A 72,089-nucleotide genomic window follows, 5' to 3' on the forward strand; every position below is an offset into this window, starting at 1 on the left:
TTCCTAACCGTTGGGATGAGACGAACGGGTCGACCATCCGGTTGACCAACCGGTCGCCCCAGAGAAAGTTCAGACCGTTCACAAAAAGGTTCAAACGACTCAAAAAAAAAAAAAAAAAAAAAATTGCCTAGTTGGTCGACCACCAAAAGTTGAAAAAGTTCAAAAAAAAAGGTTCAAACCGGTAAAAAAAAAATAAAAAAATAAAATAAAATTTGCCGTTACCGGTCGACCGGCCGGTCAACCAACCGGTTGCCCAACGCAAATTTGATGAAACGGATTTGATGTTGAACCGTTGGAGCGCGAAGTATCAAATTAAGGAAATGACCCATTTTTGACTCAGATTTGGTGAAACATTTGGTACACCGTTGGAGATGCTCTAACTAACAAATATAGTAACAAAAAAACAAACATACAATTAACTTTCAAAAAAATAAAACTTATTCCAAAATACAATATGAATGTTCACAATTTATAATTAATATACAACTAATTTTAAAAAATAAAAAAATAAACTCATTCAAATGTGAACATTCATACTGCAACGTAAAAACATAAAATAAAATTGAAAAAAATGAAAATCGACTATTTCGATTGTTCAATGGTAACAAAAATGATTATTCAACCAACAAGCCTAATAAAAAAAAAAACAAAATACAACTAACTTTAAAAAAAAAATCAAAAAAAAAAAAAAAACACATACAAAAATACAATGTGAATGTCCACAATTTACAATTAATATATAGCCAACCTTAGAAAAATTAAATTCATACAAATGTGAATATCTACATTGCAACGTGAAACAAAATTGAAAGAAAAAAAAAAAAAGAAGAAGAAGACTTTCAATTGTTTAATGGTAACAAAAAAGATTGTTCAAACAACAAGTATAATAACAAATAACTAATGATATGTGAACATTACATCCTACAAAATATATAATTAGGTCCATATCTATATTTCAACACTTATTTCCAGACTTTCAAACAACGTGAAATGTAAACATTTACACTGATTGATAAGAATAATAATAATAATAATAATAATAATAATAATAATAATAATAATAGAATTAGAAATCTAAAAAAAAAAAAAATCAATCAGTCTAAAAACAAAAATAAATATCACCCACATCCTCATCTTTATCATCATATTTATCATTAACAATCTATGCAATTTCACCATTCTACCAATTCAAATCAAATCAAACTCACTTTTTAATAGTATGTTTATAACAAAATTGATTGGACATAAAGAGAACTTTGTCTTACAACAATAGAGAAACATTTTGAACATAGAGCAATAATAGACAAACACAAAATTTCGAACATAAAGTGATAATGAAAGAATATAAAACTTCACTACAACAATGGATGAACATAATAATTTCACCACCATATGTAAACTATAATTTTTAAACCCCGCCAAATAAAGAGTTTCGAAACCATAGCATAATGAAATAATGCCACAAATATAAATGAAACTGATTAAAAAGAAAAACATGAATAATGGTAATTATCAAAATAGAAGTAGCAACAAAAATGAAACGTGTATATTATTTTTCTATATAATATATATGAATAATAGACACAAGGGTATAATAGTCCAACAAACAATATAAATCAGAAAAAAAAAGATCTCCTGAAATGAAAGTATAAATATATGGATATATAAATAGAAACTTCGGTTGCGTTTGGTAGAGTTTTGTAATTATGATTTAAGAGTATGAGTTGTATTTTGAGTTTGTGAGATTTGGAATTATGATTTGAGTGTGAAAAATTTGTTTGGTAAAGAGTTTTGGTTTGAGTGGGGAATTGTTGATGTGACATTTGATATTTGATGCAAAAATTTATAACTCATAACCAATATACAATTCAAAATTTTTTGAAGCACATAAATTTTTTTTAAAAATTTAAAAAATATTTTTTTTGATTATATAAAAATTAACATATCAATTGAAAAAAAATAATAATAAAATTTTACTATTCCGGTCAATCGGTTAGACAACCGGTTAGGCAAAATTTACAAAAAAAAAAAAAAAAATTCGAAAAGCACGCATGTGACAGAGTTATATGCAGAGTTTTGAAAAATTGATTCAAAAACTCTTACCAAACATAATATTCAAATATAAGTCTAGAATTATGTTTTCAAAGCACAGCCAAACAGAATCAGAACCCCAAATTGGATTTATCAATAATTTATCAACAACAATAATTCATCCCACTAAAAATATCACCACTAATTGCACTAATGCATTAAAAAAGTAAAAAAAAAAAAATAATACAACTCCAAGATCAAAACATCACATCATTAATGACGGGACCCACTACCACCTAATTAGTGGGAGCACTAATTAGTGCTCCCAGGCATTTTTCATTTATCAATAGGAACCCAAAATTAGATTTATCAATAATTTTTTTTATAATTAATTTAAATTTAAATAATCTAATAATTCATCATTTGATTTGACGCATGGGATGATGTATGCGCTGATGACGGTTATTCTCTCTCACTCTCTCTCTCTCTCTCTCTAAGAGGGGCTGTGTGTGTGTCCTCTCACCACTTCTTCATGTTTGGCGCCCTTTGTTCCAACGCCACGAATCTAATTCCTCTCTCTCCTTCTTCTTCTTCTTCTTCTTCTTCTTCTTCACACACCTCTCAATCTCCACAACTCAATAGCTCAAATTGATTCTGTGATTCTCTTCTCGAGTAGTAATTCACAACTTACTAGTTTCTGTTTTTACGCACAGAAAGAGAGAGAGATAGAGAGAGATAATTAGGTTTTGGGAATGGTGGGCACAACAAGACAAGGCATTCCTTCATGGATAAGCGCCGCAGCATCGCGAGGAGTTGAACTCGACGCAAACCTAACCACCTCTGTATCCGATAACATGGCGAGATCATCAGACGAAGAAATCGAAGAACGATCTTCGCTCCAATCTCAATCTCATCACCATTCCAAAACCCTATCGGATTTCAATTTAGGTTTTGCAGAGAGGGCTTTCTCCGCCGCGGGTGCCGCCGTCCTCTCGGCCGTCCTCGTTAACCCTCTCGATGTCGCCAAGGTACTTGTTTCTCTTCTCCCTTATAAATTCGTTGTTTTCAGCGATTTGTATTGGTTCTGGAAGATACCTAGTTGTTCATCTCTATTCATGTTTGAGAGATTGTTGGTGGTTATGTGTGATTTGAATGATTTGAGGGATAGGATACGGTTAGTTATTCACTATGCTTAGTTTCTTAGTCATGCATGGATGATGAGATACGCATTTGTTATAAACTTTGAATTGTTGTCTGCCATTGTGATTTTTACGCTGTGTTTAGTTGGGGAATTTAGAGATGAATTTGGAACGGCAAAGGAAAAGGAAAAATGCGTGTGAAATTGGATAAAATGGCAGTATATCTTATTCACATTTTATTTACCTTTTTCTTTTTCCTTTCTAAATTCCTTTTTAAATCCCCCAAATAAACACCGCGTTAATGTTAGATTAGTACCAAAAAGCTTAGGAATGGACCAACAATGTATATCGAGCTCTGTAACACCTTCTATCTCACCCAATTTTGTCTTGCACGTGGGGATTTAAACATCCATTTATGCAAAGAAGAAACAACATTATGGAGGTGTACACATTCATGCATATACGGACTCAGAAGCACGGACACTTCTATAGATGAAGCGTCTATGGACACTCGACAAAGCATGTCTAATACTTTTTCGATGTGTCTTAATTAAAAATGTAAATTTATAGTACCGGACACTTTATAATTCTCAAAAAAAAAAAAAAGTACCAGACACTTTATAAACATTTCGACGACACTTTTTAAACTTTTCGAACACGACCTATGTGATGAATATCTTCATAGTAAAAATGTTTTGTATTCTTTGAAATGCAACTTATTTACTCTAAATATGTTTTGAAACATTTATAAGATTAATATATCATGTTTATTTCTATATTCTACAACTATTTTACATTCTTTAGAATGTAACCAAAAGTTATGGAATATATTTTAATTTAATTAGTGCTATGTGTTTTTGTTTGTTTTTTTTTGGGTTACATTTGAATAAACTATTCATATATAATAAATTTATAAGAATATAAAATTTTAATGTATCCCAAGCGTGTCATGTCCTGTATTTTTTGAAAATCGACGTGTTAGTATTGTGTCACATGTCCACGTGCGTTGCTACAAAGAAGAAAGAGTGCAAGTGAGGACTTGAACCGAAACCCTTCCCCAAACTAAGCTCTAATACCATATTAGATCACCACTAATCACAAATGTTTAAGCAATTATGAAATTGGCCCAACAATCATTTCTTTTCCTTTCTCGCCTTGCAATCCAAATGGAGTGCTAATCCCCCTCCATGGTAAGATTGGTTGAATAGTATCATATCTCTGCTTACTTATAGTTTTAACATCCCTCTTTTAGCTCACCCCGTTCCTCTTCCCCGCCTAATGAGGTCAAATTATTGCTGTGTTCATTTGATTGGTTTATTAACTAATTGATACTCTTACTCGTGTCGTGGAAGTCAATTCCAGTGGCTTTTCGAACAGACCTCATTTTCCTTTGTATGTTTATTTCATACTTCAGTAACTGACAGTGATTGGAGATATCTCTTGTGAGTTGTTGCTGAATTCAAATTTAGTTTGATTTATATGAGTTGCCTCTGATATTCCCCCAATTCTGTGCAGTGAAAATTTCTAGTTCACTGATCATATTAGTTAACTGTTTCAAAATTGAGGATATAGTGAATTTGATTGGTTGTTATTTTTGCTGCCTGTTTTTCAGACAAGGTTGCAAGCACAGGCTGCTGGTGTCCCTTATGATGGTATTTGCGGTATGGCATGTTTTGAAACAAACACGGTATGTTTGCAAAGGATATTTATTGATTTCTTATTTGAATATATTTGTAGTCTGGCGGGACCTTACAAATTTGCATCAGATTGTTGAGCGTCTTGATTTCTTTGAACTTTAAAGAAGTGCAAGACTGAGAGGCACAAAGTATCACTAGGCCCTTGTAACTATCTTATTTTTTGATAATCTGTTTGGCATTCAACAATCATGCTATGCTTCCTAAATACTTCCCTGCATATCTGACTCGAATTCTGTTAGAATTTCCCATCTTTACCTTCACCTACTCCACTACACACTCCACTTCACCTACCTCCACTTCACCACACACTCCACTTCACCTAACCCACTATCACCTCCACTACACCTACTACTACATTTTCTTCTATATATAGATTGTATAGGAATTGTAATTTATCAAGATACACAATTCAATACAATCTATCAATAATACAATTCTCTCTATATTTTTATACATTAAATCTTGCATGGTATCAGAGCAAGGTTAAACAACTTAGTAATTCCGCCGGACAAACCCAAATTTCCTTCATTTCTTCTTCACTAGTAGTTCTGTATTTGGTTCTTCGACAACTCCTAATGTGTTTGGCTCAAGCACTGTTTTTGGTCTCAGTTCTTCAGCTTCCTCTTCGGAGACGAACTCCATTAGCACCAGTGGTGCCACTTCAAGCTTATTTAATTCCACTTGGCAGCCCACCAAGCCTTCATTTAACTCAACATTTAGTTCTGCGTCTCTGTCAACTGGGTTCTCCTTTGGAGCATCCTCGGTTTCTGTTGCTGCTACCAACAGTGCCCCTATGATGTTTGGTTCAACCGCTCCATCGCCAGGGCTCGCCTTTCAATTTGGTAGCCAACAACCAAATCAGAGCGCTCCGCAAAATCCATCTCTATTTCAGTCATCGGGTAGTCTAGAATTTGGTGCTGGAGACAGCTTTTCATTGGGTTCTGGTGCGACCACTGACTAGTCTGGTCGAAAAATTGTCAAAGTAAAACACAAGAACCGGAAGAAGTAAGACATTAATGTTGCAGGTAATTGGTTTCTTGGCCATCACCCACGGTTATATGGGTTAATGTGAAGATTATTGTTATTCTCAGTCTCAGGGTTCTCTTTTTGGCACCAGTGGTGGAACTGGGGTTGCAACTGTTACGCAGAGCATGCCAATTCACTTTGGGTCATCCACCACCCACTTTTGCCCCACCAGTGCATGATTCTCGGACAGGGTGCCAGGCACCAATACATGCCACTCTGCACCATATCATCCACCCACTTTTATTTTATTATATAATCCACATACCCATCATTCTTTTTCCCACTCAAATATATTATACTAGCCTTCATTGATTCCACTGGCTTCCAACACTTCATTTTATTTTTATTTTTATTTTTTTATTATTATTATTTTCAAAAAAAAAAAAAAAAAAGCGCAGAGGAAGATCTGCACACCAAACTCATTTTATTCATGTCGGGACTCATCCCAATCACCATGTTTCAACATACCAAAAAAAAAAAAAAAAAAAAAAAAAAAAAAAAATACAAAGAAACAACCACATTCACAGGTGGGATTTTTCTTCTCTACTCTGCCGCCGGTCTTTTCTTCTTGCCTCCGTCCTGGGCGGCCCTTGCCGGTGCTGCCTCCGTGTTTCCCACTCCACTGGGCACGATCACTACTCCCTGCTCCTCCACTGCAGTATATGGCGGCCCTCCAAATCGGAACATCACGGTGGCCTTCCGCTTCAGCTCCTTGTTTTCTGCCCTTAGCACGCTTATCTCTGCTCGCGCATCCTTATACATGCGTTGGAGCAGAGCCAGCTGGGAGTTTAAATGCTGCACCTCATTTGTCCTACTCTGCAGCCGGTTCGACAAATTTGTGACCGCCGTCATGCTTTCCACACATGCCTTCAGAGTATACTGATTTGCTTCCACATCCGACTGCACTGCCATTCTTTGCTCCACAGACCGCATCGAAAAGTTCAGCGGAGTAAACTCCGGGGCACTCGGTTGAGGTTCCAGTGCTACCGCTCCAGTTCTCTCTCTTGTTGACTCGTTGAGGTCGGGAAAGAGGGTGAGCAGACTCCGGGAAGACGAGGCCATTTTCTGGGCAACAAAGTGTTACAGACTATTTTCTGGGCAACAGAGTATTACAGACTATCTCTCTCCGCAAACGGAACTATCTTTCTCAGCAACACGAAGGATTTTTCAGAGGTTTCTCTCAGTTTTTTCTCTGCCTCAGCCTCTGCCTTCGTCTTGGTTAAATAGCCGAGGCTGCCACGCGCATCGCGCGCCTCTTGACGCCCGACAAACTGGCACGCCTTTTCATGGCACATCTTTTGATAAAGTGGACACGCCTTTTGATGGCACGTCTTTTGATGGCACGCCTTTTGATGGCACGCCTTTTTATGAATTGGGCGCACCTTTTGAGGATGCGATTTTTTAAGGGGTCCGACAAGACTCTGTAAACTGTCCCGACATTGATTCCGGTTAGCTCCTTTATGGGTCCGACAAGACTCTGTAAACTGTCCCGACATTGATTCCGGTTAGCTCCTTTGTGGGTCCGACAAGACTCTGTAAACTGTCCCGACATTGATTCCGGTTAGTTTCTACAAGGGTCCGACAAGACTCTGTAAACTGTCCCGACATAGATTCCGGTTAGTTTCTACAAGGGTCCGACAAGACTCTGTAAACTGTCCCGACATTGATTCCGGTTAGTTTCTACAAGGGTCCAGCAAGACTCCGTAAACTGTCACAACATTGTCTTCTACAACGGTCCGACATGACCCCATAAACTGTCTTCTACAACGGTCTGACACGACCACACAGTGTCTGCTACAACGGTCCGACAAGACCCCGTAAACTGTCTTCTACAACGGTCCGACATGACCCCGTAAACTGTCCTTCTACAACGGTCCGACATGACCCCATAAACTGTCTTCTACATCGGTCTGACACCACCATACAGTGTCCTCTACAACGTTATGACACCCCATACAGTGTCTTCACCAACGGTCTGACACGACCATACAGTGTCTCCTATCCTTTTTTATTTTTATGTATTTTCTTGTTTTGTTACTCTCTCCAAACTCAAGTTGGTTAGTTTCTCTCCTCCTTGAGTTTGCGGGGGGCTGTTAGAATTTCCCATCTTTACCTTCACCTACTCCACTACACACTCCACTTCACCTACCTCCACTTCACCACACACTCCACTTCACCTAACCCACTATCACCTCCACTACACCTACTACCACATTTTCTTCTATATATAGATTGTATAGGAATTGTAATTTATCAAGATACACAATTCAATACAATCTATCAATAATACAATTCTCTCTATATTTTTATACATTAAATCTTGCAAATTCAATGGGTAAATCCTCTTTGTTTTTGTTGCCATATATCTTTTCTATTAAATAGTCAATCCAAGTTGAATTAAAGCTGTAGTATACTAGTATCAATTCAATTCTCTAGTGTTTGCCTAATGCATGTAGTTTGTGGGTAATTTTGTGCATCCTCTGCAACGTAGTGTTGACTCAGAATCGGCTATGAACACCTTGGGATAATTTTTTCTCCACAGGGAGATCTTGCGTTACTGGAGTTGCATTTTGCATGCTGGTCATTGCTCCATAGTCGTAGGTGAAATCATAATCATCCCCTAATTAGTTGCATGACATCTATTGAGAGTATATCATAATAAACAACATACACCAAGGTCCAATTCTTACAATGTTAAGCTATAGCAACATAACATGGTAGTACTACTACCAACAAGAAGGAAAGTAATTTGATATTTTTAAAAAACAAATTTCATTTATATTACTGAGCCTAAAGGGGTTCTTTATTGATCTTTTGTTTTTTTGTTTTTTTTTGGTCACAATTTTGTATCAACTTTGCAATCATCTCATTGAATTTGGAATTTAATTTATCCAGGAAAACTGTTCCTTTTCTACCCAATGCTTATTATTATCAGTATGGGTAATGCTATGCAAAAAAAAAAAAATTGTACAGAATGATGTGATGTTTTGTGATTCTTTCATTTCAAGCAAAAAAACCCATCATTGTGACTTATAATTGCAAAATGCCACTACCACATCATTTCCGATGGATTTTATATATAAAAATTATATTGTAAATCATTTTTCTGTCAGTATTGGAAACTTGGATTCTGTTTGATAATGCCCCATACTGAATTCAGTTGATTAATTTTGGCTTTGAAATTGTTTTTAGATGCTTCCAGATATGAGGTGTCCTCCACCCTGCACTCACGCAGTTCTTGATGCTGAAACAGCATGTCCTCGGGATTGCTCTCGGTATAAAGGCACATTGGATGTCTTCTACAAAGTTATACGTCAGGTTGGTCAATTTATGTAATTAGCACTAATGCCATATCAGATAACTGTATATTCATATTATGCAAATTTATTGTTATGTTTGTATAAGATAAGGTAACAGTTGTTGTCAGGTGTTTAACTGGTATGGAAATGTGCAGGAAGGATTTGCAAGACTTTGGAGAGGCACAAATGCAAGTTTAGCATTGGCTGTGCCAACTGTAAGTCTATTCTGACTAAGGTTTTGAAAAACGGTTGCAGTTGTCGTAACGGTTGCGGGGTGTAAAGGCTGTAACGTAACGGTTGCGGTAATCAAAACCGTGAATTTTTTTTATTTTTCACACAATTTGAAGAAAACTTACTGATACACATTTTTTTTTTAAATCACATTTATTGGGGTTTAAAATAAATTTTGATCAATTTTTGTTAATTTTTAAGTATGATTCAATATATTTCATATTTTCAAATCACTATAAAAGGAGCTTTTTACATTTTATTTCAATAGTTAATGATTTTAAGAATAATTGATTTTAAATGGCTACAAATTATTTTTTACCAATATATGAACTAACTAAATAAAAAATATTCACAATTATTAAATGAAAGGATTATAAGATAAAAATTATGCCATAAATTAAAAAAAAAAATTATAAAGAAATTTTTTTTTATATAAAATTTTTTCTTTGGGCTTGGATCACTTAAATATTTGTTTTTTTTTTTTTTTTTGGTAACATTTTTTTTGTTTTTGAGAAAAGAAGCTATGCAAAATATTGTAAAAATGTGTAACGGTGTCTAACGGACCGCTACGGTTGTTACGTAACCCCGAAACGGCTGTTACGCATGCGAATTTCCATCACACCGCTATAACAACCGTAACGGGTGGCGGTAACCACCACAACCATTACGTAACGGCGTTACATAACGGTTGCAGCCGTTTTTTAAAACCTTGAATATGACAATAATATCTTTTTTCCTTCTTAAGGTTTCTTTCAGGGCCCCCACACAGATGTGATATGAGGTTTAGTTTTAGAACTTACTGATATTTGTTGTTTAAAAAAAAAAAACCTTCCAACCAGGTGGGGATCTACTTGCCTTGTTATGACATTTTCCGCAATTATATGGAAGAATTCACATCACAGAATGCCCCAAGCCTTACGCCCTATGTCCCCTTAGTTGCTGGCTCAGTGGCACGCTCATTAGCTTGTGTCACTTGTTACCCTGTTGAACTTGCAAGAACTCGTATGCAGGTATTACACGTTGTACATAAATGTCTTACTCGTATGCAGGTATTCCATGAACATAAATGTCTTTGTTTATATGCCCATGGAAAAGCATTTCACACGTGTCATTATAATTTATATGTGATGATGTGACATCTCTGGAAATAGTCAAGTTTTTGGGTCATGCGGTAGTATATGTACATATTTTGTAGTTGTACATTCTATCAGTACTAGAATCAGGTTTGATTAAGCTAAATCATAGTGTGTGGACAACTCTGTGAATTTTCTTGACTTAACTCGACCCAACCGAACTCAACTTTGTGACCCTAAGAAAAGGGTATTTGAAACGAAAAATGTTTGAGGGCCACAAAAAGTGTGGCTCAAATAGCTCAAAACTGTCAAAACGACGTCGTTTTGTGTCGTTTTACGCCCAAAACGACGTCGTTTTACGCCCAAAATGACGTCGTTATGGCAATTTTGAGCCATTTGAGCCACACTTTTTGTGGCCCTCTACCATTGCTCATTTGAAACATAGTTGTTGAAAAACTAATAATAAGTGATCAACTAGAGTGACATATAAACTAGCTTCATGTGAAGATAAAATCAAAAAGCTTTTGATTGCTATTGATAACATAATTGCTTTCCTAGGTAATGGGCATTGCTTTGGTGCAGTTGTTGCAGTTTGGGCAGCCAAGTGTTACCTGGTTTTAGGGCTGCAAACGAGCCATGCCGGGTTGAGCTTTGAAGTGCTCGAGCTTGACTTGATAATTAATCCAGTTCGAACTCGCCTTTCTTGCTATTATTTACCTTATTTAAATATAAAAATAATATATTTATATTATTTAATATATAAATAATATATTTATCCTGTTATTATGGGCCCACCACGCTTCCGCTGCGCAACTCTGATTCATCATTACCAGTTAAAATGATGTCATCAACATAAACAATCAAAATTGCAATTTTACTGTTTTTTGAATGTTTATAAAATATTGTGTGATCTGCTTGACTCTGCGAGAAGCCACAACTGATAACTGCCTTCCCAAAGCGTTCAAACCACGCTCTTGGTGATTGTTTGAGTCCGTATAATGACTTGTTCAATCTGCATACTCTGTCACTTCCAAGTCTCTGCTCAAATCCCGGCGGTAGGCTCATGAACACCTCCTCTTCAAGATCACCATTGAGAAATGCATTTTTAATGTCAAGTTGATGTAGAGGCCAATCTGAATTTACTGCAAGAGATAACAGTACTCTGATGGAATTTATTTTAGCAACAGGAGCAAACGTCTCCTGATAGTCGATCCCATAAGTTTGAGTGAAGCCTTTAGCTACCAGTCTCGCCTTGTATCTCTCAACGCTTCCATCTGCGTTACATTTTATCGTAAACACCCATTTACACCCAACTGTTTTCTTGTCTTTGGGTAGATCAACTATCTCCCAAGTACCACTTCTCCTTAAAGCATTCATCTCCTCCATGACTGCTAATTTCCAATTCGGATCATCCAATGCTTCCTGTATATTTCTTGGAACAAACAAGTGTGAAATCCTAGATGTGAAAGCTCTATGGTTTTTAGACAGTCTTTGATAGGAGAGGTAATTTGCAATAGGATGTTTAATGCAATTTCGGACACCTTTCCTAATTGCTATAGGTACATCAAGGTCGGAAATAGAAGGAATAGGATTACCTAAAATTTCGATGCCAGAACTCGGGTGGACATTCGGGTCATTAGGATGGACATTCGGGTCATTATTCCTCAGATGAAATCGCTTCCTAGTATAAACCTGAAGCTCAGGATTTAGATCATTTTGTAGTACTTCTCCCCCTAAACAAGAATCTTCTTGACTAGGCACCATAGAACTTGGTTCTCCTAAGTGATCATTATCAGACAGATGTGATTTTTGTGTAGGATAAATGACATTGGGGAGCGGGATAGAAATATCCCAAAAACGGTCTTCTACTCCACTTGTCTCCCCCTGAAGAGAAGTGTTGGGGAAATAGGATTTTGTTTCCACAAATGACACATCCATACTCACATGAAATTTCTTGTTTTGAGGATCGAAGCACTTATACCCCTTTTTGTTTGAGGAATAACCCAAAAAAACACATTTTATAGCACGGGGGTCAAGTTTTGAACGAAATTGACTGGGAACATGAACATAGGCAGTACATCCAAAAACTTTGGCGGGTAAATCAGAAAACAACCTCGTGTCAGGAAAAAAAGTTTTGAGACAATCAAAAGGTGTTTTGTATGTTAACACCTTTGTAGGCATCCTGTTTATCAAATAAGAGGCTGTTAAAATTGCTTCACCCCATAAATATTTAGGAACATGCATGTAAAACATTATAGCACGTGCTACTTCAAGTAGATGTTTATTTTTTCGTTCTGCAATGCCATTTTGTTGAGGGGTATCCCGACATGTAGATTGATGAAAAATCCCATTTTTTTTCAAAAACTCACCCAACTGCTCATTGAAATATTCTGTTCCATTATCAGAATGTAAAATACCAATTTTGGTTTGAAATTGGTTTTCAATCATATTGTAAAAATTTGTGAATAAATTTTTCACGTCAGATTTTTTATTCATCAAATAAATCCAACATAAGCGGGTATGGTCATCAATAAATGTAACAAACCATCTTTTACCAGAAAGAGTAGTGATTTTAGAAGGGCCCCAAACATCACTATGAATCAAATAAAAAGGTTTTGAAGCCTGGTAAGGTTTTGGCAAATAAGTAGAGCGATGAAATTTTGCAAAAATGCAACTTTCACAATGAAAAGAAGAACAATCAATCCCTTTAAATAATTCTGGAAATAAATGTTTCAGATAAAGAAAATTAGGATGTCCTAGCCTATAGTGCCATAGCATTATTTTTTCTCGAACAGAGATTGAACTGGTACTATTAAAGCTCTGAGCTTTTTTATTACTAACAGGTACTTCATCAAAGTAGTAAAGACCTTCAAGCATCCTAGCACGCCCAATCATCATCCCCGAGTTCTGGTCCTGAAATTCACAATGGGATTCAAAAAATGTAACACGACAATTAGAATCCTTAGATAGTTTACTGACAGACAAAAGGTTACAGGCTAAGTTGGGGACGTGAAGAACAGCATTGAGATTAATTTTCTCAGTTAGTTTAATAAATCTTTTTCCTGCAATAGGTGAAAAACTACCATCGGCTATTCTGATTTTGTCATGACCAGAACAAGGGAAATAGGTACTAAATAAATGGGAAAAACTAGTCATGTGATCGGAGGCACCGGAATCTATGATCCACGGAGAGAAGTTTAGGCAAGAGAAGGCTTTAGGATTTCTACCTGTTTGTGCCAACAAAACACTAGGAGTACCGGTTGAGGAGTTGGATTTTATCAGCTTTAAGAGTTGATCAATCTGCTCTTTGTTGAAGGGACCTGAATCGGCTTCATTAGCGGTAGGAAAGCCACGATTCTTCTCTCCTTGTTTGCTGCTTTTCCAGTTGACAGGTTTGCCATGAATCTTCCAACACGTTTCGCGTGTATGGCGAGGCTTGTTGCAAAAATCACACCAGACCCGTGGCTTATCATCAAACCTGCGCTGGTAATTTGCAGCCTTGTTGGCCGCAGCATCGCTAATTAAAGCAGAAATTTCAATTGATTCACCATTACCTTTTTTCTTAAGCATGACGCTCCTTCGGCTCTCTTCCCTTCTGACTTCAGCAAATACTTCGCCAATGGATGGGAGAGGAGGTCTGCCAATAATTCTTCCTCGCACTTCATCGAACTCAATGTTGAGGCCGGCAAGAAACTTGTAAATACGGCTGTCTTCCACAGTTTTCTTGTGGTGGTTGCAGTCGTCAACCGATTTCCATTCGTATGTGTTGAAGATGTCAAGATCCTGCCACAACCTTTTCAACGAATTGAAATATTTGGTGACGGAATCATCTCCTTGACGAATCTCTCCCAACTTCAAAGTTAATTCGAAAAATTGAGATTGATTTCCTAGGTCAGAATACATCTGACTAACATTATCCCACAATTCTTGTGCAGTAGTATAGCACATGTAATTAGAGCTTATATCCTCCTCCATGGAATTGACCAACCATGTCATAACCATGGAGTTTTCAGCGTCCCAATTGTCGAACAACGGATCATTAACAGCAGGAGCCTTCTTGTCACCAGTGATGTAACCGATCTTTCCTTGCCCACGGATATACATCCGGACAGATTGTGACCAGCGGAGAAAATTATCACCATTTAGGCGGATGGTGGTGATTTGGACAGAGTGAGAGTTGGACGTTTTCACCGGAATGGCAGCGACAGGGGTTGAAGTGGTTCCGGACGTGACTTCCGACATGGTTATGACGGTTTTAGGGCTGCTGTGTTTTTTGTTGCTCTGATACCAACTTAGAAAATATGAAGAAGAAGAACTCCGAAAATATGAGGAAGAAGGAATATATTTCAGTTATATTCAAAACTTCTTATCTTACAAGACCAAATGACACTCCTTATATAGGAGATATTACAAACATCATCATAACCCATTATATGCCACTTACATATTATATATTACCACTATCTACCACTATCATATTATATACATGCCACTATCTACCACCAACACCACTATCATATTCTATACATGCCACTATCTACAACCAACACCACTATCATATTCTATACATACCACTATCTACCACCAACACCACTATCATATTCTATACATGCCACTATCTACCACCAACACCACTATCATATTATATGCATGAACACAATTTCCAGCATTTAAATAAATAATAAACGAGCAAGTTTGAGCTCGGCTCGTTTATTAAATGAACCTAAAAGTTTGGCTTGAGCTCGTTTATTTACGTAACACATTGATCCCTTACTGAGTCGGGCCAAGCTCGCGAACAGCTTAGTTCATTTGCAGTCCTACGTGATTTCAAGTCCAAGAGTAGTTACTTTGCACAAATAATGCTAAGGGTTAGGTTTGTATCTAACTCACCCTTCTAGCACATTGAATTAATGGAACCAGCCCTGTTTTTAGTTAGGCCTCGTTTGGGAAGCGATTGGTTTAGCCAAAAAGCCAAAAAGTTACTAAATTAGCCAAAAAGCCAACAACCCATACCAAAAAGTCAAAGATTCTCTTTTCTCTCTACTTTTTGCACATCTTTTCGTAAAAAGCCAAAAAGTCATCCCAAACATACTAGTTTTTTTTAGCTCATATTTTAGCCAAATAGCAAAAAAGTTACTAAATTAGTCTGTTCCCAAACGTTAATCTATGGTTTTGTGTATACTCAGTTTTTTTTATTCAGTTTTTTTATCTTTTCCTTTTCTTTTTTTCAGTTCTGAAATTTGTAAAGGCAATATATACTTAGAAACTTCTAATTTTTGGATGAACCCCTGCCAAATTTTGATATTGGATGCTATGATAAAAAAAGGATTTGACTTCTTCCTTTACTACCTTTGCTGGAGATAACTTTTTTGATTGCCATATTAGTTTTTTGCTAAATTTTGTAATTCTAGTTTGAAATTCTTTTGGCTTTAGGCATTCAAAGAAGCTCAAGGTGGTGTGAAGCCTTCAGGAGTTTTTAAGACATTGTCTGGGATCGTCTCCCCAGTTGGGAGCGGAAACAGCCGTCAAAACAGTAAGCTGACCACTGGATTCAAATTTTAAAGGTTTTCTGCAAGAAACAACATAATTGATCGTAATCTATTAATAAGCATATTCAAATTTTGGCTGACTAATGAAGCGGCCATACTCATTACCCATGTTCCGAATTACTATCTGATCACTAGTTCAGGCCAATTCTTCTCAGTGGTCAACGTTTTATTTTTGGTGGATTCAATAATTTCGTAGTTATCATAAAATATGTTTCGAAGATCAGCTATAGATTTTAGCATAAAAACTTGTTAGGATAGTTGATAGAGTATAGAACCTTTCATTTTGCATAATAGTTCTGGATCCTCTTAAACAAATTAAGAGTTCAAATATATATTTTGCTCATTGAGATGCACAGGTAGCAAGTAGTAGAACCAATAATTCCTTTAATGTTGGGTGAAAGTAACACTCTGAGGTTAAGAGTTCAAATATATATTTTGGTGCATGGCTGACGTTTCAATATTATATATCTTTTCTTGACATCCACAATTGCTCATCTTAAGATATTTTACATGGAAAAATATTCAGAGTAGATTGTATTTCTCTAATGACTTTCCAAGCTCCACTCTTTAAAAATGTAATTTTTTTTTAGTTGCTCATTGAACAAGTCCCAACTATTAATTTGTAGCTTTTATGTCAGAACTTGCAAGTATGAGACACTGTTTCAACAGATCTCTGTTTTGATTTAATATTCTCATCCACTACCTAAGAAACAAAGAAAGAAAAAGGAATCTCGATCTCATTATTTGCATTTGGTTGCTTAGCTTCTGTTTCTGATAACATACTTTCATTGGGCAGTGCAAAGCTACCGCCTCTTGTGGACAGGCCTTGGAGCACAACTTGCACGTGACGTTCCTTTCTCTGCCATCTGCTGGTCAACCCTTGAGCCTGTGAGATTTCATTCTTTTATGAAGCACTGGGATAATTGTGGTTCTTACTCAATGATTTAATTGGGCAATAAGGATTCAACTTTATGTGATTTCTTTTGCTCCTGTGCAGATCAGGAGAAGAACATTTGGTCTAATGGGTGATGAAATCTGTGCAGCCAATATCCTGGGGGCAAACTTCTGTGCTGGATTTTTTGCTGGAAGCCTTGCAGCTGCTGCTACATGTCCCTTAGATGTTGCAAAAACTCGGCGGCAGATTGAGGTTGTTTCTCTAAACCGAGCTTTTTAGCACACATTTATGTTATCCAAGTTCTGCATTAACTATCATTTCAGTGTTGAAATTGAGAAGAATGATATAATCATAATTCATGAGTGAAAGAGACCTGTGTAATTGTCATGATTTATATTTCTCTCCACACGTGGAATATTGTAGTGGGTTCTGAGAGCTTATAGTAGGCTGGCAAAATTGTCATTTCCCCCCCTAACTAGACTAGGCACTAGGGCATGATCCATTAGTTGGCCTTCATGGCTTGGTCCTCTCATGGTTTTGAAAATCGGACCGGTCACCGATTGAACCGTCGACCAGTCGGAGTTCCAGTCCGGATATACCCTCTAAACCGTTCGAAGCTAAAAATCGGCCTATTTAGAGAGAACGGGGAAAACCGGCGGTTGAACCGGCGAATCGGTCAACCTAAAAGCCGGTTCACCGAGTAGATGAAACTGAAAATTTTGTTTTTTTTTAAATTTCTTCTAACTTTTTTTTTATTTATTCTTTTTTTCTTAACTAAAACAGAGTACATGAAGTGTAAATTTAGTAATAGTAATAATGAAAGCAGAGGAGAAGTGAAGATTGAGAAGTGTTAAGTGTTAGGGATAGTTTGGTCTTTATGTATTATTCTTATTAGTATAAGTAGTTGTGTGTAAGGGGGAAACCCTAAGTTTTGAATCAATAATCTATAGCAGCTTTCTCTTGTTCTATTCCTTCTTCTTCTTTTTCTTCTTCTTCTCATCTATACATTTAACATGGTATCAGAGCACTATCTTCCTCCTTGAAGATTGTTCCTTAGAGCCCCATATTGTTCCTGGTACGTCTGTTATAGCCCAAAAAAAAAAAAAAAAAAAAAAAAAAAAAAAATTTACAGTATGCTCGAAATTTAATGGGTAATCACCCTATAATCTCATTTTGATTGTTTGGTCATTATTGGTTGAATTTTCTAATTTTTTTGATTTTTCGTCAAAATTGGGTGATTTTTCAAAAATCACTGTTTGACCCTCTTTTTTCTGGTTTTGTCCCTTCTTCTCCTATCCTTGGGAGTCGACTGGAACCCTAGAGGGGTTTGTTGTCCCTGGTTTGATGTATTTTGGCCCTATCTTGGATTTTTATCGCTATTCAGATGCTCTGCTTCGGTTTTCTGACTAGTAATTGATCTGGTTGCTCTATTCTGGGCTTCTTTTGGACTGTTTTAGCCTTAGAAGGTGTTTGGTGTGCTGGTTGGGTGATTTGTGAACTTGTTTGATATCCGGCTTGTGTTTTTTGCACCCTCTTTTCTTATCTCATGGCAAACAGCTTGGGTCAGGACTCTAAGGGCAAGGAAGAGAGTGGACTGAGTCGTGGTCTGACTCTTGGTGATAGTCCTTCTCTCCAGATTAGTCCGGTCAAACTTAATGGTTTTAATTACTTGATTTGGTCCCGCTCCTATAGTCTTGCGATTGTCGCCCGGCGTTTGACTGGCTATATTACTGGTAGTAGTACCCAGCCACCTACTGAGGATAGTACTTTATCTGCTCAATGGATTTCTGAGAATGCTTTAGTTATGACCTGGCTCATTAATTCTATGGAGCCCACCATTAGTCGGACTTTTCTCTTGATAGATACTGCTCACAAGATCTAGATAGCTGCCTCTCAAATGTATTCTCAACAAGGGAATGATGCACAGGCCTATGAATTGCGTAAGACGATTAGGGGTTTGGATCAGAAAGATCGCTCTCTGGCAGTCTACTATGCTGAGTTGAGTGGTTTGTGGCAAGAGCTAGATTTCTACCAGAGTTTCCAGCCAGTTTGCTCCAAGGATGCCACTATGTTTCAGCAGGCTGTGGAGAAGGAGCGGGTGTATGACTTTCTTGCTGGTCTGAATTTGGAGTATGATCAGATACGGGTTCAGGTGTTGGGTCGCTCTCCGTTTCCTACATTGCGTGAGGCTTATGCCCTGGTTCAGCAGGAGGAGAGTCGTCGTAGTGCTATGGTGCATGCTCCTGTTCTGGATCGGTCAGCGATGGTTGTCGGCCCCAAGTCACGTGATGCTCCACCTTTTCTGCCTCCAGGTGGTGGTAAGGGTCCATTGGTTGATCGGGACCGGTTGAAGTGTGAGTATTGTGGGAAAGATAGACATGATAAAGAACACTGTTGGAAGCTGCATGGCCGCCCTACTTGAGGCCGTGGTCGTGTGGTGGTGTTCGTCCTCAAGCACATATTTCTGAGACTACTGCTAGTGCCTCGAATGATGCTAGTTCTATTTCCCCGGATGAGCTTCACACTCTCAGACGTTTGATGGCTCGACTTGATTCTTCATCTGCCTTAGCTCTTTCCTCTTCTGCCTCTTCCAACTTTGCTCACACAGGTATTTCTGCTAGTGCCCTCAGTGCTTCTTCGTCGTCTCCTTGGATCATTGATTCCGGTGCTACCGATCACATGACGGGTACTTCTAGTTTTTTCCATTCTTATTCACCTAGTTCTGGGTGAGATAAGGTTAGAGTGGCTGATGGCACTTTATCTTCTATCTCCGACAAGGGTTCTGTTCGTTGCACCTCTTTACTTTCGCTTTCATCTGTTCTTCATGTTCCTAATTTTTCAACTAACTTACTTTCTGTTAGTAGCCTTACTACTGCTCTCAATTGCTCTGTAACCTTTTTTCCGACTCATTGTGTCTTTCAGGAACTGGCTACGGGGAAAATGATTGGCAGTGGTAGAGCACAAAGTGGTCTGTACTTTCTGGATGCCATGCCTGCCTCACCTTTGTCCTCTCAGGCTCTTCAATGCACTTCTGGCTCCTCCCTTCGTCTCCTTCATCAGTGGTATCGCCGTTTGGGGCATCCTTCCTTTAGCATTTTAGAGAAACTTTTTCCTTTATTAGTTCGTGATTGTCCTAGGAATAACTTTGTTTGTGATGTTTGTGAGCTTGCTAAGCATAAACGTACTTGTTATCCTTCAATTAATAAAAGAAGTACTTTTCCTTTTATGCTTATTCATACCGATGTGTGGGGTCCTTCCCCTGTTGTTTCTACCTCTGGTTATCGATGGTTTGTCACATTCATTGATTGTTATTCCCGTGTGACTTAGCTTTATTTACTTCGTACAAAAAATGAAGTTTTCTCATGCTTCAAAAGTTTTCATAAAATGGTATCCAATCTCTTCAATGCTACTATCAAAATTCTTAGGAGTGATAATGGGACTGAGTATGTTGATGGCGCTTTCCGGGCATACCTCGACGACCATGGCATTCTTTATCAGACTAGTTGCTGAACGTAAGAATGGCCATCTACTTGAGGTTGCTTGCTCTCTCTTGTTTACCATGAACGTTCCTAAGTCCTTTTGGGGGGATGCGGTTCTTACCGCGGCTTATCTTATTAACCGTATGCCCTCTAGTGTCCTCCACTTCCACATTCCTCTTGAGCTTCTTCCTGTGACGTATCCCACTTCTTCTCTTCCGCCTCGAGTTTTTGGTAGTGTCTGTTTTGTTCATCTTCAACCTCGGACTCGTGGGAAGCTTGATCCTAAGGCTGTCCGGTGTGTCTTTCTTGGTTATTCTGCTACTCAGAAAGGCTACAAATGCTATGACCCTCACTCTCATAGGTTGTATGTTAGTATGGATGTCACCTTCCGTGAATCTGAGTCTTTTTTTCCTGGTCCTTTGCCATCTCCTCAGGGGGAGCATGGTATCGATGAGATTGTGGATGAGACGGCATCATATCAGCATGAGTTGTCTTTTTTCCTTCCTCCTCAACGGGCTGTTATTTGTGGTGAGGGGGAGCCTAGGAGTTCTGTTGATGAGGAGTCGGATATCGGTGGTCGTTTGGACAGAGCTGATCTTAAGACTTATTCACGGCGTCAGAAAGAGCCGGCTTCTCTTGTGCCACCAAGTCAATCATCATCTCCTATGCCAGTTCCACACCCAGTTTCCACTAACTCTTCAGGTAATGATCCTCATCTCATTTCTTCACCTGTTGTTGATGGTCCTATTACGGATGATTTGAGTCTTCCTATTGCTCTCAGAAAGGGGGTTAGAGCTTGTGCTCAACACTCTATTTCTAAATTCGTGTCATATGATTCGTTGTCTTCTACGTATCGTGCTTTTGTTTCGTTCTTTTCTTCTGTGTATATTCCGCAGGGTTGGAAAGAAGCCATCAATGATCCTAAGTGGAAGGTAGCTATGGTAGAAGAGATGCAAGCTTTGAGTAAAAATAACACATGGGAGTTGGTGTCTCTTCCAAATGGGAAACGCCCAGTCGGATGTAAGTGGGTGTTCACCATTAAGCACAATGCAGATGGGACGATTGAACGGTACAAAGCAAGACTAGTGGCCAAGGGATTTACCCAAACATATGGAATAGATTATCAATAAACTTTTGCCCCGGTAGCAAAGATGAATTCCATTCGAGCTATTCTGTCATGTGCGGCTAATTTGGGATGGTCTCTACAACAACTAGATGTGAAGAATGCTTTTCTTCATGGGGATTTGGAGGAGGAGGTATATATGGATGTACCTCCAGGATTCTCATCTCAGTCTACAGTTGGAAAGGTTTGTAGATTAAAGAAGGCTTTGTACGGTTTGAAACAATCTCCTAAAGCCTGTTTTGGTAGATTCCTCAAGGCAATGCTGGGATTTGGGTATCAGCAAAGCAATGTGGATCACACCTTGTTTGTCAAACGCAATGTACATAAGGTAACAGTGCTTATTGTATACGTGGATGACATAGTTATGACAGGTAATGATGAGGAGGGGGTGACCCATCTCAAGATGCAGTTAGCCAAGGAGTTTGAGATAAAAGAACTTGGTCCATTGAGATACTTCCTTGGGATTGAAGTTGCTAGATCTGACAAAGGCATCTTTATTTCTCAAAGGAAGTACATTTTAGATCTTCTTGAGGAAACGGGCATGTTGGGCTGCAGACCAGCTGATTCACCAATTGAGACTAATCATCATCTTTGTAGTGGAATTGGTGAGCCTGTGGAGAAGGAAAGGTACCAAAGACTTGTGGGAAGACTGATATATCTCTCTCATACTCGTCCAGATATTGCCTATGCAGTTGGAATAGTGAGTCAGTTTATGCATGATCCTCGTGTACCTCATTTGGATGCAGTCTATCGCATTTTGAGGTACCTTAAATCTGCCCCTGGAAAAGGAATTTTGTTCTCTAATCATGGTCACTTGAGGTTGGAAGCATTCACAGATGCAGATTGGGCAGGCTCTATAGATGACCGACGCTCTACATCTGGTTATTGTGCTTTTGTAGGGGGAAATCTAGTCACATGGCGTAGTAAGAAGCAGGGGGTCGTTTCTAGATCTAGTGCTGAAGCTGTACAGGGCTATGGCACATGGAACATGTGAACTAATGTGGCTTCAATCTTTGTTGAGTGATATAGGGCTTGATTGGAGTGGTCCCATGACTTTGTATTGCGACAACAAGGCTGCTATTAGTATTGCACATAATCCTGTTCTACATGACCGGACTAAGCATATTGAGATTGACAGACATTTCATTAAGGAGAAATTGAATAAGGGTGTGATATGTATGTCTTTTGTTAAGTCTAAAGATCAACTGGCGGATGTTTTTACTAAGGGTCTTAGTAGTAAAGTCTTTCACTTTATTTGTTGCAAGTTGGGCATGAGAAACATCTTTGCACCAACTTGAGGGGGAGTGTTAAGTGTTAGGGGTAGTTTGGTCTTTATGTATTATTCTTATTAGTATAAGTAGTTGTGTGTAAGGGGGAAACCCTAAGTTTTGAATCAATAATCTACAACAGTTTTCTCTTGTTCTATTCCTTCTTCTTCTTCTTCTTCTTCTCATCTATACATTTAACAAGAACCAAGAACTGTCTAAGAGTGAACATTTTCGTTATTTATGGTCAATTATCACAACGGCGGGGGAGATTGATGCGGATGTGGCCTATAGGATAAAGGCGGGATGGAGTAAGTGGAGAAGTGCGTTTGGGGTACTGTGCAATAAATGAATACCCACTAGACTAAAAGGTAAATTCTATAGAACGGCTATTAGACCAGCGATGTTGTATGGAACGAAGTGTTGGGCAACTAAGAAACAACATGTAGATAAGATGAATATGACTGAGATGAGGATGCTAAGGTGAATGTGTGGCAAGACTAGAGAGGACATAATTAGGAATAAGTGTATTCGGGAATGGGTAGGAGTAGCCCCGATAGAAGATAAGTTGAGAGAGAATCGATTGAGATGGTTTGATCATATTCAACGGAGACTAACAAAGGCAGTAGTGAAGAGATGCGATACAGTGACGGTAGATGGAAGTGTTAGGGGACCGGGTAGGCCTAGATTAACGTTGACTAGCGTTGTAAATAGAGATATGGATCTACTTAATTTGGCTAATGATATGACCTTTGATAGAGCCGCGTGGAGAAAAATGATTCATGTAGCCGATCCTATTTAATGGGACTTAAGGTTTGGTTTGGTTTGGTTTGATTTGGTTTTATATAAGAATATAAGAAAATTTTAATTGAAAACTCTCTTTCAAGGGTCTTCTCTTGTAAGGAATCTCATTAAAAGCTTGAAATTATTGTGAAAGTCTCTATCTATTTATAAGAAAAAAAATTCTTTCAAAAAATCTCAAGAAATCCATGTGGGATTCAATCAAATGTATTGGAGGGAATATTGAAATTTTGATATCCCTTCAAAATTTTTGCTCTTCTTTCAATCAAATTATTTGAATTAAAATCATATGGAGGGAATATTGAATATTTGATTTCATTTTCCAAAATTAAAATTAATAATATTTTAAAATATATTATTATATTTTTCAGTAAAAAAAATATTAAGAGAAATATTTAATATAATTTAATATTTTTAATTTATAATTTTATTACTTATATTTTTATTTAAATATAATTTTAATATATTTATTACGTCACGGTTCGATTTTGGTTCAACCCGACGGTTGAACCGGTGACCCGTCCACTCGATCCCCTTTTCCGGTTCGTTCACCGGTCCGGTTTTAAAACATTGGGTCCTCTGATAAATAGGAGGCCTTTGTCTCTTTCACCTTGAAGTGATTACCTCTTTCAACTTAGAGGCTCTGTTGTTCTATGTATGTTAGAACCTCCCTTTTCTCTCTCTCTCTCAAGATGCCTCAACTCTCACCCATATGGGTTCTCTACAGGTCCCGCACGACTTGTCATTGTTTAGTGCAGTTTCTCATACCAAGTCTCTCGTACAAAAATGCATTCCAGTTGTCCTCAAACTTGAATTGGTGATCTCATTCTTGAAGTCATTTAAGGTTCATTAATAAATATGTCATACTTTTACCTTTTTTCTGGCCAATGAAGCCCTCAAAGAATGGTTGTTTGGGTTTTGACCTTTTTACCACCCAATGACCTCTAGTCAGTAGAGTCAGTTAATGTTTACTAATGGAGACATCAAGGCTTAGTTTGGTTTGGAGGGTGACCAAAAAGTGAGACATATCTATACTATCTATACTATTGTATAAAGTGTATCCATTTGGTGTGAACACCCTTATGAAGCTTTGTCACACTTCTCATTCCTAAATTGCCGCTATGTAACTACCGATTTCAAAATTTATAATTTCTTGAGTTTTTAACAACACACCCATTGGGTGTGCACACGTTCTTGTATCCAATCAATTTTGGATAAAATAATCTCATGGGATGAGTGGGATTAATAATCCCAGGATAAGATAGATGGTGGTATAAGCTGGCACAAGATCCGACAACAATAAATGCATGGGGCATGCTTTATCTCATCCATTATCCTGTGCGAACCAAGTACTGGATGGTACTAAATAGAATTAGAAAATAGTTCCGTTATTGATGTGCAAGGACAAAAATTATCCGAGGACCTCGTAATTCTATCTGTGAAACAAATGCAGCAAAAGAGTACATATTTGGTAGCTGAAGTGACAAGTGGGAATCCCATTATCAAGTGTCCTGAACGCATGACTTGATTGAAATGCTTTTACATTATTTTTTCTTGACCTTCATGAAGAAACTTGTGGAGTATATGCCTGCCATCTTGTGAAACTCTTGGTGTTAGTCTTTAACATGATGTATATATATGCAAGAATAATATATTGCATATATGGCATGATTGTGTATATATGGCATATTAGGAATTAGGCAAGATTATGGTGTAAATAGGAATCTTTGTATTTCCTTTTTCAATTATAGATTTAGGGTTATATAAACTGATGAACTCTTTGTAAACAAACACAATTGAATATACAATTTATTCAGAAATCTTACATGGTATCAGAGCCGTGTTTGAAAACCCTAATCAGCCTGCAAAGTTGTGCTCACTATCAGCGTCTGATCTCGTTAGAAACGTGACCCACCTATTGGAATCACGACCCATCTCTTCTGGTGAAGTTCTTGTTCCTAACTTTGTTTCCATTCGCAAACTCGAACCCATCTACCTCATGACCCACCTAGTTTCTGGTTCGTGAACATCAGAATCGTAACTCTCTCTCTTTACCTCTGTTCGCAATTTTGTTCGGTGGTTCTCAGTATTGCTCTCAGACTGCTTCGTCTTTGTGGTTTGTCTCTCTCAACTTCAATCTCCTTCCGTCTCTCTCTGGTTCTCGAAGTCTTTCTCTATGGTTCTCGTTTTATTCGGTGGTTCTCAGTATTGCTCTTAGATTGCTTGGGTATTACACTTAAACATCCTATTTTAGGTTTATTACACTACAACCCCCAAAGTTTCTGTTTTATTATAATGTCGGAAACTAAAAATCAAGCCATCAAGTGCAAACTCACTGGTGACAATTATGCCTATTCGGGTAGTGTTATAAAGAACTTTCTTCTTAGTCAGAAAAAATGAGGTTATGTTTCTGGTTCTATTCCTCGTTCATTGGATCCAAAGGCGGAAGGATATTTGACTTCCTGTGATACTTAGGATTGTGATAATGCCCAAGTTCTGACTTTGTTTCATAATTCTGTGGATAACCGTATTGAAATGATGTTTTCTAAATACAGTACTGCCAAGGAGGTGTGGGATTATTTACTGGGTGTTTATCAACAGTTCAACTTTGCCAAGTGATATGAGTTGGAAACAGCTATTTAGAGTGCTCGTTAGCGGGATCAGACTATTCAGGATTTTTATATTGAGATGACCTATGTTACACGGACTCGGGTACGAGTATCGGGTGCGGGTGCGTATCTAGGGGTCGGACACTTTAAAATTAAAAATTAAGGATACATGGATATGTATCCAAATTTGGATACGGGTACGGGGATACGTTAAATAATTTTAAAAATATATATATATATTTATTATATGAAGATGAGTTATATTATATAAATAACAAATAAAAATCTATGAAGATGAGTTATACTATATATATATTTTTTGTAATATTTTTATTTTAATATACATAAATTATTTAATTTATTTATTATATTTTTTAAACAATGTGTTCTAATTAAATTTTTTTATTTTATTTTACATGCATGCATTTATTTATTTTTTATTAATATATATAAGTATATATTATCTTATAAATATATTATATGTTATATAATAATTATTATATAATATATAATATATAATAATAATAGTTATTATTATAATTATTAACAGTTATTATTATTATTATTATATATTATTATAGTTATTATAATAATAGATAGATATACGAATAGATAGACAAATATGGTAGATCGAGAGCAGTACGGGAGAGAAGAGGAGATCGAGAGACGAAAGAACATGAGATGAGATCAAGAGTGAAGGATCGATTGGGGTGAGATCGAAGCCTGCGACTAGAGAGAAGTCGGCGACCAGGTTCTTGCTCTTTCCTCTTTCCTCTCTTCTGTATTTAGGGCTATTTCGTTGCTTCTGTATGTAGGGCAAAACATAGCCGTATCCATTTGTGATGAGCCGTATCCCGGCCGTATCCCGCACCTGTACCCGTGTCGTGTCGTGTCGACACGGGTACCTCCGAAATTTCAAAGAGTTCGTGTAACATAGGAGATGACAGGTCTCTGGGATTAATTGGCTCTCATGAAGCCACCTAGCCTCAAGGTACTAGACACTCATGTTGAGTTTCGGGAGCAGGGTCGTTTAGTGCAGTTCTTAACGGCTCTTTTCCCTCAGTATGAGGCTATTCATGGTGGCATTCTTCATCGGTCAACTCTTCCCTCTATGGATGCTATTGTTCGTGAGCTCCTCTCTGAGGAAACCCGTCTTAAGACAGCCAGTCAGACTCTGTCTCCATCTGTCTTCTTGGCTCCTACTCAACCCTCTCTGTTGTTGAATCCCCCTTATCAGCTTCAGGCCACTGCAAAGCCCAAGAAGGGGCCACTAGCCTCTGATGAATGTACTTTTTGCCATCAGAAGGGCCATTAGAAGTACAACTATCCCAAGAAAGGCCGTCAGTCTGCTCTGTTTTCTCAGCCGTCTCAGCCACAATTCCAAGGTCTTGCTCCGAGTACTTTTTGCCCTCCTACTGCTTATACTGCAACTGCTCTGGTTTCTGATCCTGACTTGGCTTCCTTGAGTGCCTAGATTGCCCAACTATAGCATCTCTGGTCCACCTCTCAGTCATCTTTATCCGCCTCGGCTCTCACATCTCTTTATTCAAGTTTGCTTGGGTTCTCTTCAGGTATTCCTTCCTCTGTTTGGCTTTTTTATTATGGTGCCTCTCATCATATGACTCCTTACCTTTCCTTACTCCAAAGCTGTCTCCTCCCTCCCTTTCCTATTACTATTAATACTGCTAATGGGTCTGGTATGTCTGTCCTATCTATTGAGTCTGTCTTATCCTCTGCCATGTTTGCTGTTACTATTCCCTCTGTTTTTTATGTTCCTCAACTGTCTGTTAGCTTGTTTTCTTTCAGTCAGCTTGATGTTTCTGGTTTTGATGTTATCTTTTCTTCTTCTGTCTGTTGTATGCAAGATCGGGTGTCCAAGAAGCAGATTGGGCTCGGCCGTAAAGTTAGAGATCTCTATGTGGTGGAAAGCCTGCATCTTCCTCTATTTATCTCCTCCGTTACACTTGTATCTTTTCAGTTAGATTCTCAGTCGAGTCAGTTTTATTTATGGCATTCTCGCTTAGGTCATTTATTTATGGCATTCTCGCTTAGCTCAGTTAGGATTGTTAGGTAAAGTTTCTCCCAGTCAAATTAATGAGTGTCGAGGATGTAAATTTGCTAAAATGATAGCTTTGCCTTTTAATGACAGTACTTATATTTCTGCTTCTCCTTTTTCTCTTGTACATGCTGATGTCTGGGGACCTTCTCCTATTCTCACTAAAAGGGGTTCTGTGTACTATGTGTCATTTGTTGATGATTGTACCCGCTATAACTGGGTTTATCGTATGACTCATAAATCTAACTTCTACCAGATATATCGTACCTTTCAGTCTATGATGACTACACAGTTTGGGGCCATAATTAAAATATTCCGGTCTGACTTGGGTGGGGAATACTTTAAAATTGAATTCTATGAGTATTTGGCTACATTGGGCACCATTCACCAAACTTCTTATACTGATACTTCTGCCCAAAATGGTCGTACTGAGCGTAAACACTGTCATCTCTTTGAGACAACTCGATCTCTCATTCTCTCTGTCTTTGTTCCGGCACCATTTTGGGGTAAGGCAGTTCTTACCGCTGCTTGCCTCCTTAATTGCATGTCGACTCCCTTACTCTCTGGTCAATTCCTTTATAAGGCTCTGTATTCCCAATCTCGTAATTATTCCTTTCTGCGTGTCTTTGGGTCTACTTGTTTTGTCTTCCTTCCCTGTAAAGATAGAACCAAACTCAGTGCTCAGTCTATCTTGTGTGTCTTTTTGGGTTACAGTCTTATTTAGAAAGGCTACCGTTGTTACGACCCTATCTCTCGTCGCTTTTATGTCTCCCGTCATGTTGCCTTTCTCGAACGTCTGTATTACTTTCAGCTTCCCCCTCTCACTGCTCTCGTCTCCAAAGAGAATTTGGTTCACATTGACTCATTTCCTTCTGAGGTCCCGTCTAATGAGTACATCTCCACTGTTCCTCCTGAGGCTATTCCTACTTTTCCGTCTGCGTCACCCATGGTTCCTTCTCCTCCTTCAGTTTTTTCTTCCCCTCCGTTGTTGGTCTATTCTCGTCGCAAGGCTCCCCTACCACCAGTTGTCTCTACTCCTGTTACTGCTCCTTCTGCTTATAATGACTCTGATCTTACTACACACCGATATCCTACTCGTGAGCGTCATCCTCCAAGCAGGTTGGGTTGGTCTAATATATATTTTTTTGCTTCCTATCGTACTTTTTTGTCTGTCATGCATTCTTTTTCAGAATCTCAGTCTTACACGGAGGCCTGTCAGGATCCTAATTGGGTTCAAGCTATGGAGGATAAGTTGTTTGTCTTGCAGAAGACTAACACTTGGGAGTTGGTTCCTTTACCTGCTGGCAAGAATCTGGTTGGTTGCAAATGGGCCTATAAAGTCAAGACTCATTCTGACGGTTCTCTCGAGCGCTACAAAACTCGCTTGGTTGCCAAGATGACTACTGCCCGTACTTTGTTTCTATTGCTGCTATTCGACATTGGCCTCTCTATTAGATAGACGTTAAGAATGCTTTTCGAACGGTCATCTCATTAAGGGGGTCTACATGCGTCCTCCCCCTGGTCTTTTCCACTCCTCTGGGCAGGTTTGTCATATTCGATGTGCTCTGTATGGTTTGAAGCAGTCTCCCCGTGCTTGGTAAGATCGCTTTCAGACTGCTGTTACCGAGCTTGGATTTCATCCTTCTGCTTCTGACTCTGCCTTGTTTCTAAGACATACGTCGGTTGGTTTTGTTGCTCTCCTACTCTATGTAGATGATATGATCATCACTGGCTCTGACTCTGACTCTGACTCTTTTGCAATCTCTGAGGTCAAGCAACATCTCTTCCGCACCTTTGAAATGAAGGATCTGGGTCTATTGCGGTATTTTCTTGATATTGAGGTTGCCTCTTCACCAAAGAGCTATTTTCTGTCTCAGGCCAAGTATGTTAATGAGGTTATTCACCGTGCCGGTCTTACTGATTCTAAGGTTTTTGATACACCTATTGAGCTTGATGTGAAGCTCAACTCTATTGATTGTGTCCCTCTAGATGATCTTACGATCTATCGCGAGCTTGTGGGTTGTTTAGTTTATTTGACTGTCACTCACCGTGATCTTGCTTATGCTGTTCATGTGGTCAGTCAGTTCGTTTCTATTCCTCGCTCTACCCATTGGGCTGCTTTGGTTCGTATTCTTTGTTATCTTCGGGGTACCATCTTCTAGGACTTACTGTTGTCCTCTATTTCCTCTTTAGACTTGGTGACCTATGTTGATTTTGATTAGGTTGGTGATGTTAATAATCGCAAGTCCATCTCTGGTTTCTGTATGTTTCTTGGCGATTCCTTGGAAAAGCAAGAAACAAACTGTTGTTGCTCGTTCTACTACCGAAGCTGAGTACCGTACTATGGCTCATGCTACTGTTGAACTTGTTTGGCTTCGTTGTCTTCTCTCTGATTTGGGTGTACCTTAGTCTTCTCTGACCTCTCTCTGTTGTGACAACCGTAGTGCTATTCAGATTGCTTACAATACTGTCTTCCATGAATGGACAAAACACACTGAGATTGATTGTCACTTTGTCCGACAGCATCTGCTGTCTGGCTCTATCTCACTTCCTTTCGTCTCCTCAACTTTGCAACTTGCGAACTTCTTCACCAAGACTCACACTACCGCTCGGTTTCAATTTCTTCTTAGCAAACTCTCAGTGTTTTATGCTAAAACACCTTAGTTTGAGCGGGGGTGTGAGAATAATATATTGTATATATGGCATGATTGTGTATATATGGCATATTAGGAATTAGGCAAGATTATGGTGTAAATACGAATCTTTGTATTTTCTCTTTCAGTCATGGATTTAAGGCTGCATAAACTGATGAACTCTTTGTAAACAAACACAATTGAATATACAAATTATTCAGAAATCTTACAATATATTGTTAAATAATGATAGAATTCCTGCAAAAAAATAGAGTACTGACTGAGTATTAGTTCTGACGAGTCAGAATGACTCGAGTGACTTATTTGATTTATTATTTTTACTTCTATTGAATCTGTTTGTTAAAATGGTCTTCCTTTTGTAATTTTAGAACGATCCAACCCGAGCATTGAAGATGACCACAAAACAAACATTGCTCGAAATCTGGAGGTATGTAACAATCTGTTCACATTATTGGGTTTTTTATATCACAATAAACACATGGAGTGCCATATGATGGATGAGCAGACCAGTTAAAAAAAGGTCGCTGCTCAAAAGCAAACTTGTTTGTCTGCTCTCCCAAGGGGTGGTCCTGTTTGCAGTACCTAATCCTCCTTATCAGGCAATTATGCCTAAGATCACCAGGTTTACTAGTGGGTGTTGTACTAGCAATTATTGTTGGGTATTTTAAATGCCATGTAAATGAAAAACAGTAGCATGCGATGACTTCTGCATTATGTTCAAATCATACCTTGCATGTGCCCTTGGTCCTCCAAACTTGTGGATTCTTACACTTACACTTGGCTTTGGCATGAAGACCAATAGTCATCTATACTATGATATAAAGTGGACAGACCAGAACATAAAGTTTTGCCACAATATTTCTCTTTCTGAAATTGCCCTGGTGTGTAACTGTGAAAAATAGCCTCTCAAGATCTAACTGTTTCATATTTAAAAACTGCCATGATCTCAAGATCTTGTATTAGTAAAAAGCTATAGATATAGTCAATAGTTAATGGTTCTAATTTGTCATGAATTTTGTCTTTCCTTGTGAATAATTTCTTTATGTTAAAGTAGAGTTGTTGGCTGATATATTTTGCTTTCTATAACTCAATGGGGCCATGAATCAGGGATGGAGGGATGAAGGGGCTGTTTACAGGAGTTGGTCCTCGTGTTGCTCGTGCTGGCCCGTCGGTTGGAATTGTGGTTACCTTTTATGAAGTTGTCAAGTATGCTTTACATCAAAGACACTTAAACCAGTGAACACAACTAGAACAAGATTCTTTTTATTGAGAACATCTTTCTTTGCTTGCCATTGACGTAAAAGAACTTTGGCAAAAAGCATGGTTTCGATACTAATTTTAGCAATTGAAAAGGAAGGTGATTCCACATTGAGTGGAGATGAAGCAGAGAATCTAGTTTCTGCTGGTATCCTTTCTTCATTGCCATGCAGTTTGTATATTTTCAGCTGCTGGGGAAAAAAAAATAAGAAAATAAAAATTTTGTTATTTATTTATTTATGGTTAAAAAGTAAGCCGGTTGCATGTGCGCTCCGTGATTTTGAGAACGAAGTCATTTCCAGAATTTAGCATTGTGATGCATAAATGTGATGAAATTACTTGTACATTAATCATTCATAAAAACTGTGGAATAACAGGGCAACAATTTTAATGCTTGGCATGCATTGGAAGACTTGTGTTGGGTAAGAAGTCTTTATTTGCAATGTTTAGTAGTGTGACTCTAAAAAAATTTCAGCTTTTGATCCAAACAGTCAAAATAATAATAATAATAATAAAGTTTAAAAAAAAAAAGTTAATATTCATTTTGATTTGAAATTCTTAAAAATATTTTTTGAATTTTTAACCTTTTTATAATTTTTAGTGAATTTTTAGATATTTTAATTAAAGTTTCTTTAACTTTTTAGATTTTTTTTTTTTAAATTTAAATACACTTGAAAAGTAAAAAAAAAAATTGAAGAAAATTTGAAATTATTTTGTAAAAAAAATATAAAAATAAAAATCAGTAACTTTTCAAGCATATATATTCACTCTGTTTGATTTGACATTCTTAAAAATGTTTTATTTATTTATTTATTTATAATTTTCAATTTTTTAATATTTTAATTAATTAATTTTATTTATATTTTAGATTTTTTAAAAAAAATTAAAAACACTTGAAAAGTAAATAGTGTTGCTAAAGAAAAAAAAAATTTCATTTTATTTTTCAAATTTTTTAACCAAACACTGTATAAGTAAATATATAAAGTTCAAAATAATTAATTAAAATATTAAAAAAATTTACTCAAACCTTGACAAATAATATAATATGTAATATATTTTTATATAAATTTTAAAATAAAATAAAAAAATTTAAAAATAAAGAGTCAAAAGTGAAAAAATGAGTTAACAACATAAAGAAAGCAAAATATGATTTACCCAAAATCAAAATAAAAAACTAATTCCAAACGACACGCACCTAATTATATCAACAAAAGCAAATGATATGATATCCAAAAAGCTGGCCTCCACACAAAATTCTGGTACCAGACAGTCTTAGGTTGTGCACTTTGTAGTTTGTACCTTTTTTTTATTTGTCCGACAAAGTTGTGGGCTCCACACATGTGAAGAGTGTAAGTTAGAAGCCTTAAAAATTTTATTAAGGTCAAGTTTAGAAAGACTAAATAAGTGTACTTTTTGATTTTTTATAAAATATGAGTTGAATTTGAGTTAGTTTGAAGCGATGTGTTAAAAAAATGATGTAACTTAAATAAAATGATGTGACTTAAATAAGATAATGACTTTTTAAATTTTTTAGAAGATGCCAAACTTGACCTAAATATTTGAACAAATATCTGATACAGTGGTCTTTTTTAAATTTTTTTTAATGACTTTTTGATAAAAAGTTGGGTTATTTTAAGAAAAAAAAGTTAAATTGAAAAATCAAAAAGTTAACATTTTACTGGTGTTTCCAAAAGAAATGTGAATCCCTTGCTCGGTTTTTGGTCAAATATTTATTAAAATTTTTAATATTCCTAACATAACCTAATTCGCCATACAAAATATTATTTTTCCCTTTCACATGTACTGATATGATAATAATATATACCTGTCACACAATGCAGTGGGGTGGCATGAAATTGAATACGTAGTCAAAATAACAATACAAAGATGGACAACAAATGAAACCTGATCTGAAATTAAATGATAAGGAATTACAAGACAAGAGAAGACTGCAAAATCAGAAATGATGCAGGCAAAAACATTATATCTACAAGAAACATTAAAAAAAATTGGAAAAGGCGAACAATGGCACTGAATTGATTTCCCCAACCAAATGACACGATACACCACCATGACTGAGCATTTTACCCACTTTGAATTCCTTTCCCCATCCCATTCTCTAAAAATTCAATTTAATCCTCAAAAAAATACTCAGAAGAAGCTGTAGGGGGAAGAAGCATCCAGGGGGTGAATGAGATATGTGAGAACTAGTGCCACCAGCATCAATAAATAAGCAATACCCTGGTCAATAGAAGTCCCTGCCAAAAAATATAAAAAATAAAAACAAAAAAATTACATTTAGGTAGGGATTGACACATTTTTTTTACTAGTTTTTCAAAAAATAGCTGTTAAAAAAGCTGATGCATTTGGCATTATTAAGAAAGTTCTTTTTTTTTTTTTCTGGTTAGTGAGAAAGTTGTTTGTTTCCCTTTTGTCAGCTAAAGAACCAATTATCAGAGGGACAATTTTTTTTTAGCTGAAATAGCCAAAAAGTGGATGTTTAAGTCATTGCCAAACAGTGCCTAAGAAACAACAAAGAGGCTCCAGGAGAAAAAGGGGAGGGGAAAAAAAAAAAAAAAAAAAAAAAAACAGCATGAAAAAGTCCAATCTAAACCATTTCAAGAACTACAGCTCAAAAACAGTAATAACAGTACTTGCATAAAAAACAATACCGTCAATCTTTCACTCTGAAATTTATGTTGAAAGTGAGATGTATAGTGTAAATCTAAAATTAGTGAAATATGGCCACACTTACAATGCATGTGACCCATAAATATAATTTTTCAAGTAATTTTTCTTCATATATAGTATTGTTGTTATACTACTTGTATGAATCAAGTTAAACAAATACACAACCATGAGATAATGAATAATTAGAATTAATATATAATGTTAATTAACAAGGCAAATAGTCTTTACAACACACATTACCCAACAGGGATGAGATTATACAAGCAAAATTGTAAACACATTAAAATCAAACAGACAATTGAACACAATTTTGAGATAAATGTAAGCAAAATTCCGGGCTTTTTCTTTTTCTTTTTTTATAAAAAATATAAATATATAAGTATATCCTTTTGTTAGCATTTGAGGAACACTTATCTTACCCGTTTGACAGCAAAATTAAAGATTCAAGAAACACAACTACTATGTCATTATTTCCTACCCAATAGACAAAGATTCAAGAAGCAAAAACCAAGGGTAAATCACATCATTGGTCTTATTTCAGTTTCATCAATTTATGTGATCCCTCCCGTTATTAACCTTTTGAATGGAAGAAGAACGAGTGTGAAATCAGAGAAGTAAAATTCAAGAGAAATTATAACAATTATCAATGTAATTTTTCTTTGTTTTTTTAATGCGGAAATTGTTAAAATTTTCAAGTGAATTACACATGGTAATTTTCCGTCAACAAATTTAGTGGTAACTGACAAACAGACCCCCATTAAAATAAAATTAAAATTAAAAATTACCGGAAAAAAAAACAAAAAAAAATTTTAATTTTATCCATTTAAACTTTAATTTTTTAATTTATTTTCAATCTAAACCAACAATTTTAATCATTAAACTGAGTGTAACCCAATGTAAATGTATATAAAATGTCTAACATACTATATTTAATCAAGTTTAATAACTAAAATATCATTTTTTCCGTCAATTTTATTTTAAAAAAATAGGTTAATGGTTTAAATTAAAAACAAATAAAAAAAACTAAGATTTATTTTATTAAAAGGGAGATTTTTTCATAATAATTTCTCCAATTAAAAATGTGAGGCCTAAATTGATGAAACTGAAACTGACCGAAGGTATAATTTTCCCAAGGCTCACAATCGTTTAAAACTGACGTAAAATCACGAACCAAGTCAAAACAAAAATACAGATCGTTCACAGGACAATGCCTTTAAATTCCACAAGAAATCATCACAAAAATTTGAAAACAGAATCAAGAAATCAACGAGACTAGCCTTCAGATCTGAAAGTCGTGCACTCAACCATACAAAAATTTACGTATACGTGCATGCATATATATCTATATATAAACTTCGAATTTATACATGTATATGTGTATATAATGCAGAAAGATAAGAAGAGCATTTCACCATCGCTCGTAGGAGCAGGAGCAGGAGAAGGAGAAGGAGAAGGAGTCATGGAATACGCGGCGGAAGAGGGAGAAACTACGGCCAAAATAACTGCGAAGACGGCCAACACTCCGACGAAAACCCTAGGCACCGCCATTCTCTCTCTCTCTCTCTCTCTAAAGCCAACAAAAGTGGATTGCCTAAGCGAATTTAGAGAGAGAGAGTCTCGAAGAGGAGAGAGAAAAATGAAAAAGTTTTTGAACGAACGAACGCTAGGAAATGTAGAGAGAAAGTATATATGGAGGAGATAGGGGAGGGGGGGGGGGGGGGGTAATGGGATCCACTCACTCAGGCCTCGTTGTTTGTTAATTTTTAATTTTAATAAAAAAAATTATTATGAATTGTTATATTATTTTTTTTATTTTTTTATACTTTTTTTTAAAAAAAATTAAAATATTCTGTTCCAGACGAAGTTTCAGTACTTTTCCAATAATCAAGCCATGTGCCACTCTTCATTCATTCAGACTCCTCCAGCCATGTGCGGACTTGAATTTACCAAATTAACCCCCTAACAGCCGGCTAAGGCTTTGTATTATATTATATTATATATATATATATATATATTTGAAAATTTTTATTAGCTTTTTATCTAAATTTTCAAATTTCAAAATTTTTATCCTTCATTTCTTTGATTGGATTGTTGCAATTTGAAAGTTATTTCCCGCTATAACCAAACTCTTGAAAGAATTAAGACTCCGTTTGGCAAGAGCTAAACGGGACTTTTTTAGCTATTTTAGTACAAAAAATAAAATAGGCTATTTTAGCCACAAAAAACAAAATATCACATCCAATCTATAATTATTATATTCTTCTCTCACAAAAAAAGTAAAAAAAGCCAAAAAGTCAAAAAGTCCTTCCCAAACCAAACTTTTTAGCCCAGGCTAAAATAACTAAAAAAAGCAAAAAAGTCAAAAAGCTAACCCATTTTCCAAACGGAGGCTAAAATATTTAACTAATTTTTAGGCTTGTATTCGCAACCTATTTTGAAAAGTTTTTGATTTTTTAAGTGATATTATTTTTCTATTTTTTACACTTTTTTTAAAATAAAAATTAAAAAAAAAAACAAATTTTAACTTCCTTTTCAAGATATGTCAAAATAGTTAAAAATCATGAAAAAAATTAAATTTTATCTTTATTTTTTTACATATCTTTTAATTGATTTGAAATTCATCGGATACAAAGACAAGAATGTACCTACTAAGGCCTAGTTTGGGAAGACTAAATAAGTGCACTTTTTTACTTTTTATAAAATATGGGTTGGGTTTAGGTTGGGTTTGAAGTGATGTGTTAAAGAGGTGATGTGACTTAAATAAGATGATGTGACTTAAATAGGATAGTGACTTTTTGACTTTTTGTCTTTTTTCAATCATGCCAAACTTGGCCTAATGTGAGTTCATTATTTTTGTGTCTAAGGTAAAAAATTTAGTGAAAAATAGTAATTTGTGTATAACATTATTCTGTAAATATTTGAGGATGAATCTAATAAAAAGCAGCACAATTATAATTATTGGAATGTTGTAACTGGTTGGTAGGTTTAAAAATTGTAACCACTGGAAGATATGTAAGGGAAAGTGCAATGCTTTTCTTTGTTTGGGTGTTTCATTTCGAGTCACGTTTGATTTGTTAAAAATTTATTTATTAAGTCAATAAATCTATCTTAAACATAACAATTTAAACAAATTAAGTTTGAATAATTTCTTAATCAATTGGACTTGGCTCGTCAGATGGGGAAGATAGTGATTTATGAGGAATGAGGTGTGCTAATAAGTTCTAAAGGAAGGAGAGATGGTGCAATGGGTAACTGTTCCCCAAATTATAATTTCATATGTTTGTACTTATTTTTAATCTTCAAACTTGTATTGTAATTTAATAAAAGCTTTCCATTAAAATGTATTAAAAAAGCACAATACAAATTAAGGAGTTGTTTGGAATAACCTAAATAAGTATACTTTTTATTTTTTTACGAAAAGATGTGCAAAAAAAATATAAAGGTGATGTGATAAAAAAAAGATAAAAAGATAGATTATTTTTTAGTTGTCAAACTTGGCCTAAGTAAATCATTATTTATCTCTTAATTATCTAACAAAGATGAGTCAACATATTCTACTTACACACTGTCAGATTAATTCCAAACATCATATATACAAGGTAATCTTAGAAATACCAAATTTTTTATCAAATAAATGACCAAATGTTAAAATATTTGTCATTTATTTAGTAAAAATTTAAGACTTGTAATGCTGCAAAACACTTCAGGACTATCCAATAATTATTATTATTTTGTGTTACCAAATTGAAAGGCTGGAATTAATTTTGGTGGGACTCACCGCAGATCATGATTACAATGACATTGGATTTTTGGGGTGGGGTGGGGGTGTGAATAGCTGGCAAAAACTTTTTCATGGACAAACTAGGAGGACTAGGACAGCTTGTATTGTTCACTGTCTTTAATCATCATCTTCCTATTGTTGTTTTGGCTCTTACCTTGCAAACAAAATCCAATTTGAAGAAGAATAGGTTGGGATGATCAATTTGAATTTGAAATCCAAAAAAACAAAAAAACCATATTCATGATTCATCATCGCATTGCCATTTTTGCTAGTGCATTGCAAACTGCAAACACAGAAACACTAATATCATTGAGGAACCAAACACAGATACTCGAAAAACTTCATAGCTATTTTCCAGCACACAAGTTTTCACAGCATTTGCAGCATAAACGTTGCACTAAAATTCACTTCAAATAAAACAGATGAAGCACTTTCTAAATTTTGATTGGCTTATATGACCACAATTATCGTCTCTTTCATCAGAACCTGCCTCGAACAATCAAAAGTCATGGGGAGCCTCTAAATATACCCCTATCCCCATTCTCACCGCTGCCCCTCCCTAAAGCCCCCAAACCCCTCCTCTTCCTCTCAATTGTCCTCTCCCCTTTCCTCCCTCTCAAACCCTAAGCCTAAATCGTTGCCCATCGTCCTCTCCACTTCCCTTTCTCTCAAACCCTAACTCTAAACCCACCCCAGCTACCACTTACCATTGCCAGCTCCTACTAGAAGTAGAGAGAGGGACACAAGTGAAGGAGAGAGAACTAAGAGATAATGGTACTAAATTTTTTGTGCAGGGTGTTCAATAATATTTTTGGAATGCATTTAGAGGTTCCCATAGTTAATTAAACTTAGCAAATGAGTCAAACTAAGGCTATGTTTGGCCGCACAGATAGAAACTATAAGCAAAGGTAAAAAGAGAAAATCTTCACAGCAACAAGAACTTGTTAAGTGAGAAAATACGAAAACCCAGAGGATCACAAATAAAACAAGTGCCAAAAAATCAAATTCATGCTAAGATACATACAATAATGGACCTAATAGCCAAAAAAACATTCAAGATTTTCTTGCATTGACACAAAATCACAAATGTTTTAAGATAAATGGGAACATCCCACATGAATGAATTGACTTGATGAGCCACACCACATGCAATCCCTTGACTCAGACACACACATGCATGCACCATAACATATACACTCATCATCATGGGGCACCCAAGTCGTACAGACACGAACAAGTGAGACTACATGGATATGACAACACTGACACGTCGATTTAAAAATAAAAAAAAAATTGATGTGAAATCATATACACACGATAAGAATCTGAACTCATTTTCTTAGGTGTAGACAACATATTAAGAGTCAATAAAATAAAACACACAGAAAAAATGTCAAATTACATAACATTCCATGTTCAAAAGGGCTGAAAAAACCGGAACACAAACATATCTATCCCATTTTACTGTCATCCCTCCGGGCAGTTCCAGCAGCAAATGCTAAAACCTGTAACAGTAAATTTCAGGGGGAGTCCCCTTTCTGATAATAAGTAAAAAGAAAAATACTTCCAATAGTAAACACAACTACTTTTAGAGGGAACCATTTTGAACCATATGGTCAAAAGTGGAATCAAAAGTCACCTGTCTTGTTGTGGGTGGAACAGGGGAGGGTTTGGTAAAGTCTTTGAACCAGGCCCCATTCAGGTAATCACTAGGGAAAAAAAAGTCATTTATGGACACACTAGTTTTGGAAACGAAAAGAAAACCACAAGGAAATGAAACTTTGAGTGCATATATATGCAAAAGGGTCCAAATGAGCACAAAATTTATCAACTTGGCAGTAGTATCTTATGTAATCCCAAAAAAGTAAGCCTAACCGTTTATATGTCAGAGTCGCATAGACATATACATCAGTCAACATCAACATCCCTAGTGTTAATTTCACTTTAAAAAAAAAAAAACATTAATTCATTATAAAAACTCTTACTAAAGACAAATACAGCCCAAGCGATTTCTTGGGATAAGTGTTGTAACATACTTGTTTAGTTCACAGTGATAATTTTGGATCCACTGTGCCTGTAACATTGCCTTCTCCAGTCAGAATGTGGTCTGGATCCTGTATAAATACATAAAACTCAATAATATTAGCTACGAAGAACTATAGATGGTGACAGAAACCAGGGCAAAGGGAATCTACCTCCATTCCCCATTTGATGTAATCTGGAGATTCGCATGCTTTATATTCATCAACCAAACTCTCAATTATATCCCTTGATTCATCAAATTCCGAAAGATCATTGTCCTGCATTTCAATATCACAGATGAATCAGACCAATGTAATAATTATACAACCAATCTATAAAGTAGATCAGCACAAAAAGAGGTATCTATCATGCATCTTGCTCTGACAAAAAAAAAGGTACTGAATACATTAGAAAACATAAACCTGCTGCCAAAAAAATTGGGTAGCTTTTCGGCAATCAGGTATGTACCCTCTCACTTAGTTTTCATCAAACCTTCAATTGGGATTTTTGAGATTGAGCACAATAATTTTCCTTATCATTATCACACAATATCTCACAAGATTATATACAAAAGGACTCATTATTCTCATCACAGTAATCACTAGTGAACAGGTCCAATAAAGACAGCCTTGGCCCCAAGGAAGATAAAGTATCAGAATTCATCAATGCCAGGCAATAAAGCATTCAAATACATTCTTTCCTCCAATTCAAACAAGATATTCCGCACATGAAAAAACTGACTAAAGGTGCACATATCTACCTCCATACAAGTTGCTTCCTTGAAGATTTCTCACTAATGTCTTAGGTTTGCAATTTGCATCTTGGTAGGACTAAGTTGTTAGAATTTGTCCAATAATAGACTGTATAATGGGCTATGAAGCACGGGTACGAGTATTGGTATTGGTACGATACGGGTACGTCAATACAATAAAATCTAAAAAAAATAGGGTACGGGGTACAGCTTGATACGCTTGCAAAAAAATATTTATTTTTAATTTAGAGTAATGCAAAAATTAATTAAATGGTTCAACTTGTTAAGATCCAATCTATAATTAACATTTAATGGCAAAAGTAAAGGTATAAATCAAAATTAAATGTCAATATATTAAATAACTTACAAACCATAGTTTAATTTTAAAATTATGCTAAGTATGAAACTAAAAATAAAAAATAAGTCTAATAAAATGAGTTTTATCTCTATAATAGAAGAAAATATTATTTCAACTGAGGCACGATATGGCTTGGGTATATACTAGGTATGTCTGGATACGCCAAAAATTAAAAAGAAAAAATTTGGTTACATGTTTCGTGTACCCAGTATGTATGCAGAAGTACCATACAAGGTATCATATGCCGGAAAGTACCTAGTACGGGTACGGCATGTTTTTCGAAGTACCCATGCTTCATAGATAACGGGTCAGGTTCAGCAGGCCAAAGAACGCCATTGATGTGTGTGTAGATGGCATAATGCCACTCCCATGGATGTAAAGAGTAGGTGTTTCTACGTCTTAAGTTTTTCTGATCCCAATAAAATAGGGCAAAGGCAGTCCTAAAGGATCACAGAAGTGGCTAATTGTTTTTTCATCTCAAGTTGCACAACACTTTTTGGCAGGAGCACTTCAGTCATTTTAAAGAAATATATGATTGATATATTTAAAAAAAAAACAATGGAAGAAGAAGAAGAGGTAATAGTCTGTTTCCTTTGATTCACATGTAGAACTGTAGCAAAAGAGCTGAGCCACCTTGGTGATTCCAGAAAATGAACAACACCTCATAAGCACAGGATCAAAGTCAAGGTTGACATATTAGAACTAGTAAACCAGGTGCAGCACAAAGATTTAAACACTCATGAATGATTATTTATTTATGATAATCATCCATCTGACTGGATACTGCTAGCTCGGAAATTAAAAACCCAAGCAAGGTACTACTTATCAATCACAATAGCAATTCTTAATTTCTTAGTACATTGACAAACTATAACGAAATATAGTTACGATAGTAATGAGGTGGACAACTTACAGCAAACATTGGGAACTTCCTATAGTTGTCAAGAAACGCTTGCTTCTTTCTCAACTTCTCATACTGGCTTAAACACTTACTGAAGAGGTGCCGGATACTAGTATGACTTGCGAGCATGAGTCCACTGACCTAATAAATGTAAAATGCAACATATGTCCTTTGTTATTATTATTTCTATAACTAATCATCCAATATAAAATTATTTCCAACAAGCCAAATAATTTTTTTTTTATAAATAAAAATGTAAAATTTCCTGTAAAACATTCAAGAATAGAAAAACCAACAAACAGTTACACAAGGAACCTGTGGAAGTCAAAATCTCACCCTATGAGCAGTTTGAACATATGGAGATTTTCTAGACAAAGCAACCTGCAATAATGGAAAAGCAAAAGATATCACTACTTTCAAATAAAAAACAGAAAAAAGAATGAGCTGAACAGAACACCAAAATGCTTTTGAGAGGCATACCTGAATGCTTGCAGGACCCCATTCAATAAAATTAACAAGTTTTCTTTCACGTATTCTCTGCAAACTTTCATGAACCTGATTTGAGGAGCACAAGTATCAGAATACATTTCATTCATATAACTAATCAAACTATTACCATCCTAACAAAATATTGCAAACTTTAAGTTAGATGGAGGTCTATGAAATATGGCCCATTTCTCAATGAGTTTGCAATACAATTAACCAATTAAATTAAATAAATTGCATGCCTTCATCACTCCTTGCACAATCAAGTCACTGTGAAAAGACTTAAAGCACATGGAAAGTTTACAGTGTAAAATATTCAGGGATGACAATGACTGGGAAAATAAAACTTCCATCGAAGAGAAGCAAATGAAAGGCTTTCATAAATATTCTCGTAGAATCGAGAATGAAAATAACATATCATCATTACCTGAGTAGGGTCCACTTCCCCTTGAATAATATTCAATATTGATATGTATTTCGCCTGACTAGCTTCTTTTGTGCGAGCATAAGAGGAAACCATGATATTCTTTGTCTGCAAAACAAACCTCTATCAGAATCACGGGTTCCAATGCTTTGTTGAAAAAACACGTAAGCGAAATTTCTCTTTCCTGCAGAAGTCTCCTCATAACATCTAGCACAGTAGTTTTACGAATCACATTAGCCTGCCAAGAAGAGATATATCTAAATCAGCTGCTTTACTAATAATCAATCACATATATTGCTGAATAAATATTATGAACAGGGACAGTATGAGTATCTATATCTTACCTGGCGCTCCACTGTAAGTGGTGTGTATCCAGTCATTAGAAAATGGCATCTTGGTGTTGGAATTAAGGAGGCAAGAAGGCCAACTAAGTCATTGTTCATATATCCAGGATAACGCAATGTGGTTGTGCTTGCTGACATGACAGTAGACACCAATGAATTTGTTTGAGCAAAAGTAGGATTTGCAAGATGAAGTCGCTCCACAGCAATTCTATTGAGTGCAGTATTATCAAGAACAACAACACAATCAGCATTTAGGGTAAGTCTCTTGAGGGTCAAAAGTGAATTGTAAGGCTGGACCACCACATCACTTGTCTCCATCTGGTTAGGGAATACACTATATGTCTGAACAAGTTTTTTGCTGTAGCGATCATTCAGAGTCTCCAACAAATATGAACCCATACCTGCATGAAATCATCCAATTATTTATTGAATAGAAAACCCTAAAAGTTAAAATCACTCAAACGGATTAGTTAAGCAGTCATATTATACATTATCATATAAATACCAAGAGTTACGGTGGTTAGGAAATCCTCAACCATTACTATTATTGTAATGACCCTCAAGGTTGAAAAGCATAATTTCATGTCTTATATAGGAACAGTAAGCTGAGTTTAGTTTGAATGCCAGTTTACCACTCAAGTGGGGAGAGAAAAACAAAGGGTATCATTTTAGTTCATTCTAAAATTGCAATTGATGGATAGATTTCAATCTTGATGAAAACCTACACCATATTGAAATGATACAGTTTAAAGAATGAAATTTCACAACAAATACCAAAATTTAAAAAATCTTGATAGAAAAGAAATGTTAAAGAGGAGTTGGACCTGATCCTGTTCCTCCAGCTATTGAGTGGCATAAAACAAAACCCTCAAGACTATCACTTCCATCCGCTTCTCTATCAATCATATCCATTATGTCCTCCTCAACACCCTTCCCCTGATCCAAAATATTAGCAACATTAATATATGCAACGTGTTCAAATTTATGGACAACCACTTTGTGACAGTAGCACTAAGCATTAGCTTTGTACCCATTCAATTCCTCACCACATGTATTGGTGATAACAGAACTAAGTTATTACCTAGGATGCACGGACAAACCTACTAGGGTGCAGCCAGGACCACGTCAAACACCAACACTTTCCCAAATAAGTCAAATACATGTCCTAATGTATCCTACTATCTTTGAACATTTTAAACACTGGACATGTTTCGAACACAGGTGTCCATCATCTAAACACACAATTAGACAAATCCAGTGTCTAGTACAAGTTTGATTAAAATAAAATGAGGGTTAAATAAAAGAAAAAAGTAAGGAATCATATTCTCCCCCCCCCCCCCCCCCCCCTCGCGAAATCCTAGACCTTTATCTATCTATCTATTTATTTGACAAGTAGAAACCGTAGACCATTATGACTTCCAATACAACATGTTGATACTGCAACTTCACCCCAAACAACCTAGTCCATGTAACACAGGACACACAAAACATTCTTCAGAAATGTTTCTAGAAGTGTCGAAGAACCATTTGTCTCTAACACAACCACAACTCATTAGAATTGTCCATGCTTTACATTGTAGATTATGGATAAATGATTACAGAATCACTGGACTGGAGATTTGGCTATGCAAGAAAAAGCTGTCACAAATGACAGTAAAAGTGTTGTTTTATGAAATAATTATATTATCCTTCTAATAAGTAACTATCTGTCTCTTTGGTGCTTAAGCAAACAAATCCACAAATTTTTTTGTTTCTTTCCTTGGCACAAAACTAGGACATAACATAAATCTCATTAAAAGTTCATCCTAAAATCATTTACAGTATATATTGAGGTCAAGCATTCATATGTATTTAAAGTTCTACATAGCTTAAAATGAAGTTTAACATCAATCACAGGTCTACAAATCAAGCAAGATAATCTAATACTCACACAATACAAGCATATGTTGCACTGTACAACTTTCAGAATAAAAAGAATCCCCAGTAGCACTAAAAAGTAGTTGAGACTTGACAGCATCTAGGTAAGCTAACCAGAGAAAAGGAAAGTAATGAACCTGATGATATCCACTGGCCCAGTTATTTCCAGCACCACCTCCATGATCTGCAATAAATACATTCTCATGATTGTAGAGATTTCTATATTCACTGTTCTGAATACCATTAATAACCCTAGGCTCCAAATCAATCAGTAAAGCTCGTGGTATGTAGTGTTGATCATCAGCTTGGTAGAAAAACACGTCTTTTCTGTCACCTCCCTGCAGCATTTCAAATTCAACATTTAATTATAGACCACAATGCTCATTCAAAGTATAACGAGTAAAATAAAGACAAATTTTCGGGGACCAACTATGATGGGATCGGTAAGTTCCAAGTGACTCTTGTTATTTCTATTAAGCCAAAAATGAGCCAACAAAGATTAGGCAAACTGGTTCATATGTATTAAGTATTAACCATGCTACCAAGTCTAAAACATTACACTTGAGGGTTCTATTAAGTCACAAATTTCCCAAAAGCCTGAGTTGTTAGGAATGGGTCCAACAATGCATGTCAAGCTATCTAACACCCTCCCGCACGTGCAACCCCGTCTTGCATGTGAAGAGACAAACAAAAAACCAAACAGAAGGAAAAACAAACAACCAAACAAATCAGAAGAAACCAAACGGAAAAAGAATACAAAATGTCAATGAAGAGACTTGAACTCAAGACCTCTCTTAACCTGAGATCTGATACCGTGTTAAGTTACCAATTTTCCAAAAAACCTAAATTGTTAGGAAATTGGCCCAACAATGCATATCAAGCTAACTAATAGGTTCGTTCCAACTTCCAAACAATACTTTGCCAAGAAATGCACCAGTTTTTCCATTGCAAATGCACTAGCAATTTATATAGCAAATTTTTAAAATCTAAAGATTGGAACCCTAACCCATAGAAACCCCTATGACAGTTATGCACGCCAGTATGTGTACAGCTCCAAATTTAGTTATTTCAACAATTGTGTACGATCATGTCCAATTTCCAAATATAGTCCAATCATAAGGTATATGAATTTATAATAGAAAAGCCATGTTTAAAAGTAAAATCATAAAATGAGCCCAAAAAAATAAAAACCAATCCACATTTGTCCCGAAGTAGACATTAAAATCTGACTTGAAACTTCATCCTAGATACCGACATTTGAGTCAAAACTCATAAATGGCAAATTACAGTGCCTCACGTTACCAACAAATTTAAGCATAGTTTAATTTAGCAGGTATAACAACAGCCAATCAGAAGCTGATAAACAAACAATTAACACAAGCATCAAAGTCTTAGCAAGGAAACAAGTTCTAATTCTTCATATCACTCCAAACCTAACACTATCATCATTTTTTTATTCTCTCTAAATTGACAAATTAATAAACCTAAAAATATTAATGCCAACAGACAAACAATCTCCACCAACCGGCAGCTGAGAAAGTACACAAAACGAAAACACAAAAATAAATTAAATTAAATTACTCTCAATTGAACCTAATTCATAAATTTAGCTTAACTCAATCGAGTTCTATTTTCTATTTCTTGTTCTCTTTTCTTTTTTCTTTTTCTTTTTCTTTTTCTTTTTCTTTTTCTTTTTCTTTTTCTTTTTTTTACATGAAACACAAAAATTGAAATTACCGTTCATTTTCTTTCCTCTATGCTTAATTTTCTCGGCAACCAAACGGATCGTAGGTGTAAAAATCCAAATTAAATAAATAAAAAGGAGTAGGGGAAGAAAATGGAGTGAACCTGAGTAGCGAAATCTTCGAGGATGCCATCTTTGCTGATGCCGTGCTCGAGGCAGAGTTGCTTCCAGAACTCCATCCCGATCTGGTTCCCACATTGTCCCACTTGCAGAGTGATGATTTCTCGCGGCATATTCTTTTTCTATTTCCTTTCCTCTTCGTTTTCCCGAGAAAATTAGGGGTTCGATCTGAGAAAATTGAGGGCTCTGGCGGGGGATCACTCTTTCGAAAAAGAGGGAGGAAAAGAGATGCTTAGAGGGAGTGTGCACTGTGTGTGTGCACTGCGCTGTGGGTAGTAGAAAACAGGAAAGGATAAATTACACTTTGCCCCTTTATCTTTGATTATTTTTTATTTTGGGCCTTAAATTTTTTTTTAACTTTGACTCTTTACATTTTATATATATATATTTTTTATTTATTTCAAAAACTAATTTATGTCTAAAATCATATAGAAAACAATAGATAACAGTCAGTCACCTAATCTAAAAATATTTTTAAAAAAATTTACAAATAAGTGGTGTGAGAAAAAATATTTACAAAAAAGTAATAAACATTATAAATATTATAATTTTTAAAATATTTTATTATATATAATTCATTTTTAACACAAATCTAAACCTTAATATAATAATATAATTTATATTTTTTGTTTAATTTTAAACAGAAATAAATTTTAAAAAAAAAAACTTAAAACAATGAAAGGCTAAAATAAAAATAAATAAAAAATAACGAACAGTCAAAAGTGAAAAAATAGTCAAACTGACAAAATGTAATTTACCTAAAATAGAAATGCATTGCCGGCCAATGCTATTGTAAGCCGGATGGTGCTATCTTAGGCAGTATGTGCTGGGAAGTGGTTTGGGCCAATTATTACAATATGCAAAACAAACCCGACATGAAATTCTATGTTAAGCCTAAGCAAAGCTTATGTAAACATATGAAAAGCTCAGCCCAGCCCAACATGGAGTGAATGGCACGTATTAACATATTTTTCTTTTTCTTTTTCTTTTTTCTTATTTACCTCAAGGTTGGATGGTAACGAATTAGTAGTTAAATTTCTATACAAATAATATATTTCTATAGAATTGAACTAAAAAAATCTCACGTTACCCTCTACTGTTCTCGCAAGACTATTTGAGTTATAGCTTAGGACTTAACTTATTTGTTTATTTATTATAAATTGTCACATTATTTTTCTATTTTTTAACACATCTATACGTAAAAAGCCAACACATCACTAAATAAGCTAAACCCAAACGTTATTCTCTGTTAAATTCTTATGTATCCAAAAGTTTTATATGTAATTTTTCACCTTTATCAACCAAGTTCTTTTATTTTGCCAAATAAATAAATCAACAAATCATAAGAATGATTCTCCTACTTTTTAAAAATCTCTTAAATTTATCTTGATGTATTTATCATACGAGTAAATTTCAAACATATTTGTCTATTTCAATAATTCTCTAGTTTTTTCACAAATCTTTCAATCATTGTAAATAATTTTGGCTTTTTACCCTAAATTTTCCATTAAGCTTTTTCCCCCCCCTATATATATACATATTGCTTTTTTCCAATCAAAAGATTTTCTTGAACATCAATAATTTTCTCAAGTAACTCCCAAATCATGAATGAAACTTGTGATTGTAAAATGTAACTATGATTATAATACTCTAGGTGCTTGCTTTACACTTGATTGCATTTTCTTCTTGTGCAATTTTAATTTCTTCTGAAACCAAATTTGTTAATCAAATAGATAATAGCTGTGTATTTCTAACAACTCCAATCATTCATCCAATTTGAATTTGAAGAAGAAAAAAATACTAAAATGAGCTCTAATCACTTCATCGAAAGTCATATCAAATCAATGAAGAACTAAATTCTTTATTTAATTTTCAATAGTTATATTTTTATTCAAATCTTGTAAAATTTAAAAAATAATAAGGATTGAAGATGGTTTAGGGAATAAGTTGAAACTTTTTCGCTCAAATAATAATAAGAATTAGATTACTCCTTATCACATCAAGGACCAAAATTTCACTCAAATCTGATCCCAAAAATAAAATAATAATAATAACAAAAGAGTAAAGATTGGAGAGGAACCTGATAATAATAAAACTTTTAGATAGAACCTTTTCTTTGAATTAATCGCAAGTTTAACTAAAACCCAAGCTTATTTTAATTACTAAATCCGAGATGAACCAAACTAGAAACCTAGTTGGTCAACTTAGACTAATTTATACTTTTCCGTTCCAATCTTGACTTAATAGGAAAGCTCACCGCTAGTTTCATTGATGGTGTAAATTCAAATCACAAAAACAGTTTGTCCACAAATGAAAAATAGGAAGAGAGAAGAAGAAGACGATGATATTAATAACTATGTAATTAGGTTACAAAAGTTTACCTTAATCATACATCCAACCAAAACCTAGATCATAAACCCATTTGTTACACACTTCCAACTTACAAAACACATAACAATACTTGGTCGCTACAACCTTTACATTAGTTTAACAAGTGGCCATTTTTGGGGTATGGTTTTGCTACTACTCCTTAAAATTCAATCCTTGCCATATGCAACATCACATCATTCAGAAATTGAATCTCACGAAGGAATGGCAATACCATAGCTCAAAAAAGCACTACTACTACTCTCTCTCTCTCTCCCATTAAACTTAGTTGTGATTCCACAAGAAAGCTCCCATGGCAAACTTCCTTTTTTGGTGGACATCTCCGATGATCGGTAGCCCATACTCAGAGAGTAAACAATCGAGTTTCCACTCTGGCATGGTCTCGTACTCGGCTCTGGTGTACCTAGGGTAATGTAAAGGCATTTGAAAGTATCCGCACCGCTCCTTGTCCTTGGCATGTTGCCCATTAGCACCACCTCCACCACCTAGTTTTTGAGGTGGCCTAGCATAGGACTCCACACCTCCTCCACTCATATTTTTGCCTATACTTGCTTTTGTTCTAATACTTACTATAGCCACTTACATCAACACAATGGCCTATTTATGGCGAAGTTTGAGAGAGAGAGAGAATGTACTAGAGCAAGCAAGCATTGTCGAGGTAGGTACGTATTTAATTTCTGAGAAAACAATGCTTTTAAGATATGATTTCTTTTCTTACTTTTTTGAATTTTGGGGAAAAATTTAAAAAAAAAGACATCAATTGGATCAGAACAAAAAATCCAATCTTTGAACTAAAGTTGTTACAACCACTCGTTGACAAAATAAAAGGCCCCACAAAAAGTTTTCTTAAGGTATAAAAGACAATTACCTCAACTAATACAATTGGGGGTGTTTGGGAAGGAATTTTTGTTGCCTTTTGGGCTAAAATCCACAAAAAGACAAAATAGATCAAAATAGCCAATAAGACAAAATGTCACATCAAATCCATAATCATTTCACTTTTTCTCTTACAAACATCACATCCAACTATCTTTCCAAACCCAAAAATTTTAGCCTACTAATGTTAAGAACAAATGTTAAAAAAGCAAATGTTAAAAAACCTGAAAAAAAAATCACTAAAAACAAATAAAAATAAAATTTTAAGACATTTCCTTTTTATTTTATTTTTTTGTCTTCAATCAACTTTTTCAGATTTTTGTCAATCATGTTTTTTTTTAAGATGCACCTAGAGATTATACAAAGTAAAAATATAAAAAAAGACTAAAATATGGGGAAAATATAAAGACAAAAAACACGAAAAAGAAGACGGCAGAAACCAATTTTTGAAATCTAAACAAAATTTGTTTATACCACTGCAACTCTAAATTCTGCATAACCCCTGTGATTAAGCATTAATTTACAATTAATTGGAGAGTCAATGAGGACATGATCTGGATTTCCCTCAGTATCCTTTGTACCCTATGAATCATACAAGTTTGTTTCTCAAGTCTATTTGAAACTAATCCATTGCAACCAACACAAGTGCATACATACATATATGATATACATACATTCTTCTTCGGCAAATCACTTGTACAATAGTCTTCTCCAAGCTAAACTACTTAATAAAAGATAAGATGGTACCAAAACAGGTAATCCTCAAGGGCTAAAGTTTACTATCTCTTCATATATTGCATAATATTAGAACATGGTATTTTTATTTTTTTTTGGAGAGTTTTAATCCAGTGTGATGGCACATATATTTACATCATAAATCATAAACCTCAAAAAAGAGAGTAAAACTGACGGCTAGGATTAAACAAAAGCAAAAAACAGAATCATGCATAAAGCGCGCTTTTTTTTGTGCCTTCTGCCTTGCGCCTTAAGGGCTTAAGGTGCGCGCCTCACTGTGCCTTTTTGAATGCGCCTCGCTTGGGCTTGTACAAGTCGCACAGGCTGTGCCTTGCACCTAGGCGCGCCTTTTACAACACTTTCTTGGTTGGGAAAGAAGTTTGTTGTTGTAAGAGAAAAACAATAAAAACAAATAAATAAAAGCAAATTTTAAAAGTAAGGACGAAAAAAGTGACTCAATCATACTTGATTATCTTTTTCTTTTTTGATACTTGATCTCTATCTCTCCCCTACTTTCTTAGATCCTTTAATAAATTTAATATTTTTCTTTGACAAAAAGAGGCAAGTTTTGTTTAAGTGGAAATATTGAAATTTTGATATGTCACAAATGTTTGTTACAGTTTCCTAAGAATGGAATTGTATCGACAATTTCAATACATGAAGTTTTGTTCCTTGAGCATGGAGTGGCTGCTATGTATCTTCTAAAACAACCCGTGACTTGTCAAGTTCTAAATGTAGAGAAAGACATTTCATGTGCAACAATCACTAAATGATGTATGTATGGAACCAAATCAATAGTCTTTGGGAAAAACTACTTTACCTTTCAATCATACTTGATCTCTATCTTTCTTTCTTTTTTTGGATACTTGATCTCTATCTCTCCCCTACTTTCTTATTAGATCCTTTAATAGATTTAATATTTTTCTTTGACAAAAAGAGGCAAGTTCTGTTTAAGTGGAAATATTGAAATTTTGATATTCCACGAATGATTTGTTTCAGTTTCCTAAGAATGGAAATGGATTGACAATTTCAATAAAACGAAGTTTTGTTCCTTGAGCATGGACTGGCTGCTATGTATCTTCTAAAACAATCCGTGACTTGTCAAGTTCTAAATGTAGAGAAAGACATTTCATGTGCAACATTCACAAAATGATGTATGTATCTAAAATCAATAGTGTATGGGAAAAACTACTTTACAATAGTATACCGAATAAGCCAACCTAGGGTTATAGGTAACAAAACTAAATCAACTCCGCAGTAACTCCTAAAATGGTGTTGGTGAAAGTTTCAAGTTTTTTTTTTTTTTTTTTTTTTTTTTTTTTGAACGGTCATAAAAGTTTAAGGTTGATAACAATAATTCTGTACAACTTGCTATTTATATTAGCAAGTTGTGGGCTCCCTAGTAGGCCCATGGAAGCCCAACAACACAAGAGAAGCAACTGCCTTATACTCTATGCAACAATAATTACAAAGCTCCTCCAATTGTTTTTGTCCACATATTTACTTCAAGGACAAGAATACACATTTTCCAACTCTTCAATCAGTGCATTCAATACTGTACATTTACATTGTGCGTCAGTTAACATGATGCATCAATAATAAGAGATGTACAGAATACCAAGAGATTATAGACCACAGAAAGGGCTAGATTTTGCACAAGACCACTGCATGTGGGTACCAGCAAACAAGTCCAACAAAATTCAGTGATAGGATTATGTTTTTAATATTAGAAAAGACTTGACAGTACTCCCATCATTATTGGGTTAGTTGGTGAGACAATAAGTAGAGATGAATATAATCTGACCTATGGTCATATTTGATTACATTATCAGTTTCTTATTTCTACTTAAAAAAATTAAAAATTAAAAAATTATTTATTTTATTGTAAGAAACAAGAATAAAAGACTTGTTTGGCGTGCACAAAAACATTGAAACCCCCCCCCCCCCAAAAAAAAACAAAAAAAAACCTTTACTGAGTTGCCAGAAGTGGTGGCTAGAGATGGCCGCTAGAGTTGGTGGTCGAAATGTTGCCAAGTCATAAGTTGACCAAAGGTCACTGGAGATCGCAAAAAGTTCTTGGAGGATCACTGACAACTGGCCGACTGACGATGGCTGGAGGTGGTGAGAAAGGAAAAGAGTGCAACCTTGTTTGGAAAACAAGTGAAAACACATTTTTTTTTCATTTCTAAAAACTTCAAAAATTTTAAAATTAATTCCACTTTTTTTAAAACAAAAACAACATACCAAATAAGTTAACGTTTCTAATTTTAAAAAACAAATGAAAATGGAAACAAAAACATTACCAAACGAGACATTAATGAAATAATTACATAAGAAATAGGGATGGACCCAAGGGGAAGTGGTTGAGGGCTACCACCCACAGCTTTTGAAAATTTCCTTGAATATAGTAGTGATAGTTAAGAAAATTTTTAAATTATATACCTTTGCCCCCTAAAATTTTTTGTGAAAAATTTAGCACCATCCCCTTGAGATTTTATGTACTTATTTAATTTTTTATAAATACCCTTGAGATTTTATTTTGAAAATATTAAATGTATTGTAGACAAGTGTATTCACCCCCGATAGATTAGAATCGTGCGTCCATCCTATATAAGAAGTGTACATGTATGTCCCATATGCTTCTAGGCTTCGCATTTCATGTTATTGTTACCCTTGCAAATTCTAGTTGTTTTTATTTTTTTTAACTGACAAAATGAAAATTCTACATCCATAGATGATATCAGTTGTAGGATAGATATTAGTACATTACGGATCTGTCATTGTTCTAGAACAATTATTGTTGTTTCCTTTCAATCATAGAATTACTTTCATTTGTTGAAAAGGTATAACCATGTAAACTTCTATAAAGTTAATTGGGTTATATGTTACAAAATATTCCCTTCAGTTGTATCATTTCTTTATCTTGCTAAATTTTAAATATATATATATATATATATTTCATTAAGCAACAGCAAATGTTTTCTTTAAATAACTTTGTTATTGCAAACTTAAATTATTGCCTTTCCTTTCAATGTTCCAATTTTTTTTATTTTTTTATTTTTCCTTTCATTTATTTATTTACTAAGATTTCAATATGTTGAGGTGAAATAACCATGTAAACTTCTACCAAAGTCAATGGGGTTATGTATTATAATATATTTACGCATTCACTCTAATCTAGTATCTTATTTTAAATCATAAAAATGCCCTAGTACACCATCATAAATTTTCAAGGTTCATCTTCATTACTAATTTACCTTCCTTTCCTCCAACTTGAGGCAACTACATAGAAGTAAAACCCTAAAGGCTTGTTTATATTTCTTCTATTGGATTGGTTAGATGACTCACATATCAGAATAGGGCTGAGCTCTAATAACTTTCATAAGTATCTGAAAGCAAGGTCCATTTAGAATTCATAATGATGAATCTAATCCATAATGTTCAAACAAAATTTTCCATGATTTGTCTTTTTAGCATCCCTTTCCGTTGTCCTATTGTATGCTACATGTCAAAAATTCATAACAACATTAAATTTCTTTTCTATACAGCACCATTAGTTTTCTTTGAAAATGTAAACATACCAAAGAATTGTTCGCTTTGATGAAGATGATACATCAGGATTCTGATTTTCAATCAACAGAGGCTTCAATATCAGTTTGAGAAGCTGCTTTTGCTGTTGAAGTCAAATCCAGAAGCATGTTTACAGGGGCAAAATACATGTGCAGCGACATCATGCAGATAATAATCCCCAAAAAGAGCTGCACATATACAAGGAAAAGGAATAGGTTATGTAAGATCAGTAATGTGAATAGCTACCTAGCAAAAACAACAAAAAGACGAACAAGAAAAAATTAAATAAAGGACAAATTATACTCGTAGTCCCTATAGTTTGTCTATTGTGTCAATTTGTTTCTTTTAGTTCTAATTGCTTCAATTTTACCCTTGAAATTTTCACATTGTGTCAATTTAATTCAATTAACAACAACTCTTAAGAAATTGGACTGAAATTAAATAGAAAAATACTCTATTAACTCTCCTCAAAAACGACTGGGGGATTTGCGTCTAATTTGTACTCTCCTCAATGTGATTAGGGGTTAGCATCTAATTTGAATGATTTATTACTTTTTTGAATGAACAATTTAACCCTTCATTTCAGTTCCGGAATATTATTAATTGGACTAAATTGACACGACGTAAAAAATTAAAGGGCAAAATTGATACAATTGGAACGGACTACCAGGATCAAATTAACACAAGAGACAACTTAGAGGGATCACGGGTATAATTTATTCATAAGTAAATAAATTCATGATTGCCAAACAAAACAGGGAGCATAATCTGCTCATGGAGCTATAGATGCATAAAATGAGTGTCGTAAAGCTTTAGCCATTTACCTATATTATTTTGGACACATAATTCAGATTATTTGATTTAATCATGAGAAGAGTGCACACCTAGTGGAAAAGGAAATTGTTTCCTCATCTGTTTAGGGACATCTAAAGACAAATGCTTATTGTACACAATAATGGAGAAACAATAACGACAAGAGTGAATGGAAGGAAAAAAAAAAACAATATGGTGAGTCCATATGAAGTTTAAAAACTTTCATTTACCCCATGCCACCAAAGCAAAATCAGGCACAAACAAATAGTTGGAAATGTTGTATTAGAGACATTTTGTCTCCATGTAGTGGAAGATGTTCAAATGCTTCCTTAAGAAAGTGTTTTAAAAAGACAGTGGCTTGATCATTGGGGGAAAAATGAAAACTGAAAAATAAACCATTGGGGTCTTACCTGCAACGTGGGCCTGAAAGTAAAGAGCAACGTAGATAAAACCATGGTCAGTAGCATCGCCATTGATGTGGAATATACCTGAAAGTTGCAGCAAAATATTAATAAATGTATAAAATAAAAATGCTGATAGGAACATTACAGTAGACAATAAAATTAATTATTGACATTATCACCTGCTAGTTTTACTAGTAAACAATTTGGCTCTTTCAAGCTTGATGAATATTGAGCTTCAATTTTTAGTTATTTAAATAGCATGGCAATAATTAGGACACCCTAGGACCAAGGAATAGGATATTACTATCATGGATATCAGATAAGGACTGCAAATGATTGCTGGAGACAGCAGTATTATACAGAACTGCAGGTGCAATAGTGGTCTTTCAAGGTACCAACTACAATGCAATATTTTATAGGAATCGAGTAAAATCAAATATACAAATATATATGTCTACATACATACATATGTGTGCATATGTAGATGTTTACCTATACTCTTCTCATTGGGACAAGAATTTATGTAGCCAACCCATGACTTTGTTGAGTTGAGAACATAATGCAGGCTATAATATAACATGAGCATGAAAATGTAAATTAAAGAGGAGGCAAAATATGGAAATTGAAATTATTTCAATATGGGAACAATGAGAACCATGTTTAGTCAAACTCAGTACTATGATATTTAGATTAGTATAAATCTGGTAAGTTTCATTGACATTTTCTAGTGTTTCACAAGTTAGGAGGTTTTTGGCAATTTTTAAAATTTCTTGACAGGTACTAAAATAATGGTAAATGGGTACTTAAAAAAACAAAAACAAAACTTAAAGAGATATACCTTTACAATGTTGTCAGCATATTTCATCAACCAGGAAACAAGAAGGCCAGTGGAACACAGATTTAACACCACCATCCACGTTGTAATGCTGTATCCATTGAAAAGCCGTTGCCACCATGGTCCTCTATGAAATCCACCTCTGAAATCATCCAAGAGAAGGCGTGCCATATTGAAAATTGCACCAAACCTGAAAAGAAGACGATAAGAATGCAAAATTTGAATCATGTTAACTTTGAACATAAATTGCAACAAGCTGTATTTGCACAAAGAAAGTAACCTACGTATATAATTGAACATTCTGCCAGTACAAGCTGTCATTATTCTTCTTCATCAAGAATTCTGTATAAACACCAGCTAGTGCGGAAAGACAAGCAGACAATATCCCTAACATGTAACCTTGAATTGGTGATGAGAAGAGGGAGTCACATGAAGCTTCTCCACAGCCTTTAGCCTAAACGGACAACAGAAAGGGAGAGGAATGGAATTAGTATTGCAATTCAGCATGTAGGGGATATTTTCACTCTTAAGAAGCCTGAGCTCAAGACAACTATGTTCAAAAAAGTTTAGCATTTGTAAAAGATGTATCATATGGTAAATCAAGTTTGATTAGCTTACACCAATGTTACTTAGAATGTGGATTGTTCTGGAACGAAGTATCAGAAAGGAAACACGGTATGCCACATAATCTAAAATATAGTGATAGGGACAGATAGGCTTGTATAGATCACACTATAAGATTTATTAAGTCACTTCTAAATGTGAGACCAAATTTATGTTAACAATTACACATGCAACAAAACATGGACTATTTTTCAAATTAATCATGTAAAAAATAAAAACAGACTTATAGGTGCATTATGACAATTTTTTCCATTTTGTCTGGCTAAAATCCACTCGCTCTGGATTTTAATTCATCATATTTGATATTTTTTCCAAAAGAAAACATTGAAGAGAAGAAGAAAATTCAGATCACTTTAGATCGCTAATTTCACTGTTTTAGAACTAAACAACACCATATTTCTGAACTAACATTTCAAAACAGAAATCACCAGTATATTAGTGTTTTCTAGTAACACTAGCTCAAACCATAACATAGTCAATCAACAAGCATCTACAGACCATTCGGTTGGTTTGATACCTATTGATGTTGAAAATCACATGCTCACATGAACTCTAGGTACCACGTTATCACTTTTTTAAATCACAACACATGCATGAATGCCATGTACCCAGTTATCATTTTTTAAGTGTGCAGCAATCCGATTCAACAGGTCACACAATGGAACAGTATTCTTGAACTAACACTGGTGTCCTGTTGTCTCTCAACACACATTAGGATATGAGTATCATTTGGCTAAAATCACTTCCATCTATCTAACGATTGTGATTAGTTCTCTCGTCTACAGAGCTATAGTATGGTGGGTCCACAATCCACAAAATAATCATGTGTTGGTAGACCATCTGCTTATTCAGTCAATCATGGAGCTGTAATTGCCCTCCTGTTACCACGTGAACTATACTTGTAACACTGCTACTAGTTGTTGAAACCTCAAGCACTTCTTTTAACCTTTAAGCACAAGTTCATAGAGAGGATTTATTAAATGCGTGTAACATGCTATGATTATAGAAAATAAGATAAATAATGGAGGTACTAAAACCCAGTAGCACCTGGCTTGTGGTCGTTCCCACAGCCAAAAGAACAATTGCCATCCACTGCAAGTTAGAAAGCTTCCTCTTCAAGAACATCCTAAAACATAAAATAGAAATAACTGCTAATTAGTGAAAAAAACAAAGCATTAGAACTTGTAAGGCCTAAAATAGATAATTACTTGAAAATAAATTTGGTTCTCAATTCATGGAAAAGAATCTGAGCGCTTAAATATTAGGTCTAGTCTATTTATCAAAAATAAATAAATAAATAAATATTAGGTCTGGTCTAGCTAGGTAAAATGACTGAGTGGCACCTGAACAAAATTCCAGTTGTGACAATCTTCAGATTTCCCATTATCTGATATGTGGAGGGATCCACGAATGTCAAGGTAGCAAATTGAACATTATTGTGGATGACGTATATGATAGATGGAATAGGATACAAACGAACACTCTTCCAGTCTGTAGTCATTCTGGGAGGAGTTGGTCTCTGGAACTCTCTCCAAAGAAAAAAACTGGATACAATAAGCTGCAATTTAACAATACCAACATTTTTTTTTTTTTAAAAGGTTCAGTACGGTGTTGGAAATGTCATATAATACAATATAAAGTTCGCCCTTTGACAGAAATGCAAATTATCGCAAAACTTGCAGAGTACCTTGAATACTTCAGCAAGAAAAGGAACAGTTGCATAGTCATATTTATATCCTCCGTTACTCTGTGACAATGTAGTCAAAATTCCCTGCAATAAAGTAACAGACAAGAACCCATAAATTGGACAGCTAGAAGAGTAGACGCATACCTACTTATTCATCACCCTAAAACAAACAATACAAACTTAATCATCAAACTCTTTTACATGGCTAGAGAAGAACAGGCAGCAAAGGCGAGTTTTTTTTTTATACCAAAGTCGAGTTCTTTCCAATCAAATTTCCAAGATACAAGTTATATTGAACTTATTTCCTAGACCAATGTTGTTTAGTGAAGTTGTGTTTTGAAAACATGAGTTCAACTAATTTTTTGTATATTTTTTTGAAGTTACGTTTTCAAAACACAACTTCAACCGTAATGCCGTGTCTTGAAAAACACACAACTTTACAAAACAACGTGAGTTTGGAAAATAAGTTGAAAACAACTTGCATTTGCGAAATAGATGTAAATATCTAACAATGCCTATCAATTTCACATTTTTCATCATCAAAACAATTAGTCAATCTCAAAATTTGTTTTTCAAACAAAATTGATAACTACAATGTAGATTGATACTGCGCTTGGCCTTTCTACAGTGTGTATTAATTTAAATGGCACACCTTTGTGATTGGGAAGTAATTCTACTATTTTTGAAAGCAAACATTTGCTTCCCATTTCAGCTCAAAGCAGCAAAAAAATTGAGTCTCAAAACCCTAGCCAAACACTACAAATTAAGCTTATGTACTACATTTCAACAATATCATTCTGTGATTGGAAAAACTTCAAATCATGAAGTGCAAAACCAAATCTCCAAGAAAAAACATAGATTCAGATCAATCCAACACCAAAATTACATACACAAACAAGCATGAACGCGTGTATATATATAGTCATAGCAAGTGAAAAAGTATGAAACAACCAATGCTGAGAAGTGATTAGGGTTAGGGTTAGAGAGACCTGAGAGCTGGTGAGGATGGTGAGAATCGCAGCAACGACGTACCACTGCATCTTCCCACACTGTCACACGGCAGATGATCTGCGTCTCGGAAATTTTTCTCATTTTGCAACAATGTATTTTCAGTCAAGGACTTATTTCTTTTGTTTTACATAGAGGTCCCTATGTTTTATCATTTTTCTAAACTGCCCATACTACTTCTGTCGATGTTCTTTGTCTTAGGAGTTTTTAAAAACAATTTTTGAATTTTCAATCCGCCCTTTTAATTTTTAAGGATTTTTTTAATATTTTAAAAAATTATTCCATATTAAAATTAGATTTTGAATTTTAGATTTATATTTTTTATTTTTAGTAAATTTTTTAATATTTTGATTTTTTTTAGACACATTTAATCTAGATATACTCAAAAAATAAAACATATTTGTGAAAAATCTTTGGGCACTCAGATCAAAAATCCAATTTTGAATTTTTATTGCTCAAAGATCCACTCTCAAAATTACTTTGTCCATAAGGATATGCTTTTGCGCAATGACCAAACTACCATCCATATATATATTTTGTTTCTAGATCAAAACCCTAGTCAGTCTCAAACTATAGCCTCTTTCTCTCTAGAGTCTCTTTCTATTAATCTTCGTAGTGCCTCTTCATTCCCTTTCCATTGCTCCACCACCGCATCCACCACTTCACCACTCTCGGCCACTACCTACCTGGATACCACCTGCTGGTCCACTTCACCTCTGGCATTGTGACGGCTATCACGCGCCCCAAAATACACAATAGATACAACCCAAAACATATATTAATAACCGCATGAATCAGAGTAAATAATCTTTTCATTACAAGGAATTCATAATACAAGAGTGCAACATAAATAAGTGTCCTTCGGGCTTACATCTTTCCAAACCTTGGTTTGGTTATAACAAAAGAGAGACTAACTCTTACAAATAAGCCTCTGGCTATACAAAAAGAATATAAATCAAAACAAGAAACTCGTGCTTCCAAAGGCCCCTCCAATGCTATTGCCTTGATGGAAACATGCCATCATTACCTGAAAATATTATTCTCAAATAGGGTGAGTCACAACCCAATAGAAATCATCTAACACAATATATGAAATTTAGCAAAGATATAAGTACAAATGCATAAGCAATGCTTGTGATAAAACTTTTTACAACTTTATACACTTATAAGATATCAATTTCAAGTCTTAATCTATTTATTTTCAATTCATATTCCGTTCATTTATCTATCTCAATTTATGAGTCAATTTCGTTGTGTTTCAATAATTGAATTGAGGCTACAACTCAATAATTTTCAAATCATACAACACGTATGCATAAACACTTCAAATTTTAATTTCACAGATATTTCGTCCGCGGGCAGCCGTCAAACGAAACCTATATAAACATAGGCTATACAAGCACTACAATTGCCATTTTACGGATATTTCGTCCGTGAGCTAGGCATCCATGTATAATTTCGGGACTTTTATCTAGGACACTCCCTCCAACTTAATTATAATAGAGTCCATCCAATTTCTCCTCCCAAACAATCATTCACACATATGCAATGCATTTAAACACAAAATCAAATAGTGGAACACATCTCATTTCCACTTCCACATAGCCATACATGTACAATGTATATAAATATAGTCGTATTCAGTGACAAACAACAAGAGATTAGTTTCAATTCACCTAATCCTCATGCAATTTTTACAGCAAATATGGCTATCCTTCATCGATAGCCCAATACAGTTATTTCTAGACAAATATTCAATCTCACACATATAGTTTATTCAAAACTTCCAGAAGAATGAGTTAATACACAACCAATCCGACCATTCATATCAATACCCTCTCTATTTCACATTTTCAATGTCAATTATAATTATTTGTACAAAATAATAATTTAATTCAATTCGGGCAATTTTCCCTTTTTTCTCAAATATTAGCCAAGTGCCAAAATCAGCAAATTTGACATAACACAACATCATTTTCAAGCCCCACAAGCATTTATTTCACTTTCACCCAAAACCCATTTTTCATTTTATGCTCAAACCTTAGGTTTGTTTAAAACATCCCCGCATCACACCATTGTTACACAAGAGTCAAATAACTGAGCTAAATATTATATGAAGGTATAGAAAGATCCCTACCTCAAAGAGAGAAGACGAGCCAAATAAGAGTGGAACCCCAAGAACGTTGAAACCCACTCCTATTCGGATCAAAATGAAGATCTTGACGAACGCTACCTTTTTCTCAAAGGCACTAGTGTGGAAATCCCAATGGATCTAGATGAAATCTTAGAGGGAAGGTGAATTTTAAAGAAAGAGAGACTCAAGAACAAGCTTTTTGAAAAGTTTTAGACAGAGAAAGAGAGAAGAAAAAATGATTCAAAATGTCATCCTCTCGGACTGTTATACACGCAGTCTGCTCGAGCGTCAGACACAAGACTCCACTCGAGTGCGAGACTAGACGCTTGAGCGTCCAATGCACACTTCCAGCATTTACAAACCTACAAAAGAAATACTGAGAGTTAACGAATCTTGTTCAAGCGCGAAAATGGCCGCTCGAGCAGAGAGGCAAACTTTTTGAAGCCCGCTCAAGCACAAGAATGCCTGCTCGAGTGCAATAGCCAAAATCTGGGCATCACAGGTTTGACAAAACACGCAACCCACTTGTTTCTGTGATAACCCTCACCACTGATTAGTGTTAATCTATGATTAAGCATGTTAACTGACTGGTTGACTAAAATTCTGAATTAATTGATTGAGTGTACTAGTTTAAATGCATGTCTATCTGTTTGACTGCTAAATTATCTGTTCATGTATTATGTTTAAACTGTAAATTGAAGGCCTTATCGGCGGCCGAATCCGAAATTGATTAATGGTTTATGCTAGTTGGAATTTATGTGATTTTATGGTATGTTTAATTGAAATTTGATTTGGTATGACTAAATTAGATTTAATAATGTTAAATTACAATAGTTGGACTTATTTACCTTAGTGCCATGTTGGTGGGCCACTTATCAATTCATGTTTGAAGCCTATTACATGTTTGATGCATCAATTGTTCTCTATTTTCTAAGCCTTAACCGACTAGAGAGAGAGGGATATGAGATAGTTTGATTTCATCAAGAATTTGGCTTGGAGACTTAGAAGATTGAAGAGTAGATTGCATTTTGAGCTTCCATTCTTGAATTCAAGGCTTAAGGTAGGAGAATCACCTTCTTGATTGTTAAATTAAGTCATATATTGCATGGTTCATGGAAGTTTAGAGTTTAAAGTCTATAATTGGTTAAAATTGTTGAATTGAAGCTTGTATCATGCATGTATGTTCACATTGTTGAATTTGAAGTTGTTTCATAAGGATTTCTTCATGCATGTTCATATTTTTGGTCTTGATCCATGAACTCACCATGTTTTGAAGTTAAACATTGCGTTTGATCTTGTTTTGTAGCATTGGAGTTCCTAGGAACCCATGCATGTGTTGAATAGCCCAAAAGGATCGATTTTGGTACATTTAAAGTTGATTTTGAGCTTGAAGGTTCAATTTGGAATTTCCAGAATTTGGATTCACACTAGAGCGGGGAACTCCACGCTCGAGCGTACAACCTGAGTTCATGCAGTCCGCTGAAGCGGGGAAAGCGACGCTCAAGCGGGAAATGCGTGTATCTAGTACTTTGCCCATGTTTACAATCCGCTCGAGCGAGGAAATGCATGCTCGAGCGAGGACTTGTGTCTCACGCTCGAGCGGAGATCGAGCATCCGTCGAGCGTGAATTGCATGCATCCAGTACTTTTGCATGATTTTACAGTCCGCTCGAGCGGGGGAAATCACGCTCGAGCAGAGCTCCTTTGTTTCGCATGTCCGCTCGAGCGTAGAAAGCCACGCTCGAGCGTGAACCCCTGTTTCAACAAATTTTGAAAGGTGTTTAAAAGTGCATCTTTGCATCCCCATTCCATCCTAGGCATTCTTATGCCTAGTTTAAGGCATCTTAATGAGGATATTGACGTAGAACCACACCGAGTCTAAGTAGGGACTAAGTCTTCGATTCCCAAGTATGTGACTTAGTGTGTGTTCATCTTGTAACTGTGGAGGGTTGGCATCCGAGGACGCACACTAGCTTATCTGTAGCCTAGAACTCTGTAAGTAACAATGTTGTAAAGATATGTTTAATCATGAATATTTTCTGAATGAACAACTGTACTGCTTTTTGAAATGATATTTCTTACTGGATGAATGTTTGTCCTATTTGTGAACTGTATTCGTGGCATCCATAGCAATTTACTATTATTGTACTATACTGTTACTGTCACAGAGATCTCTGTCGGTTCCCATGTTTGAAACCACTACTGTTTACTGATATGATGGCCATCAACTGACTGTTCGGTCTGTTAAGACCTATTGTACTGTTTTGTTATTGGATGTACCACATATGACTATTACAGTTTCTAAATGATTGTTATGGCATGAATTATGAGCCACAAACTGAATGACTGATATACTGATAAATGACTGTTTTCAATACTGAAAGGACATTTATTCTTAACCACTTTACGCATATGTTATTCACTGGGCTTTAGCTCACTGCTCATATATATATGTAGGTGTTCAGGCATCGAATCGTTGCTAGAAGCGTCAGGCTCTGCCCTTGTTTTGTCAAGCCAACCTTTGTGCCTCACTTCGAGGTTTTAGATCTGTTCAAGCTAAGGCTGCTTCTGGGGTGTCTCAGATTCACCCTATCTGTCTCTGTCATGTATAGACTGTTACTGTACTGTTATGGTAGGGATTTGGTCCCTAACCTGAATGATTGTATATGATGTATGTATATACTGTTTTTGTTCTGAATGTGAATATGTTATGAAAAGTCTTTTTGCATACAGACTGTCACAGCTCATTGGATATCTTTTATTACTGTTTTGGCTTCCGCCAGCCCATATACTCTGTATTACTATTATTACTGTTAAGCAGGCATTCGGTAATCACGGATTACTGGCCGGTTACGGTGCTAAACCCATAGGGGCGAGTTTGGGTCGTGACAGTTTCAAACACACAACCATAACTTGATAACCAAAATAAATGAGATGCAAAGGAAATGAGATATAAATAACCATTCTAACCCATACAAACCCCGAGTCCGGAATATGATAGATAACGGGTCAAAATCGGAATCGCTATAGCGGTCATCGCCAACAATGTAGTATTGACTCCGTCAACCACCTTCACTATTGGTGATGTCTTTCTACCTTTCACCGCAAAGATTGAATTGAAGTATAGAGAGAGAAAGAGAAAGATGAACACAATGGCAAGATAAACTCAGATCTAGTGTAATCGTTGGGTTTGATAAAGCTTTGGTCCTTATGGTTTGAGGCTTGTGTCACTTTGGTCCCTAACTTTTTAATTGTGACACATTTAATCCTAAATTTTAAATTTTACTCGAAATAAAGGACAATTAAAGATATCATTGCTTAATTTCAAGGGCAAATTCGTCAATTTGATAAAATATATACTAATTTGAAAAAAAATAAATGTCACAAAAATATTTTGAAATTTTTAAAAATTATTTCTACTCATCAAAGATAAAACTATATAAAATTGATAAATCTTTTACACATTTATTTTTTTTACCAAATTAATTTTTGTTATGTGTTTAGATGATGATGATTATGTAATGGGTGGTTGTTTTTATTTTCATTAAATTAGTTTCTATTTTTTCGAAGGTCAAATATGACGACAACTTTGATATTGTTATTAAACCAATCCATTAAATAAAAAAATACAAAACTAAAAACATTTCATATATTAAATGTATCGATTACATATTAAAAACCTAACAACTACCTATTACATGATCATCATCCAAACACATAATAAAAATTAATTTGATAGAATAAATAAATAAGTAAATAAATGTGTAAAAGATTTATCAATTTTGCATAATTTTATCTTTGATAGGCAGAAATAATTTTTAAAAATTCAAAAAAAAAATTAGACATTTATTTTTATCAAATTAGTTTATATTTTATCAAGTTGATGTCTTTGCCCCTGTAATTGAGAATGGTATCTTCAATTGTCGTTGTTTGAAACAATATTCAAAATTCAGGGTCAAATGTGTTATACTTGAAAAATCAAGGATCAAAGTGACATAAGTCCCAAATTATAGGGATTATTAGTGTAATTCGCCATTTTTCAATAGTTGAATTAGATCTAATTCGGTAGTTGATTGATAATGGATTCAGACGGATGGTAGTGGTTGTTGATCTCATACATACACCGATACTTTTTTTTTTCCAATGATTTTTCAATGGATATCAAAGTCTTTTCTTCTTCTTCTTGTTTTGTGTTGAAAATGCAGATTGGTCCGACTTATAATACAACTATCTATCATTATATTTGTATATATAATGAATTGGTGCTTGATTTGTGGGATGATGATGATAGGGTTTGGTTTGGATTGCAACAAATAGGTGTTGGTGTATGTATATCTGTGAGTGTGTCTATGTATGAGACAGATTTGGAAAAACAATTAATGTTAATGATAATGATTGCAACATATAAACAAAAAAATTAACACAGATTTTCAATATATAGAAAAAAATGAACAGATAGATATAAAATTGAACACATAAAATTGAAAAAATTGGAACAGATAGAAATTTTCTTGAACAGATAGGGAATTTTTTTGAACAGATAGGAAAAATTTGAACAGATAGTCAATGAAAGTCAATAGATAAAAAAAAATTAAAGAATAAAATTGAAAATAAAATGTCTTTCAAAACCAACAAAATGACTTCTTACCAGACTATTTTATAAAAAGTGAACCTTTCACCAATAAAAAATATTCATTGGACCTAACACCTTAGATACTCTCTAAATTGGATTTATCACCAATTTTCTCAAAGTTTTTAAAATTTTTAATAAATATAAAAAAAATATAAAAATGTATTGAAATATAAATTTTTAAAACTAAAATAAGAAAATGGCTAAACATAAAAGGGGCAAAATGTAATTCATCTAAAAAATAAATAATGTGTAATCTACATTTTATTCTCTTCATATTATAATTTATGACAATTGATGATACAGTTTGTGATGGTAGAACGGGTTGGGCTGATTTACGTTCCTTAAGTCTATGTCCGAATGACCAAGCCCAATTGAAGACCTGTACAAGAGTTCAACGGGGAACGAGGAGTTCCCTAGCGAACCCTCCGACGAGCAAGTTAGAAAGAGAGAAGTGGAGTGTAGAGATGGAGTAGAGATAGAAAAGCTTAACCTTCTTTCTGCTTCGACGTCTACGTATATCCTCTAGTAATCATTTTGTTGTCCCTTCTGACCTGTCACCTTGGCCGAAAGTCTATGTTGTAGCTTACCTTGTTCAGGGTGAGGGCGTGCCGTCCCAACGGAGAAGGGTTATCGCAATAAATGCTGTAAGGGGCCTCATTAATGGCGATGTGTCGTGGCAATAACTTTGCAGATCTTTGTCTGCTAATGTGGCTTGTCCATCTCTTGCCATGTGTCTTGATGCCATTGGCTCTTATTGCTCAGCAGTGCTAGGCTTCATTAATTGAATTATGTATTGGGTCATCAGTGGTAGGTTTGGGTTGTTCATAGTGGGCTATAGCCTTTATGGGCCTACCCATGTCAGTAGTCCCCCATTCTCAAGTGCAGTTTTAGCCCAGTGAAAGAAATAATGAAGAAAATGAGGGTTGTGAGAGGGTTAACCAACCATGAGGAGGGACGACCGCGCAAGGCGGCCGAGTGGAAGGACTGACCATGAGGAGGGCCGACCGCGCAAGGCGGCCGAGTGGAGGGACCGACCATGAGGAGGACCGACCGCGAAGGGTGGCCGAGTGGAGGGACCGACCATGAGGAGGGCCGACCGCGAAGGGTGGCCAAGTGGAGGGACCGACCATGAAGGGTGGCCGAGTAGAGGGACCAACCATGAGGAGTGCCGACTGCGAAGGGTGGCTGAGTGGAGGGACCGACCATGAGGAGGGGCCAACCGCGAGGGTGGCGGCGCGGGGCTCGAGTGGCGGCGCGGTACGTGTTAAAATGAAGTGGAATAGAAGGGGAATGGGGCAGTGTATCATGGTCGTACACGTGGCAGAATCTCGTAGTGGGAGAGGTTAGGCATTGGGTAATAAGTGAAACGTAGGGCATTTTAGGGTGTTGAAAAGACAGTTTTGGCGAACTGTTGAAAATTTTTCAAACTGGTAAAAATTAATTGTGACCCTTAGAATACGAGCAAGACTTAGGCTTTTGGTATTATCCGTTTTACCTATCTTTTTGCAAAAAATCAAAACGTTCCAAGTGTTAACTCCTTCATTGCTAGTGATACACCCTTACGACATTTTGTAGACTATCTCACACCAGCATCTGAAGCTATTCGCCGACATACAAGAGGGATGGCCCAAGAAGAAGGAACAGCCGCGAGGGTTGATCCATTAAGAGACGACGATGCTGTGGATTTGGCAGAACAATACCGGACGGAGAGGCGAGTGGGAAGCGAGGGGGAGCTGGTGGGGCGACCTCGTTCGTCCACGGTGATAGCGGTTGTACAGCCAATTAGCTAGGTTGAGCCAGATCACTGGCATACGAAAGCCGACAAGTAGACCGTCACCGCGAAGGAGTTGGTGAGTATACGCGAGAGGTACCAGATTCCCGCAGAAATAGAGTTGAAGCTGCTGTCCACGAATGAGAGGCCATCCAACGCCCGACCGGGGGAGTTTGCCGTCTACGAGGAGGCGTTGAAGGGAGGGTTGAGGTTGCCGATTCCAGAGGTAGTAGTGGGTGTCCTAAACCGGTTGGAAGTGGCACCGGGTCAACAAATGCAAAACGCGTGGAAGATTGTACTGGCTTGTGCGAGCGCGTGGCCAAGGGCGAACGAGGGGGCGACTATGACGGTGGATGAGTTTTTTGCATGCTACAAGGCGTCGAGGCAGCAAGAGACTTGGGTCACTTTACAGGCGGCGGCAGGGAAGGGGCTGGTGGTGGGGTTACCGTCATCGATAAAGAGGTGGAGGCCGTGGTGGTTCTATGTGTCTGCCAACGGAGGGGTTGGAGTGCGCATAGTTTGGAAAGTGCCCACCAAGTCTGTGGAGCCAAAACTGGGGGCAGCAGCTGAGGAGAGAGTGAAGAAAGTGAAGGAATAGAGGGAGAAGGAGGGCGCCAGATGGGACGAGCTTGTTCAGTCATCGGCCTTGTTTGTCGCAGGGTTGGGTCATCAGCCGATCGGTGGAGACCTCGAACCGGCGGAATTAGAGGTGAGAATGGAGGTGCAAGAGGCGGAGGATAGGACCATTCTCGCCAAGGCCAGTAAATTCAAAGAGTCACAGGCAGACCGGCCGCTAAAACCGAGTGTGAGAGAGAGGATCCGACCACGCCCCAAACTTTTGGGAGAGAAGGACTTGGGTGGATTTGAGCCACGACCGCCCCCAATTGATCCTTTGAAGGAGAGGGCCTACAAAGAGATGAGGGGGTGTGGTGAAAAAAAAGAAAGTGATGAGTGAGGAGGAGCCTGCCTTGAAGAGGAGGAATGAGGTGACGGCGGAGGAGACCCCCATGGCGAAGGAGGCAGAGGAGAGGAGAGTAAGGGCGACTCCAGAATGGGTGGTTGTCCTAGAGGTGCAGGGGGACAAAGTTGAAGGGGCCCAAGAGGGAGAAGAGCACATGACTGCCATGGGCCCAAGATACAAGTAGAGAGTGGGTCAGTTGGCCCTGAGGTGCCCCAAGGAGAGGGAGAGGAGGCCAGGTTGAAGACCGTTTTTTACCATGTCCCAGCTGTGTCTGGGGTGCTTGGAGGAGTAGGAGTAGAGGCCAGGGCCGCTGCAAATCGCCTCTTGCGAGTAGTGGAGGAGGCAGCCGTGAGCTCCGTGGAAAATTTTACTGAGGTTGAGTTGCTGAGGGGGTTGTGTTCTGCCCAAATGGAGGCGACCTCCTTAGTCGGGGCCCTTCTGAGAATGGCGGCGGCTGCAAAAGGTGAAGTGGGGCCGTTGAAGGCAAAGTTGGAGGGGGTGGTGGCCCAACTTGAGAACTTAAGGAGGGAGACTGCAGGTTGGCGAAAGGCCGCGCGAAGTGCGTGTGCTAGAGGGTTAGAAGAGGCTCTGAAGGCGAAAACAATGGAAGTGTTGGCGATTGTGCAGCGCAATGTTGCCACTCGAGCCTATGCTGAGCTGCTCGCGACCAAGTTGGAGTTAGAGGACGAACGCCGCAAGGTAGTGTCGCTCGAGTTCCAGCTGGCTGGCGAGCAAAAGAAGCTGGAAGATGCTAAAAATGCTTGCACGGTCGCCAACGAGCGGTTTGAAGAGGCTATGACCAACAATGAAGATCTGCGCGCCCAATGGGTCAAAGAAAATGAGGAAGCAGACCTGAAGATCACTAGGCAGGAGAAGGAGTTGGAGGATGAGCGTGCGAAGGCAATGGAGGAGAAGGCGAGGTTGGAGAAGGAGTTGGAGGAAGAAAAAACCAAGGCAGCCTCTGAAAGGGCAGCATACCCCGACCTGTACGTCGCAGCAGTTGAGCAGTTCAAGGGGTCTGCTGACTTCCAGATGGCGATCGATGCCGCGGTCGCCAGCAACTTGGCGAGAGAGGGGGCTGGGGGGGCTGGTTCGTCGAGAGCAACCGCTGGGGGTAGAAGTGAAGATGAAGTGATCCAGAGCTTCCAGCAGTCAGACTTCTACAAGCACGAGATGGCTGAGTACTGGGACAGCGGCTGGAAGATGTTTAAACGCAAAGTAGAAGAGTTGTTCCCAGACTTGGACTCAGTAGTGTAAAGATTGATGAAGACGACGTCGCCCAGACCCCCCTAGACGAGGGCGTTGAAGAAGAAGACCTCGTGTCAAGTGAGGAGGAATGACAGAAGTGGACAAAATTGTACTCAGAATTTTGGTTATTTTGTTTTTTTTGTTTTTGTTTTTGTTTTTGTTTTTTTTTTTGAATTGTTGTAATAAACTTGTGTATAAGTTTGTGAATGAATAAAATTATAAGGTTGTGTTTGTCATACTGCTGTCTTTATGTTTGTGAGTCCGAAATGAATGAGAATGGTTTATTCAAATTAGGCTTGACTTGTAAGGAAAGAGGCTGACTTGTAAAAGTTGATAAGTAAGGAAACAATCTGACTTATAAAGGAAGCATGTAAGAATGTCAAAAAATTTGAAGTTTCAAATCACGCCCAAAAATGAAGTTGTAAATCGTGTTGTAAGGGTGTTGGTAAATGAAAAATTAAGGTGGGAAATGAAAGCCAAAAAATGTAAAGAGTGTTGAGAGGTGTAAAAGCATGGACCTGGAATTTGACTAAGTATGACTACTATGCCACAACCATGAAATTGGCACGAATGGCCTTAACCGAGCTCTTCATTCGTGCTCAGTTTAGGTTAAGCTACGATTAAATGGCTCTTTAAGTAACTTAATGGCTTTCAGTAACTCAGTTTTGCTGAGCTCTCTA

The 72,089-nt window shown here is 36.1% G+C and overlaps 3 protein-coding genes across 12 annotated transcripts; 1 reads left to right on the forward strand and 2 right to left on the reverse strand.

The window, feature by feature from the left end:
• The first annotated feature begins 2,461 nt into the window (after nucleotides 1-2,461).
• On the forward strand, nucleotides 2,462-32,594 carry LOC114260761 (mitochondrial carrier protein MTM1). Of its 2 annotated transcripts, XM_028200946.2 has the most exons (10): nucleotides 2,463-3,059; nucleotides 4,783-4,857; nucleotides 9,086-9,211; nucleotides 9,348-9,407; nucleotides 10,263-10,433; nucleotides 15,930-16,029; nucleotides 16,842-16,933; nucleotides 17,043-17,192; nucleotides 31,296-31,354; nucleotides 32,035-32,594. In XM_028200946.2, the coding sequence occupies exons 1-10, from the start codon at nucleotides 2,784-2,786 to the stop codon at nucleotides 32,165-32,167; spliced, it is 1,242 nt and encodes a 413-aa protein (XP_028056747.2). In that variant the 5' UTR covers nucleotides 2,463-2,783; the 3' UTR covers nucleotides 32,168-32,594. The 2 variants fall into 2 exon arrangements, with proteins under 2 accessions (XP_028056750.2, XP_028056747.2); XM_028200949.2 differs by lacking the exon at nucleotides 31,296-31,354 and having other exon boundaries at nucleotides 2,462-3,059.
• A 7,371-nt stretch (nucleotides 32,595-39,965) lies between these two features.
• Nucleotides 39,966-47,989, reverse strand: LOC114260763 (tubulin gamma-1 chain). 4 transcript variants are annotated; one of them, XR_014362655.1, is made up of 14 exons: nucleotides 47,708-47,989; nucleotides 45,997-46,197; nucleotides 44,767-44,878; nucleotides 43,943-44,343; nucleotides 43,783-43,836; nucleotides 43,602-43,706; nucleotides 43,169-43,243; nucleotides 43,025-43,069; nucleotides 42,701-42,829; nucleotides 40,852-40,956; nucleotides 40,693-40,770; nucleotides 40,532-40,598; nucleotides 40,296-40,365; nucleotides 39,966-40,161 (listed from the first exon to the last, which is right to left on the reverse strand). XR_014362655.1 is itself a non-coding variant. In XM_028200951.2 (12 exons), the coding sequence occupies exons 1-11, from the start codon at nucleotides 47,834-47,836 to the stop codon at nucleotides 40,702-40,704; spliced, it is 1,425 nt and encodes a 474-aa protein (XP_028056752.1). In that variant the 5' UTR covers nucleotides 47,837-47,989; the 3' UTR covers nucleotides 39,966-40,161; nucleotides 40,693-40,701. The 4 variants fall into 4 exon arrangements, 2 of the variants coding, with proteins under 2 accessions (XP_028056752.1, XP_028056753.1); XR_014362654.1 differs by lacking the exon at nucleotides 40,532-40,598; XM_028200951.2 differs by lacking the exons at nucleotides 40,296-40,365; nucleotides 40,532-40,598.
• A 3,596-nt stretch (nucleotides 47,990-51,585) lies between these two features.
• On the reverse strand, nucleotides 51,586-60,792 carry LOC114260764 (CMP-sialic acid transporter 1). 6 transcript variants are annotated; one of them, XM_082917110.1, is made up of 9 exons: nucleotides 60,645-60,792; nucleotides 59,656-59,739; nucleotides 59,312-59,487; nucleotides 59,016-59,094; nucleotides 57,629-57,798; nucleotides 57,348-57,534; nucleotides 56,516-56,593; nucleotides 55,304-55,480; nucleotides 51,586-52,080 (listed from the first exon to the last, which is right to left on the reverse strand). In XM_082917110.1, exons 1-8 carry the CDS (start codon nucleotides 60,693-60,695, stop codon nucleotides 55,352-55,354), a joined length of 954 nt encoding a protein of 317 aa, XP_082773236.1. In that variant the 5' UTR covers nucleotides 60,696-60,792; the 3' UTR covers nucleotides 51,586-52,080; nucleotides 55,304-55,351. The 6 variants fall into 6 exon arrangements, with proteins under 6 accessions (XP_082773236.1, XP_082773235.1, XP_028056756.2 ...); XM_082917109.1 differs by having other exon boundaries at nucleotides 51,586-52,084; XM_028200955.2 differs by having other exon boundaries at nucleotides 59,312-59,526.
• Nucleotides 60,793-72,089: the final 11,297 nt, after the last annotated feature.

Source organism: Camellia sinensis, chromosome 2 (genome assembly GCF_055761805.1).
Source record: "Camellia sinensis isolate YWXY chromosome 2, ASM5576180v1, whole genome shotgun sequence".
Classification (NCBI taxonomy): domain Eukaryota; kingdom Viridiplantae; phylum Streptophyta; class Magnoliopsida; order Ericales; family Theaceae; genus Camellia; species Camellia sinensis.

Excerpts from the sequence above, each read along its gene's own strand:
- LOC114260764 (XM_028200955.2), bottom strand. The coding sequence starts at position 60,695 with ATGCAGTGGTACGTCGTTGCTGCGATTCTCACCATCCTCACCAGCTCT. Across the intron at positions 59,527-59,655 it reads TTCTTGCTGAAGTATTCAAG|CTTATTGTATCCAGTTTTTT; the intron begins GTACTCTGCAAG and ends GTTAAATTGCAG. Across the intron at positions 57,535-57,628 it reads CAGAATGTTCAATTATATAC|GTTTGGTGCAATTTTCAATA; the intron begins GTAGGTTACTTT and ends TCTTCTTTTCAG.
- LOC114260763 (XM_028200951.2), bottom strand. The coding sequence starts at position 47,836 with ATGCCGCGAGAAATCATCACTCTGCAAGTGGGACAATGTGGGAACCAG. Across the intron at positions 40,957-42,700 it reads GGAAGTTCCCAATGTTTGCT|GACAATGATCTTTCGGAATT; the intron begins GTAAGTTGTCCA and ends ATTGAAATGCAG. Across the intron at positions 40,771-40,851 it reads ACATCAAATGGGGAATGGAG|GATCCAGACCACATTCTGAC; the intron begins GTAGATTCCCTT and ends GTATTTATACAG.
- LOC114260761 (XM_028200946.2), top strand. The coding sequence starts at position 2,784 with ATGGTGGGCACAACAAGACAAGGCATTCCTTCATGGATAAGCGCCGCA. Across the intron at positions 9,408-10,262 it reads TAGCATTGGCTGTGCCAACT|GTGGGGATCTACTTGCCTTG; the intron begins GTAAGTCTATTC and ends CCTTCCAACCAG. Across the intron at positions 16,934-17,042 it reads GCTGGTCAACCCTTGAGCCT|ATCAGGAGAAGAACATTTGG; the intron begins GTGAGATTTCAT and ends GCTCCTGTGCAG.